This window comes from Loxodonta africana, chromosome 3, assembly GCF_030014295.1.
Source record: "Loxodonta africana isolate mLoxAfr1 chromosome 3, mLoxAfr1.hap2, whole genome shotgun sequence".
In the NCBI taxonomy this organism is placed as follows: domain Eukaryota; kingdom Metazoa; phylum Chordata; class Mammalia; order Proboscidea; family Elephantidae; genus Loxodonta; species Loxodonta africana.
The window spans coordinates 76,888,540-76,959,468 of record NC_087344.1 but is presented as its reverse complement, the minus strand read 5'-3'; the positions used below and the strand labels follow the sequence as shown (position 1 = coordinate 76,959,468).

At 40.7% G+C, this 70,929-nt stretch overlaps 2 protein-coding genes across 8 annotated transcripts in view; both read right to left on the bottom strand.

The window, feature by feature from the left end:
- Positions 1–17,767: 17,767 nt before the first annotated feature.
- On the bottom strand, positions 17,768–37,067 carry ZFP69 (ZFP69 zinc finger protein). 3 transcript variants are annotated; one of them, XM_003415323.4, is made up of 6 exons: positions 36,201–37,062; positions 34,236–34,659; positions 32,780–32,865; positions 30,727–30,853; positions 30,309–30,404; positions 17,772–19,520 (listed from the first exon to the last, which is right to left on the bottom strand). In XM_003415323.4, the coding sequence occupies exons 2-6, from the start codon at positions 34,360–34,362 to the stop codon at positions 18,382–18,384; spliced, it is 1,575 nt and encodes a 524-aa protein (XP_003415371.2). In that variant the 5' UTR covers positions 34,363–34,659; positions 36,201–37,062; the 3' UTR covers positions 17,772–18,381. The 3 variants fall into 3 exon arrangements, with proteins under 3 accessions (XP_023410346.2, XP_023410347.2, XP_003415371.2); XM_023554578.2 differs by lacking the exon at positions 34,236–34,659 and having other exon boundaries at positions 17,768–19,520; positions 36,201–37,066; XM_023554579.2 differs by lacking the exons at positions 32,780–32,865; positions 34,236–34,659 and having other exon boundaries at positions 17,768–19,520; positions 36,201–37,067.
- A 20,994-nt stretch (positions 37,068–58,061) lies between these two features.
- ZFP69B (ZFP69 zinc finger protein B) overlaps positions 58,062–70,929 on the bottom strand; it is an 18,636-nt gene continuing 5,768 nt past the window's right edge. For all 5 annotated transcript variants that reach the window (XM_003415322.4, XM_010595255.3, XM_064281789.1 and 2 more), the window contains 3 exons: positions 67,514–67,640; positions 67,158–67,253; positions 58,062–59,832 (listed from right to left, as the gene is read on the bottom strand). In XM_003415322.4, the coding sequence (XP_003415370.1) occupies positions 58,673–59,832; positions 67,158–67,253; positions 67,514–67,640 (1,383 nt within the window). In that variant the 3' untranslated portion in view covers positions 58,062–58,672. The remainder of the gene's footprint in view (positions 59,833–67,157; positions 67,254–67,513; positions 67,641–70,929) is intronic.

The following is a 70,929-nucleotide window of genomic DNA, read 5'->3' as shown; positions in this document are numbered from 1 at the left end:
AGGCAGAAGACCTCAGGTCAGAGGGTGTTTTCTGTTTTATGGGTTCCTGTGGCCTGTGGAACTGCCACTACCTTCACACTCAACATCCTATTCGGTGAATCCCACACTAGTGGGCTCTGAGTTTCCCGTCAGCGGGAACCTTCACTCCGACCCCAAACCACCTTCTCCCTGGGAGCTCTGTGAAGTCCCTAAAGTTTACTGAGCACTTCCTACAATGTTCTGCAGGAGCCAGGAATGAGAATGAGGGGTCACCAGCCCCGGAAAGGGCTCCGGCCGTCTGCAGGATTTTCCGAGAGCAGAAGTCCAGAATCCAAGGGGTCCTGACCTGCGAAGAAAGATGAGCCGCTCCACTCCGGGCACTTCCTCCCGGGGAGGCGGTTGAGGGGACACGGTGACTGCGGGGGCTGAACCTTGGGCTCCGAAACGCAGCACCCTCAGTCCCTCACCACGTGCCGGCATTACCTCAGACGCTCCGACCAACCCCGGCCTCCACCCGGTTCAGCTGTGGCCTCGGATTTGCTCCCGGGCTCTTCTCCACCGAGCATGCGCAGTTTGAACAGAAACAGCTGCCACTGGCATCTTCCGATCCGGGTTTCGCAAGAACGCACCAAGAGCGCAGTCCCATGATGCCTAGCGCCTGCCCCAGCACCACCTCTTCCCAGGGGTCTCCGCGGCGCCACTCAGTTCTCGCGAAGCTGTCGCTGCTGTCGCGTGAATACATCTGACTGAGAGGCGGGGGAGGGACGTAATGCAAGGATCAGCTTCTGAGGACTTGGTAAAGTGCCTCACTGTGTGCATTTTAAGTGTTTGTGCGTGTCATTTCAATCGGAGCGGAACTACGTTGTCGTCTGATCTATAAGCTCCCACTCTGGCGAAGTCTTCCTGCGTTAGTGAGAGATATGGTAAGGCTAGTGTCCTACCGAGAAAGATTTGGCCATTTCCCTTTCCCGATTGCACCTGGCTTCTCACGGTTAAGTGCTGCGTCCTTTCTTTGATATCTTTGGATTCTTTATCCCCATTTTAGCACCACACACCAGCTTTCCGACCGAAGAAAACAACTATGAACTCACTTTTCAAAGATGTTGGCGTTGCCGTCATCAATTTCTTTTTTCAGTTTTACGTGTGTGTGTTAAACTATATATAACAGAAGATTGCAATTTTAACCATTTTTAAGTATAGCATTCAGTGACATTAACTATACTCACCATGTTGTGTGACCACCATTACGATTCATTTCTAAAAGTTTTTCATCACCCCAAACAGAAACTTAGTACCCCTTAAGCAATGACCCTCCTCCATTCTCTCCTGCCCCCAGTCACTGGTAAACCACTAATAAGCGTTTGTCTATATGCATTTGCCTATTCTAGGTATTCCTGTAAGTGGATCCATGCAACATTTGTCCTTCTGCTTCTGACTTATTTTGCAACTTGATTTGTCTTTATGGCTGAATAATACTCCACTGTATGTACATATCATATTTCGTTTATTCATCTTTTGGGTTGCTGCCACCTTTTGGCTGTTGTGAATAAAGCTATAATGAATATTGGTGTACAAGTGTCTGTTTGGGTCCCTACTTTCAAGTTTTTTGAGTATATATACCTAGGAGTGGAATTGCTGAGTCATATGGTAATTCTGTGTTTAACTTTTTGAGGACTCACCAAACTGTTTTCCACAGTGGATGTGGAAGACTTAAGTGTCTATTATGGTGAAAGATATTTTTATGTTTATGTTGTGAAAGGTATACAAAAAGCATAGTTAAATTTTAAAATGGACTGTATAGAGGATTTGTTCTAATTGTGACTGTCTTGCCCTGAGAGATATGGAAAGAAGGAAGAATGTCAGCATGTTCATTACCTATGAGTATTTTTTTCTGTGTATACTTTTTCTGTTGCTATTTTTTGCTGTACTAAGGAAAAAATAAAGGAAGTTAGGTTAATAAGTAAGCCACCATTTCCAATGTGGCAATTGGAGGACTGAGTGAGCCAATGGGAAATAAATACCTGTTTCTGATTGAGGAGATGGTTTTATGAGGAGCTTGTCCTTGCTTTAGAGTTTGGGAGTGGGGTAATAGAACTACCACAAATTAAGCAATGATTATTACAGGTTTTGAGTTCTAAATCAATTGAGAGATAAGACCACAGGGATAGACAGAAGGAGAGCAAAATACCAGCTTCATAACTGATACAACTTAAATCATAAAACACAGTTTAGATGTGCAGTGAAAATTGGCCTTTCTAATTCTGAATCTGAGAATTAAATCTACCCAGCTAGTCATAAACACCACTAAAAACAGACTTTCACATGTAGAGGACTGCCCCTTGTAAAATGTGCGAGCACCAATCTAAAATGGGTGCTTTGGATAGCTTACTCCCAAGAGAAAGGACAGATGGAGCTTCACATTACCATGTCTTTTTCCCAACCTAAGCAGTCATATAAGTCACTCCCCTTCCCTAGGGAAGAATGAATGAGGGAGAGGAGATGGGATGAGAATGTTATACTAATTAATATAGCACCTGGCAATTTACTTTGGGAAATCAGCCAGTGAAAACCCTATAGATCACAATGTTCCCATCTACAACCAATTGTGGGGATGGCACAGGACAAGGCAGCTTTTTGTTCCATTGTGTATGAGGGTTACAACGAGTTGGGGGCCCACTTGATGGCAGCTAACAACAACAACAATGTAGATGGAGACATGAGAGTGGGGAATAAGTATTCCCACATAACAAAAGGGCAAGTGTACTACACTGCTCATCCGTCTTTGGATAATGCTTTGAGAACTAACTTGCCTGTTTGATTGAACAAGCACTTGAGGTGATTGTTCAGCCATAGCCAAGCCACGGTTCATGAAGAGTTACCATCATTGAGCCCATTGTTAAAATGACATCTCTCCCAAAGGAAGATCCTCAGATCATGGGAGTAACATGCTTTTGGATCAAGGGTAAGAAATTGGAAGAGTGTGACACTACCTCTTTGTTTACTACATTCTGATTTAAAAACAAACAGGTCACTGCCTTGAAAATCTAGTTTAGATCTTATTTTAATGAGCCCATATGGGTGAGTGATGAAGGATTAGGCTAAGGTGTTATTTGCCATCCCTCTTATTCTTCTAGCTAACTGAGGGACTATTGATAACCTTAGGCCTTAGGTGTGTGAATGTACTTGGCACATTCACATACACCTGAAAATTTTCCCTTAAACCAGAAATCAATAAGAATGCATGCATGTGCTTCTATTCCTTTTTCATTAGAAGTTCATTTATGATCCACCATCACAACTTAATTCGAAATCTTTATAAGCATAGGACTGGTTCTTGAGTTCCTCATAGGGAGCTATTTCTTTATGAGATAGATAGATGATCTCTCACCATCTCCATTTATTTCCTGAGTTTTAGCAATATCTTACTCTGGTGGACAAAACGATCATCTTTCTTTGAGAACTATCTTTCACCTGCCCCTTAGTTCACTACTATAAATACTGCTATTCAGACATGGACATGAATAACAACCCTCAGAAGGCCAGGGGCTTCCAGTATCAAGGATAAGAACTAATTTCAGAGTGTCTTTACAACCTGTCATAATAATGGGTTTATTTTGTTCCTTGCCCTCTCAATTCAAGTTTCTGATTGCTTTGATGTCTCCTTTGCCTTTCTCCTTTCACCCTATCCTATTCATGAAGTAGCTACGGTACATTTGAAAAGAAATTCTAAAGACAATTATAAATAACAATCAAGTATTGAAAATATCCATCATGATAACAGGAATTAACTGATGATCTCTCTGCATATTTTGTCTTCTTTCTCCGACAATCCTGAATCCAATTTCTACCACCTACAAACATTTGGAATCTAGGGACTAAGCTTCCAACCTATTCTAGTCATAGTCTAGAAAACCACACTCTTCAGAATTAACTGACACAATTCTTCCTAAAAACCAAAACCAAACCCACTGCTGTCAAGTCGATTTCAACTCATAGCAACCCTATAGGACAGAGTAGAACTGCTCTGTAGTTTCCAACGAGTGCCTGGCGGATTCAGACTGCCGACCTCTTGGTTAACAGTCGTAGCACTTAAACACTACGCCACCACGGTTTCCTAATTCTTCTTAAAAAAAAAAAAATTCTTCTTAGGGCTATTTAATCTCAAGTTTTGGTCTCCTTTTGGCTCTGGCATCCTTCTTGGGTGTATTTTTTCTCACCAGCATTTAAATTACCTACCATTCCAATTTTCCACAAAATAAAACATGAATTATCCTTGATGATTAAATTAATATATATTTTTCTTTCATTAAATGTTATTCATTCAACAGTTCATGTGTTGAAAGGCTACTGTTACCAATTGCCAGTCTGACACAAAGGGTCCTTGTCTTTTCCTGAGTAGAATACACACTAAAGACAAACTTTATCTTCAGCAAGCTTTATTTTGCTTGAGTCAAGCAAAAGGAGTTAGCAGGGATCTAAGCCTCTCCAAAAGACTGACTCCAAAAGGGAAGCAAGGCTAGGGCTTATATGTGTTCAGTGGAGACAATAATGAATATTTAGTGGGCTTCTTTTCAATGGGCTTCATTCAGAATGGCAGTGTGTGTTAATTAGGTTGCACTTGCATCTGGAATCTAAGATGGAACCCACAGATATTCAAGATGGAGTCCTCTCAGCAGCCCTTGGCATCACTTATTATGGGATACAGCGCAAGTGCACTTGATCTTCCGCACTACATCACCATCTTTGGAGAGCTAAGGAAGGTCAAACAGCAGTCACACTCTGCTCCTTTGCATACAGGAGCCTGCAAAGGAGGAGGGGACTAGAAAGATACTAAGAAACAGACAGTAATATATGGGCTGCCCCAATCCTATCTCATGTTGACAGGGTGGGTTCCTGTTTACCCAACTTCTAGGTGGTAATCTTTTTAAAAGCTCTTTTGTTCCACCAGCACAGTTAACCCTATCTGTCTCACTACCACAAGCCAGATACTTTTCTTACGACACATTAAAGATGGATCATACTATTTTTATAGATGAATGTACTCTGCTGTGTGGAGTGGAAATGCTTGTTCTCTGTAAGACTCAGCAGATCTTACAGAACTACACATCTCACTCTGGGCATTCTAGAATTGTAATAAAAACTTTATTTTTGAGGACTAAGTGTGTAGGGCATTTTTCCATTTACATTCTCTTAGGAACTGGAACTCAGGTTTCTCTACAACTCACAGGCCTTGTGTTCTTTGCTTTATGTGTGGCCCTGTATAGCATTATGATTATACAATATGTAGGTGTCAACACTATAAGTCACAAGCTATGAATGCTATCCTCCTGCTTTAATATTGTTAGAAAATCCTAAATTCTTTCCATTTCCCTGGTCCTCTTTCTTCCAAGATTATGATTGAACACTTCCTCTTACGGACATGATTTTTTTAATGTCACACATGTCTTCCGCTTTAGTAATAAACTATCTGGGACTTGGGTCCAAGCCAATCTTAAAAAGATTCAAGTACAGTAAGACCAGAGTGTGAGTATAAAGTCAGAAAACCTCTATTTTGTCAGTTTTCTTGAATTTCTGCTAGGAGTCTGTCATGGATTGAATTTTGTCCTTCCAAAAATGTGTGTATCTGTTTGGCTGTGCCATGATTTACAGTATTGTGTGGTTGTCCTCCATTTTGTGATTGTAACTTTATGTTAAAGAGGATTAGGGTGGGATTGTAACACCCTTATCCAGGTCACATTCCTGATCTAATGTAAAGGGAGTTTCCTTGGGGTGTGGCCTGCACCACCTTTTATCTCTCAAGAGACAAGAACGAAAAGGGAAGCAAGCAGAGAGTTGGGGACCTCATACCACCAAGAAAGCAGTGCTGGGAGCAGAGTGCATCCTTTGGATTTGGAGTCCCTGCACAGGGAAGCTCCTAGTCTAGGGGAAAATTGATGAGAAGGCCAACAGAGAAAGAAAAACTCTTCTTGGAGCTGACGCCCTGAATTTGGACTTTTAGCCTTCTTTACTGCAAGAAAATAAACTTCTCTTTGTTAAAGCCATCCACTTGTGGTATTTCTGTTATAGTGGTACTAGATAACTAAGATAGAGTCTTCTATGGGTGTCCCTATGTTTCATTTGATCCCTTTCTCTAGATTAATTTTTCACCCTTCCCAACTCTCCTGATGAGAGATCAGAATCTGGAGAGGAACATGTCATGAATAGGTGTGGGAAGTCACTGCAGAGGAATGAATTGCAAGGTAATGAATGCTCAGTGTGAAAACCATCAAGGAAAAGGCAAAAGGGGATCCTGCCATGTAACCTTGAGCTAGTCAGGTCTCGATACATTGCCAATTCAAGTTGGATTAAATATAGCAGAATCTCTAGAACTCCCCTAATAATGTCCCAGTTAAACTGATGATTTTATTACATTAATTTATAAAAGAACTTTTAAGTAGCAATTGTTCAAGATGCATTTGTTGGGCCCATTTGAATAAGCCAAGCCACTTTGTGAAATTCCACATGACCTCAACCAGATTAGTCATTATGTTTTCTTTCCACAAGGTTCATTGCCAAAGGATCAAAAGGCCAGTTATTTATTAAAAATTCCTTCAATAACTAACTAAATCCCTTTTGAAGGCCCATTACTCATTTTTTTTTCTACCCACTGGCACTCAGAACCAATGTTAGGAAATATAAACAAATCCTGAAGTTCCAAGGCCACCATCATTATCCTCCAGTTGGTAGAAGAGACAACTCAGTCCCAGTTGCCATAGAATCAATTCCACTCATGGTGACCCCATGTACGTCAGAATAGAACCATATTCTATAGGATTTTCGATGGCTGATTTTTCAGAAGTAGAACGCCAGGCTTTATTTCTAAAGTGCCTCTGGGTAGACTTGAATCTCCAACCTTTTGGTTTGCAGCCAAGGACATTAACCATTTGCACCACTCAGGGACCCCAGAAGTGGCAAAGACCTTGATAAACATGAGAAGATCATCTTTTCTATTGTCAGACGAATTAAGCCTCTTTATAAAAAAATTTTTTGGGTAATAGGAACCCATAATTCTGGATGCAGTATACAAAAATAAAACACATAAATAAATATAATAACTTATTGATGCTTTGGAGACAATAGTCAATATCAAATCACATAAAGAAGTGGGAAAAGATGGCTCCAGCAAGCAATGAAAATAAAGAACGAGAAAATTTCGGAGGAAGAAAAGGTACTGAAACTACTTGATAAAGAATCCAAAAAGCTAATATACAGAGCTCTCCAAGAGATCAGGAAGGAGATCAGACCAAACCAGAGAATACACAAAGCCATAGAATAATTTAGGAAAACAATACAAGAACTAAACAACAGAATAAACAGGTTGCTATAAATCATACAAAAACAGCAACGAGAAATTCACAAGACTGAAAATAAAATGTCACAATTAGACAATCCAGTAGATTATAGGAGCAGAATTGAGACAATGGAAGTCAGAATTAGTGAGACTGAAAATAAATCCCTTGACAGCAATTTGTTTGAGGAAAAATCACAAAAAGAATGAAGAAAGCCTAAGAATTATGTGGGATACTGATCAAGAGGAAAAACCTATGAGTGATTAGAATACAGGGACAGGTGCGGGGCGGGGGGGATATTGGAAAATACAGAGAAAATTGTTGAAGATTTCCTGGCAGAAAATTTTCCTAATATTATGAAAGACAAGAAGATATATATCCAACAAGCTCAAAGAACCCCATACAAGAGAGACTCCAAAAGAAAGTCACCAAAACAAATCATAATCAAACTTGCCAAAACCAAAGACAAGGAAAGAATCCTGAGAGCAGCTAGGAATGAAATGTCACCTACAAAGCAGAACCAATAAGACGAAACTATGATTACTCAGCAGAAACCATGCAGGCAAGAAGGCAATGGGATGACATACATAAAGCCTTAAAGGAAAAAATTGCCAGGCAAGAATTATATATCCAGCAAAATTATCTCTCAAATACAGTGAAATTAGGTCATTTCCAGATAAACAGATATTAAGGGAATATGTAAAAACAAGACCAAAATTACAAGAAAGATAAAAGGGAGTCCTTCAGTTAAGGAACCAACATCACACAACAGTCCAAGACTAGCACACAGGACAGATCAACGAGATACCGACCCAGATAAGGAATTCACAAAACAAAACAGAGGGAATAAATGAAATAGTCATAGAACTTCCTTCCATATGGAGAGGAAGTGAAGGTGACATCAAGAAATAAAATTTCAAGGTAACCACAAAGGAAGCTAACAAACCTACCCATCAAAAAAAAAAAAAAAAGACTCAGCAAACACAAAATCAACAATAATGAAAGAGATGACAATACGTAAATAAAAACAATTCAGCACAGAAAATTAAGGAAAACAAAGAAACCATCAACACCACAAAAAATAATAAAAACAAAATGACAACAGTAAATTCATATCAATAACTATAAAAAAAAATTTTTTTCTATACAGAAGGTAAATCATCAGTAAATAGAAAGTGGCAGAATTGATTAAAAAAACAATACAACTATATGTTGTCTACAAGAGACACATCTTAGACACAAAGACAGAAACTAAAACTCAAAAGATGAAAAATGTGTATCAAGCAAACAATAACCAAAAATGAGCAGGAGTGGCAATATTAATCACTGATAGGCTTTTAAGCAAAATCCACCATAAAGAATAAGGAAGGAAACAATGTAATGATTAAAGGGTCAATATACCAGAAACACATAACCATAAAAAATATATATGAACCCAATGACAGGGCTCCAAAATACAATGACAGCATTGAAAAGAGAAATAGACAGTTCGACAATAATAGTAGGAAACTTCAACATACCACTTTCAGTGAAGGACGGAACATCTAGACAGAAAGTCAATAAAGGTACAGAAAATCTTGGGAGAGGAGTATTCACTAATTAGATAGTAGATAAGAACTACTTTAGGTGACAGCAAAGATAACACACAATACAGGTGAGGTCAGCACAACTGGACTAAACCAACAGCAAAGAAGTTTCCTGAATAAACTGAATGCTTCAAAGGCCAGCATAGCAGGGGCAGGGGTTTGGGGACCATGGTTTCAGGGGACATCTAAGTCAATTGGCATAATAAAATCTATTAAGAAAACATTCTGCATCCCACCTTGGAGAGAGGCATCTGGGGTCTTAAATGCTAGCAAGCGGCCATCTAAGATGCATCAATTGGTCTCAACCCACCTGGATCAAAGGAGAATGAAAAACACCAAAGACACAAGATAATCACAAGCCCAAGAGACAGAAAGGGCCACATAAACCAGCGACTACATCAGCTTGAGACCAGAAGAGCTAGATGGTGCCCAGCTACAACCGATGACTGCCCTGACAGGGAACACAACAGAGAACCCCTGAGGGAGCAGGAGAGCAGTGGGATGCAGACCCCAAATTCTCATAAAAAGACCAGACTTAATGGTCTGACTGAGACTAGAAGGACCCTGGCGGTCATGGCTCCCAGACCTTCTGTTGGCCCCGGGCAGGAACCATACCCAAAGGCAACTCTTCTGACAGGGAGTGGACTGGACAATGGGTTGAAGAGGGATGCTGGTGAGGAGTGAGCTTCTTGGATCAGGTGGACACTTGAGCCTATGTTGGCATCTTCTGCCTGGAGGGGAGATGAGAGGGTGAAGGGGGTTAGAAGCTAGCGAAATGGATGCGAAAAGAGACAGTAGAGGGAGGGAGAGGGCTTTCTCATTATGGGGAGAGCAATTGGGAGTATGTAGCAAGGTGTATATAAGTTTTTGTGTATGAGACTGACTTGATTTGTAAACTTTCACTTAAAGCACAATAAAAATTAGAAACAAATAAAGATACAGAAGATCTAAATGCCACAGACAACTCGACCTCATAGACATATACAGAACACTTCACCCAACAGCAGCAAAGCATACATTCTTTTCCAAAGCACATGTAACATTCTCCAGAATAGATCTCATTTTAGGCCACAAAGCAAGACTTAACAAAATACAAAACATTAAAATAATACAAAGTATCTTCTCTGATTATCATGCCATAAAAATACAAATCAATAACAGAATAGATCTCATTTTAGGCCACAAAGCAAGACTTAACAAAATACAAAACATTAAAATAATACAAAGTATCTTCTCTGATTATCATGCCATAAAAATACAAATCAATAACAGAAACAGCAAGGAAAAAAAAATACATGGAAATTGAATGACACCTTGTGTAAAAACTACCGGATAACAGAAGAAATCAAGGTTAGAATTAAAAAATTCATAGAATCAGATAAGAATTAAAACACATTGTACCAGAACTTTGGGACACAGCAAAAGCAGTGCTTAGAGGCCAATTTATAGCAATAAATGCATATACCAAAAAAGAAGAAAGGGATAAAATCAAAACACTAACCCTACAACTCAGAGAGCACCAAAAGAAGCCCTCAGGCACCAGAACAAAGGAAACAGTAAACTTTGGAGCAAAAATAAATGAAATAGAGAACAGAAAAACAATTGAAAGAATCAACAAGACCAAAAGTTGGTTCTTTGAAAAGATAAACAAAATAAAAAAACCGCTGGTCAAACTAACAAAAGAAAAATAGGAGAGGAAGCAAATAACCCAAATAAGAAATGAGACTGATTATATCAGAACACACCCAACTGAAACAAAAAGGATCATAATAGAATCCTATAAAAAATTATACTCTAACAAATTTGAAAACCTAGAGGAAATGGACTAACTTCTAGAAACACACTACCTGTCTAAACTAAAACAAACTGAGATAGAAAAACTAAACAGACCCATAACAAAAGAAGAGAATTAAAAAAAAAAAATTCCCAACAACAAAAAAATCCCTGGCCTGGACAGCTTCACTGGAGAATTCCATCAAAGTTTCAGAGAAGAGCTACCACCAATACTACCCAAGTTACTTTGGAGCACAGAAAAGGAAGGAGTACTCCCGAGCTCATTCTATGAAACCAGAATAACCCTGATGCCAAAGCCAGGAAAGACACAACACAAAAAAGGAAACTACACGCCAATATCCCTCATGACTATAGATGCAAAAATTCTTAACTAAATTCCAGCCAATAGAATTCAAAAGCATATCAAAATAATAATACGTCTTGATGAAGTGGAATTCATACTAGGTATGCAGGGATGGCTAAACAGAAAATCAATCAACATAAGCCACCACATAAATAAAACAAATAAAAAAATCACATGATCATCTCAATTGACACGGAAATGGCATTTGACAAAGTCCAACACTCATTCCTAATAAAAACTCTCAGCAAAATAGGAGTAGAAGGGAAATTCCTTCACATAATAAAGGGCATTTATACAAAACCAACAGCCAACATCATTCTGAATGGAGAGAGACTGAAAGCATTCCCTTTGAGAACAGGAACCAGAGAAGGATGCCCGTTATCACCACTCTTACTCAACGTCGTGCTGGAAGTCCTAGCTACAGCAATAAGGCAAGAAAAAGAAATAAAGGGCATCCAAATTGGCAAGGAAGAGGTAAAACTATCCCTGTGCACAGATGATATGATCTTATACACAGAAAAACCCAAAGAATCCACAAGAGAGCTACTGGAACTAATAGAAGATTTCAGCAAAGTATCAGGATACAAGACAAACATACAAAAATCAGTAGGATTCCTCCATATCAGCAAAAAGAACTTTGAAAAGGAAATCACCAAATCAATGCCACTTACAAGAGCCCCCAAGAAGATAAAGTACTTAGGAATAAATCTAACCAGAGATGTAAAAGATGTATACAAAGAAAACTCCAAAACACTACTGGAAAAAACCAAAAGAGAACTAAGTGGAAAAATATGTCATGTTATTGGATACGAAGACTCAATGTGAAAATGCCAATTCTACCCAAAGCGATCTACAAATACAATGCAATCCTGATCCAAATCCCAACAGCATTCTTTAACAACATGGATAAACAAATCACCGAATTTATATAGAAAGGGAAGAGGCCCTGGATAAGTAAAGCATTACTGAAGAAGAAGAACAAAGTGGGAGGCCTCACACTACCTGATTTTAGAACCTATTAAACAGCCATGGTAGTCAAAACAGCCTGGTACTGGTACAGCAACAGACACATAGACCAATGGAACAGAATTGAGAACCGAGACATAAATCCATCATCTGCAAGTGATCAATATTTGACAAAGAGCCAATGTTCATTAAATGGGGAGACGACAGTCTCTTTAACAAATGGTGTGGGCATAATAAATGGATGTCCATCTGTAAAAAAAAAAGAAAGAAAGAAAAGAAAGAAACAAGACCCATAGCTCACACCATACACAAAAACTAACTCAAAATGGATCAAAGAACTGAATATAAAATCTAAAACAATAGAGATTATGGGAGAAAAAATAGGCACAATGCTAGGGGCTCTACTACATGATATACAAATAGTATACAAACCATAACTAACAATGCAGAAACACTAGAAGAAAAACTATATAACTGGAAGCTTCTAAAAATTAAATACTTATGCTCATCAAAAGACTTCACCAAAAGAGTAAAAAGAGAACCTGCAGACTAGGAAAAAATTTTTGGCTACGACATATCCGACAAGGGTCCAATTTCTAAAATCTACAAAATACTTTCAACTCCTCAATAACAAAAAGACAAATAATCCAATTAAAAAACAGGCAAAGGATTTGAACAGATGCTTCACCAAAGAAGACATTCAGGTGGCCAACAGGCACCTGAAGAAATGCTCGTGATCATTAGAAACTCTTGTTGTTGTTAGGTGCTGTCCAGTTGGCTCCGACTCAGAGTGACCCTATGTACAACAGAATGAAACACTGCCTGGTCCTATGCCATCTTCACAATCTTTTGCTATGTTTGAGCTCATTGTTGCAGCCATTGTGTCAACCCATCTCATTGAAGGTCTTCCTCTTTTTTGATGACTCTCTACTACCCACACGTGTCTGTCAGTTTGTTGTACTGTGGGGGGCTTGTGTGTTGCTGTGACGGTGGAAGCTATGCCCCCGGTATTCAAATACCAGCAAGGTCACCTGCAGTGTACAGGTTTCAGCTGAGCTTCAAGACTAAGACAGATTAGGAAGAAGGACCCAGCAGTCTACTTTTGAAAATTAGCCAGTGAAAACCTTATGAATAGCAGTGAGATATTGTCTGACATAGAGCTGGAAGATGAACCCCTCAGGTTGGAAGGCACTCAAAATATGACTGGGGAAGAGGTGCCTCCTCAAAGTACAGTTGGCCTTAACAACATGGATGGAGTCAAGCTTTGGGGACTTTCATTTGCTGATGTGCCATAATTCAAAATGAGAAGAAACAGCTGCAAACATCCATTAATAATCAGCACCTGAAATGTATGCAGTATGAATCTAGGAAAATTGGAAATCATCAAAAATGAAATGGAATGCATAAAGATTGATATCCTAGGCATTAGCTGAAATGGACTGGTCATTTTGAATTGGACAATCATATGGTCGAATATGCCAGGAATGACAATTTGAAGAGGAATGGCATTGCATTCATTGTCAAAAAGAACATTTCAAGATCTACCCTGAAGTACAATGCTGTCAGTGATAGGATAATACCCATATGCCTACAATGAAGACCAGTTAATACAACTATTATTCAAATTTACTCACCAACCACTAAGACCAAAGATAAAGAAACTGAAGATTTTTACCAATTTTTGCAGTCTGAAATTGACTGAACATGCAATCAGAATGCACTGAAAATTACTTGTGATTGGAATACAGATGTTGGAAACAAAGAAGAAGGATCAGTAGTTGGAAAATATGGCTTTGGTGATAGAAAAGGTGCCTGAGATTGCATAATTGAATTTTGCAAGACCAACAACTTCCTCATTGCAAATACCTTTTTCAACAACATAAACGGGGACTATACATGTGGACCTCGCCAGATGGAAAACACAGGAATCCAATCGACTACATCTGTGGAAAGAGACAATGGAAAAGCTCAGTACCATCAGGGGCCGAATGCAGATCAGACCATCAATTACTCACATGCAAGTTCAAGTTGAAACTGAAGAAAATTAGAACAAGCCGACAAGAGCCAAAGTAGAGCCTTGACTATATCCCACCTGAATTTAGAGACTATCTCAAGAATAGATTTGATTCGTTGAACACTAAGGATCGAAGATTAGACTAGTTGTGGAATGACATCAAGAACATCACACACGAAGAAAGCAAGAGGTCATTAAAGAGGCAGGAGAGAAAGAAAAGAACTAAATGGATATCAGAAGAGACTCTGAAACGTCAAGTAGCTAAAGCAAAAGGAAAAAATGATGAAGTAAAAGAGCTGAACAGAAGATTTCAAAGGGCGACTCGAGAAGACAAAGTAAAGTATTCTGATGATATGTGCAAAGAACTGGAGATAGAAAACCAAAAGGGAAGAACACTCTCGGCATTTCTCAAGCTGAAAGAACTGAAGAAAAATTTCAAGCCTCAAGTTGCAATACTGAAGGATTTTACAGGGGAGATATTAAACAATGCACAAAGCATCAAAAGAAGAGGGAAGGCACACACAGAGTCACTATACCAAAAAGAACTGGTCAACATTCAGCTATTTCAGGAGGTAACACATGATCAGGAACTAATGGTACTGAGGAAGAAGTCTAAGCTGCACTGAAGGCATGGGCAAAAAACAAGGCTCTGGGAATTTATGGAATACCAATCGAGGTGTTTCAACAAATGGATGCAGTGCTGGAAATGTTCACTCGTCTATGCCAAGAAATTTGGAAGACAGCTACCTGGCCAACCGACTGGAAGAGATCCAAATATATGCCTATTCCTAAGAAAGGTGATCCAGCCAACTGTGGAAATTATCAAACAGTATCGTTAATATCACATGCAAGCAAAATTTTGCCGAAGATCATTAAAAAGCAGCTACAGCAGTATATGCGCAGGGAACTGCCAGTAATTCAAGCCGAATTTAGAAGAGGATGTGAAACCAGGAACATCATTGCTGATGTCAGACGGATCCTGGCTGAAAACAGAGAATACCAGAAAAATGTTTACCTGTGTTTTATTGACTATGCTAAGGCATTTGACTGTGTGGATCGTAACAAATTATGGATAACATTTTAAAGAATGGAAATTCCAGAACACTTAATTGTGCTCATGAGGAACCTGCACATAGATTAGGAGGCAGTTGTTTGAACAGAACAAGAGGGTAGTGTGTGGTTTAAAGTCAGAAAAGGTGTGCGTCAGGGTTGTAACCTTTCACCATACCTATTCAATCTGTATGCTGAACAAATCATCTGAGAATTTGGACTATATGAAGAACAGGGCATCAGGATTGGAGGAAGACTCATTAACAACCTCCATTATGCTTCAGGCCCTGGTGCTAATCCACTGTTAGCATGTATCATAGCCCTTGAATTCCGTGAGATGCCCCAGTACCCCTCTAATATGTCCCCCTTTGAGACTTGAACTAGTCCTAGTTGACTTCTGTTATTTGCAACCTAAAGAGTCTTATCTGATACATTGAGTTTAGTCAGACCCTACATGGGAAGAGGAAAAGTAAGTTGGAATTGAAGCTGTAAGGCAGTACTAGCCATAACAAAGCATTTTAAGTGTCAGGCTTCAGATTATACCTATAGTAGTGGCTGTGGAGATGGAGGAGAGTTCCACTAACATTTCACAGAAACATTAAAATGTAAATCATAAAGCTTTATCAGACTGGAAAATAAATGTACAAAATCACTGTGGCACTGGCCTTGGGCTCTGCTACAACATAATACCAAAAACCAAACCCACTGCCATTGAGACGATTCCAACTCATAGTGACCCTATAAGACAGAGTAGAGCTACTCTATAGGGTTTCCAAGGAGCAGCTGGTGGATTCAAACTGCCACCCTTTTGGTTAGCAGCCGTTAGCTCTTAACCACTGCACCACCAGGGTTCCATAACATAACAAGCAATGTTAATTAATTCCTATTCATTAACTAATATTTATTAATCAGAAAATTACATCACTTCTTTCTGTCTTCCTTCATGTGTTAAATATAACTAGTTAATACAAAAACCAAAACCAAACCCATTGCTGTGGAGTCGATTCTGACTCATCACAACCCTTTAGGACAGAGTAGAATTTCCCCTTAGGGTTCCCAGTGCTATAATCTTTCTTCCAGGGAATGGCTGGTGGGTTCAAACTGCCAATCTTTCGGTTAGCAGCCAAGTGCTTAATCACTGTGCAACCAGGGCTCCTTTAGTTAATACAGTCATCTGTAAAAGGCTATGCATGACCCACCTGGAGCAAAGAATGAAGAACACCAAAGGCACAAGGTAATCATGAGCCCAAGAGACAGAAAGGGCCACATAAACCAAAAACTACATCAGCCTGAGACCAGAAGAACTAGATGGTGCCTGGCTACAACCGAGGACTGCCATGACAGGGAACACAACACAGAATCCCTGAGGGAGCAGGAGAGCAGTGGGATGCAGACTTCAACTTCTCATAAAAAGACCAGACTTAATTGACTGAGACTGGAAGGACCCCGGAAGTCATGGTCCCCAGACCTTCTGTTAGCTCAAGACAGGAACCATTCCCAAAGCCAACTCTTCAGACAGGGATTGGACTGGACTATGGGATAGAAAATGAGACTGGTGAAGAGTCAGCTTCCTGGATCAAGTAGACACATGAGACTATGTGGTCCTGTCTGGAGGGGAGATGGGATGGCAGAGGGGGTCAGAGGCTGGCTGAATGGACACGAAAATAGAGAGTGAAGGGAAGGAGTGTGCTGTCTCATTAGGGGGAGAGCGACTAGGGGTATATAGCAAAAAAAGTGTATACAAATTTTTGTATGAGACTGACTTGATTTGTAAACTTTCACTTGAAGCACAATGAAAATTAAAAAAAAAAAGGCTATGTATGGTCAGTTAATCACCTATGGTAGACTCTGCCATCCTAAGTACCCTGCTTCAATTGTCAGTTCTCCTACATTCCAATCAAAGAGGGTTGCATCCAAGATTATATTCACACAGGCAGGTGGATCAGTCACTTTAAAAATACTCTCATTCATCAGACAGGTCCAATCTCAGAAGTCAGAGACTGGAGCAGTGGGTAGAGAAGTGTCTCCTTCTCCAGTTGAGACTTTGGTAGGCCTGGCTGCCATTCAAGAAGATGCAGATTCCTCTCTGGCTCCAGGGATGGTGAATTCTGCTGTCTCTGGTTGATGCAGCTCTGCTGACTCTAGTCCATTTTTTTGAAACATTGATCTTCATTGGTGGCTGACAGAGCTATTTCTCCAAGAGATGCTTCTTCAGCACAGATATGGCCCTTACAGTCCCATATCTTGCTGATGGGAGAATAAATTGGTCCAACTTCTATGATCAATTTGGCAATATCCGTAATACAAATACATATACCCTCTAACGCAGAAATTCCAGTTCTAGAAATTTCTCCTACATAAAAAGAAACCAAACCAAACCCAGTGCCGTCAAGTCAGTTGCAACTCGTAGTGACCCTACAGGACAGAGTAGAACTGCCCCATAGTTTCCAATGAGCACCTGGCGGATTCCAACTGCAGACACTTTGGTTAGCAGCCGTAGCACTCATATACATAAAAGTGTGAGAGATGAAAATGAAAAGATTATTCATTGTAATATTACATAAACAAAAGATTGAAAATGACCCAAAAGTCCATCCACAGTGAGCCAGCTAAATAAAGTATATCCATACCATGGAATACTGTGCTGCTGTAAAAAAAAAAAAAAAAAGAAGGTACTTTATATACGGATATGGAGTGACCATATGTATCATTAATAAAAGTAATGTGCAGATATGTTTTTTAGTAACCTGCCATATCTCCTTAAAAACTGTATTTGTATCATCTTGGATCTAAAAAGAAAATCTCTCAAAAGGTACAGAAAAAAATTGGTTTGAAAAAAACGGTTGCCTCTGGTTAAGATTTGGTGGTAGGGGAATACAGAAAGGAGGCTTTTCACTGTATACAACCTTCCATACCTTTTGAATTTTATACCATGTGAAATTTTTTTCCATTAAAAATTTTTATTAAAAAAATTAGGGGTAGTGATATTTTAAACAGTGGTTCACAAATGTTGGTCTGTGAATCAGGGAATGCCCATGAAGAAAATTTGTTAATCCACAATGAATTTTTCATAATACTGAATTTATTTAATCTGAAAGACCATCCTTTATTCTTGATTAAGTACTTTGTATGTTTTTTTTTTTTATGGTGTTTGTTAGTGGATAGTACCTATCATTGCAGTTTTTATTTATGGAATTGGCAAAATGAAAAGTTGACATTGTTATGTAAGTCCCTCAAATTCATGCGTGAGTCCTGAGTCTTAAAATTAAAAGCCTAGATTTAGATTTGGCTTTTTTAGTTCTTACGCTGGATAATCTGTTTTTACACATTATTTGTGAAGGAGTTCCTCCTGTGTATTTCATGATGTCGGCTAAGCGATGAATTATAGCTGAATGCTTTTCCACATTCATTACATTCATAAGGTTTTTCTCCAGTGTGATGTCTCTGATGTTTCTTAAAGGATGAATCATGCCTATAGGCTTTTCCACAGCGATTGCATTCATATGCTTTCACTCCTGTATGAACAGTTTTATGGTTGCTAAGGTGTATCCTCTGCCTAAAGGATTTCCCACATTCCCTGCATTTGTAGGGTTTCTCCCCAGTATGGATTCTCTGGTGATGTGTTAAATATGCTCTATGGCTAAAGACTTTACAACATGCAGTACACGCATAAGGCTTCTCTCCAGTATGAATTCTCAGATGTTCATTAAGGTGTCGAATCTGCCGAAAGGTTTTTCCACATTCGTTGCATGTAAAGGGTTTCTCTCCAGAATGAGTTCTCAAATGTTGGATCAAGCTAACGTTCTGGCTGAAAGCTTTCTGACATTTATCGCATACATAGGGCTTCTCCCCAGTGTGAGTTCTATGATGCTGATTAAGAGATGAGCGATGTCTGAAGGCTTTGCCACACTCCTCACATTCATAGGGTTTTTCACCAGTATGGATTCTCTGGTGTGTATTAAGGGATGCGCTTTGACTAAAGGCCCTTCCACATTCCTTACATCTGAAAGGTTTCTCACCAGTATGAATTCTCATGTGTTCAGTAAGGTGAATGGGTTGTTTGAAGATTTTTTCACATATGTTACATTGAAAGGTTTTTGTTCTCATGTAACCTGTTGGATGATTAATGAAATCTAAATTGTATATGCTCCTCTTTTTAGGTGTGTCACATTTATAATGTCTCTGTTCCTTAACAACATTTGAACTCACTATAATATTTTCCATAAATCTGTTAGTTTCTAGGCCACTGTTCTTGTGGGTCAAGATGGTTTGCCTCACATCTCTCCCACAGATTTCCTGGTGCCTTTTTAACGTATCACCATATTTGGCAACTTTTCTCAATGTGGAATAAATTATGTCATCGCTCAAGGACCTTTCCATTATAATGCTATGATACAGCTGTCCCTGTGGAATGTCACCCTTTGTGGTTGCATCAATGGTTTCTGCTTTACTCTTCAAGTCTGAAAGAAATGAAAAAATGCAAATAACTCATATTCATTATCCTCTGAAAAATCAACTACTATAACGGGTATGGAATGGAGACTGAAAAAACACATATAAAGTACATGAGATTTTGACTATATTTAAATATGGTCACGCAGCTTGGAGAGGTAATGGGAAGCAAAATTAACAATAGTGAATAGTTAAAAATGTCATTATATATCAAGAGGGACAATGTAGGAGGTGAGGGAAGAGTCTATGCATCTAGATTGCATAGGAAAAGGCTAATAAGAAGAGAGCAGGGTTGTGGGGGTAACTATTAGAAAGAATACAGAGGCAGATCAGGTTCTGACATACTATTATCTCATGCATATATTAATGAAGGAAAAATCCTAGCAAAATGAGGGAGTAAACCAAGAAACAGGAAGACGGAGGGTCCAGAAATAAAAATGGAGATGAGAAGTAAAGAACAGCCAGAGTGACCCAGCAAAGCACGCCAGAGTGACCCATCAGAGAAGACATCCACCAAATGCCCAGGGACTGAAGGAAGGGACTAGTCTGTGCCCAGCTTGAGGAGGCACTGTGGGAGTCACTGGAAAGCTAGTGAAGGTTCTCAGGAGTGAAATGAAAGAAAGTTCGTAACTGTACACCTCCCACCAGGGGTGGAAAAGTCATACATGCCGTTGTTCCTATTTTAAAGAAAATCCTCCTTTACCTTTTCTCTTACAGTAAAAATTGAGCCTTGCAAGTCTGCTCTTTCTAACAATACTAAGTAACGAAGTTTCAGAGCTGTATCTTAAGGGTATAGGTCTTTTCAATTCACATCTACTTTTGGAAAACAATCTCAGAAGGATGACAAAGAGGATGCCTCTCTCCCTGCTCAAGCAGAAGGGGAGACACTAGTTCAAAAAATAGAGTTTTGAACTGAGAACATGCACAGGAACATTAAGCTTTTACTGGTTTGTATTAATATTTACATATTTTTCTGCTTCCTGTAGTAATTAATCTGTCCCTGGAAGTGTTCTTCATACAAAGGAGACTTGTAAAAAACCCAGACTGCTATAATGGTTCCTGCTGTATAACGGTTCCTTTAACCTTTAAAATTCTGACTGATTTTCTTACTTAATACAGTGAAACCTGTGAGAGCCAGAACTGAATGAGACTGCCTTGCTTTTTCTCATCTTACAAGTTTTCTGCTTTTGATAGGGTGCAGTCTTACCACTTTTCTGTTGCTCATTTTAGTGGAAAATACTTGAGTTTTCCTTCTCTGACAAGTTTCCAGCTTTCACAGGTGTGACTGTAATGTATTGCAGCAGTACTCATGTCTCAGTTGACAGCTCTGTATTCCTGAAAAGTGTAATTACTTGCAAGGCTTTTTTATTATCACAGAAGGATCACTGGCACTTTCAAATTTCAAATTCTAAATGAATGGAGACAATAATAAAGTATATGCTCTGCAGGACTCTGATCTAGGTTCTCAACAGGGAAGAAAGGAGATAAGAAGACAGGGAAAGAGAGAAGAAACCACCTATGTTTTCCTCCCCAGTTCAGTATCCAAGCTTGAAGCAGGCCCAAGCTAGGGAAGAACAGAAGATTTAACTCTGAGTGAGGTTGGAAATTTTTATTACTGCACTGAACTAAATAAACACTTTACTAAAATCAGATTATTGTTCTTTTTTTAAATTTTTATTGTGCTTTAAGTGAAAGTTTACAAATCAAGTCAGTCTCTCACACAAAAACACCTTGCTACATGCTCCCACTTGCTCTCCCCTCAATGAGACAAGCCACTCCCTCCCTCCACTCTCTCTTTTCGTGTCCATTTCGCCACCTTCTAACCCCCTCCACCCTCTCATCTCCCCTCCAGACAGGAGATGCCAACATAGTCTCAAGTGTCCACATGTTCCGAGAAGATCATTCCTAACCTGCATCCCTCCCCAACCCATTGACTGGTCCAATCCCTGTCTGAAGAATTGGCTTTGGGAATGGTTCCTGTCTGGGGCCAACAGAAGGTCTGGGGGCCATGACCACCAGGGTCATTCTAGTCTCAGTCAGACCATTAAGTCTGGTCTTTTTATGAGAATTTGGGGTCTGCATCCCACTGCTCTCCTGCTCCCTCAGGGGTTCTCTGTTGTGTTCCCTGTCAGGGCAGTCATTGGTTGTAGCCAGGCACCATCTAGCTCTTCTGGTCTCAGGCTGATGTAGTCGCTGGTTTATGTGGCCCTTTCTGTCTCTTGGGCTTGTGATTACCTTGTGTCCTTGGTGTTCTTCATTCTCCTTTGATCCAGGTGGGTTGAGACCAATTGATGCATCTTAGATGGCCGCTTGCCTGCATTTAAGACCCCAGATGCCTCTCTCCAAGGTGGGATGCAGAATGTTTGCTTGATAGATTTTATTATGCCAATTGACTTAGATGTCCCCTGAAACCATGGTCCCCAACCCCCTACCCCTGCTACGCTGGACTTCGAAGCATTCAGTTATTCAGGAAACTGCTTTTGCTTTAGTCCAGTTGTGCTGACCTCGTCTGTATTGTGTGTTGCCTTTCTTGTCACCTAAAGAAGTTCTTATCTACTATCTAATTAGTGAATATCCCTCTCTCCCCTCTCTCGAAACCATTAAAGAATATTTTTTTCTCTGTTTAAACTATTTCTTCAGTTCTGATAATAGTGGTCTTACATAATATTTGTCCTTTTCCAACTGACTAATCTCACTCAGCATAATGCCTTTCAGATTCCTCCATATTATGAAATGTTTCACAAATTCATCTCTGTTCTTTATAGATGCACAGTATTCCATTGTGTGAATATACCATAATTTATTTATCCATTCATCTGTTGATGGGCACCTGGGTTGCCTCCATCTTTTTGCTATTGTAAACAGTGCTGCAATGAACATGGGTGTGCATATATCTGTTTGTGTAAAGGCTCTTATCACTCTCGGATATATTCCAAGGAGTGGGATTGCTGGATCCTATGGTAGTTCTATTTCTAGCTTTTTAAGGAAGCTCCAAATCGATTTCCAAAGTGGCTGTACCATTTGACATTCCCAACAGCAGTGTATAAGTGTTCCAATGGCTCCACAGCCTCTCCAACATTTATTATTCTGCATTTTTTGGATTAATGCCAGCCTTGCCGGAGTGAGATAAAATCTCATTGTACTTTTGATTTGCTTTCTCCAATGGCTAATGATCACCAGTATTTCCTCATGTATCTGTTAGCTACCTGAATGTCTTCTTTACTGAAGTGTCTGTTCATATCTTTTGCCCATTTTTTAATTGGGTTATTTGTCTTTTTGCAGTTGAGTTTTTGCAGTATCATGTAGATTTTAGAGATCAGGTGATCATCGGGAATGTCATAGCTAAAAACTTTTTCCCAATCTGTAGGTAATCTTTTTACTCTGTTGGCGAAGTCTTTGGATGAGCATAGGTGTTTGATTTTTAGGAGCTCCCAGTTATCTAGTTTTTCTTCTGCATTGTTAGCAATGTTTTATATACTGTTTATGCCATGTATTAGGGCTCCTAACATTGTCCCTATTTTTCCTTCCAAGATCTTTATCATTTTAGATTTTATATTTAGGTCTTTGATCCATTTTGAGCTCATTTTTGTGCATGGAGTGAGGTATGGGTCTTGTTTCATTTTTTGGCAGAGGGATATCCAGTTATGCCAGCACCATTTGTAAAAAGACTGTCTTTTCCCCATTTAACTGTTTGGGGACCTTTGTCAAATATCAACTGCTCATATATGGATGGATTTATGTCTGGATTCTCAATTCTGTTCCATTGGTCTACATATCTATTGCACCAGTACCAGGCTGTTTTGACTACTGTGGCAGTATAATAGGTTCTAAAATCAGGAAGAGTAAGACCTCCCACTTTGTTCTTCTTTTTCAGTAATGCTTTACTTATCCGGGGCCTCTTTCCCTTCCATATGAAGTTGGTAATTTGTTTCTCCATCTCATTAAAAAATGTCGTTGGAATTTGGATTGGAATTGCATTAAATCTATAGATCGTTTTTGGTAGAATAACCAAACCAAACCAAACCTGCTACTGTCGAGTTGATTCTGACTTATAGCAACCCTATAGGACAGAGTAGAACTGCCCCATAGAGTTTCCAAGGAGTGCCTGGTGGATTCGAAGTGCTGACCTTTTGGTTAGCAGCCACAGCACTTAACCACTACGCAACCAGGGTTTCCTTTGGTAGAACAGACATTTTTATAATGTTAAGTCTTCCTATCCATGAGCAAGGTGTGTTTTTCCACTTACATAGGTCTCTTTTGGTTTCTTGCAGAAGTGTTTTATACTTTTCTTTGTATAAGTCTTTTACATCTCTGGTAAGATTTATTCCTAAGCATTTCATCTTCTTGGGAGCTACTGTAAATGGCATTGATTTGGTGATTTCCTCTTCGATTTCTTTTTGTTGGCGTAGAGGAATCCAACTGATTTTTGTATGTTTATCTTGTATCCCGATACTCTGCTGAACTCTTCTAGTAGTTTCAGTAGCTTTCTTGAGGATTCCTTAGGGTTTTCTGTGTATAAGATCATGTCATCTGCAAATAGAGGTACTTTTACTTCTTCCTTGCCATCTGGATGCCCGTTATTTCTTTATCTTGTCTAACTGCTTGGGCTAGGACCTCCAGCACAATATTGAACAAGAGCAGTGATAAAGGGGATCCTTGTCTGGTTCCTGATCTCAGGCGGAACGCTTTTAGGCTCTCTCCATATAGGATGATGTTGGCTATTGGCTTTGTATAAATGCCCTTTATTATGTTGAGGAATTTTCCTTCTATTCCTATTTTGCTCAGAGTTTTTTTATCATGAATGGGTGTTGAACTTTGTCAAATGCCTTTTCTGCATCAATTGATAAAATCATGTTATTCTTGTCTTTTGTTTTATTTATATGCTGGATTACATTAATTGTTTTTCTAATGTTGAACTATCCCTGCATACCTGGTATGAATCCCACTGGGTCATGGTGAATTATTTTTTTGATATGTTGTTGAATTTTATTGGCTAGAATTTTGTTGAGGATTTTTGCATCTAAGTTCATGAAGGATATAGGTCTGTAATTTTCTTTTTTTGTGGTGTCTTTACCTGGTTTTGGTATCAGGGATATGGTGGCTTCATAAAATGAGTTTGGGAGTATTCTATCCTTTTTTATACACTGAAATACCTTTAGAAGTAGTGGTGTTAACTCTTCTCTGAAAGTCTGGTAGAACTCTGCGGTGAAGCCATCAGAGCCAGGGCTTTTTTCTGTTGGGAGTTTTTTGATTACCTTTTCAATCTCTTCTTTTGTTATGGGTCTATTTAGTTGTTCTACCTCTGTTTGTTAGTTTAGGTAGGTTGTGTGTTTCTAGAAATTCATCCATTTCTTCTAGGTTTTCAAATTTGTTAGAGTACAATTTTTCATAGTAATCTGATATGATTCTTTTAATTTCAGTTTGGTCTGTTGTAATATCGCCCATCTCATCTCTTATTTGGGTTATTTGCTTCCTCTCCTGTTTCTCTTTTGTCAGTTTGGCCAATGGTTTATCAATTTTGTTGAGTTTTTCAAAGAACCAGCTTTTGGTCTTGTTAATTCTTTCAATTGTTTTTCTGTTTTCTATTTCATTTAGTTCCGCTCTAATTTTTATTATTTGTTTTCTTCTGGTGCCTGGCGGTTTCTTTTGTTGTTCTCTTTGTATTTGTTCAAGTTGTAGGGATAATTCTTTGATTTTGGTCCCTTCTTCTTTTTGGATGTGTGCATTTATTGATATAAATTCGCCTCTGAGCACTGGTTTCACTGTGTCCCAAGGGTTCTGATAGGAAGTGTTTTCATTCTCATTGGATTCTATGAATTTCTTTATTCCATCCTTAATGTCTTCTATAATGTCTTTTTTAAGCAAGGAATTGTTCAGTTTCCAAGTGTTTGATGTCTTTTCCCTGCCTTTTCTGTTACTGATTTCTACTTTTATGGCCTTACAGTCAGAGAAGATGCTTTGTAATATTTCCATGTTTTGGATTCTGCTAAGGGTTGCTTTATGACCTAATATGTGGTGTATTCTAGAGAATGTTCCATGTGCACTAGAAAAGAAGGTATACTTGGTTGCTGTTGGATGGAGTGGTTCTGTATATGTCTATGAAGTCAAGTTGGCTGGTTGTGTGATTTAGACATTCCGTGTCTTTTTTGAGCTTCTTTCTGGATGTCCGGTCCTTCACCGAAAGTGGTCTGCTGAAGTCTCCTATTATTATTGTGGAGCTGTCTATCTCACTTTTCAATGCTGATAGAGTTTGTTTTATGTATCTTGCAGCCCTGTCACTGGGTGCATAAACATTTAATATAGTTATATCTTCTCGGTATATTGTCCCTTTAATCATTATATAATATCCTTCCTTATCCTTTATGATGGATTTAACTTTAAAGTCTATTTTGTCAGAAATTAATATTGCCACTCCTTTTTTTTTTTTCGATTTTTGTTTGTTTGATCTATTTTTTCCATCCTTTAAGTTTTAGTTTGTGTCTCTAAGTCTAAGGTGTGTCTCTTGGAGGCAGCATATACATCGTGTTTTTTAATCCATTGTGCCACTCCCTGTCTCTTTATTGGCGCATTTAGTCCAATTACATTTGGCATAATTATGGCTAGGTATCATTTTGATGTCTTTTTTTGTGTGTTGTTGACAGTTTCTTTTTCCCACTTAATTTTATGTGCTGAGTAGATTATCTTTATATATTGTCCTTTCCTCATATTCATTGTTGTTGATTTTGTTTCTGCTGAGTCTCTATTTTTTTCTTGTATTTTATTTTGATGCGTAGGATAGTTTGTCTCCTTTGTGGTTACCTTATTATTTACCCCTTTTTTTAAAATTTAAACCTAACTTTTATTTCTCTGTATCGCCTTATCCTCCTCTTCATATGGAAGATCTACGACTACATTTCATAGTCCCTCTTTTTTGTTTTAATGTTGTCTTCTTTTACATAATAACATTGCAGTTACCCTGTTTTAAGCATTTTTTTTTTAATTTTGATTTATTTTGGGTTGACTCCTGATTGCTCTGCCCAGTGTTCTAATCTTGGGTTGATACCTGATATTGTGGATTTTCTAACCAAAGAACTCCCTTTAGTATTTCTTGGAATTTCGGTTTGGGTTTTATGAATTCCCTGAACTTCTGTTTATCTGGCAATGTCCTAATTTCACCTTTATTTTTGAAAGACAGTTTTGCTGGATATATGATTCTTGGTTGGCAATTTTTTTCCTTCAATTTTTTATAAAATTGACTTTAGAAATGTCATCCCATTGCCTTCTTGCCTGGTTTCTGCCAAGTAGTCCGAGCTTATTCTTATTGGCTCTCTTTTGTAGGTGACTTTTCCGTTTATCCCTAGCTGCTCTTAAAATTCTCTATCTTTGGTTTTGGCAAGTTTGATTTTAATATGTCTTGCTGACTTTCTTTTGACATCTACCTTATGTGCAGTTCAATGAGCATCTTGGATAGATATCTTCTCATCTTCCATAATATCAGGGAAGTTTTCTGCCAACAAATCTTCAACAACTCTCTCCGTATTTTCTGTTATCCCTCCCTGTTCTGGTACTCCAATCACTCATAAGTTATTTCTCTTGATAGAGTCCCACATGATTCTTAAGGTTTCTTTTTTTTAATTATTTTATTGGATTTTTCTTCAAATATATTAGTGCCAAGTGCTTTATCTTCAAGTTCACAAATTCTGCCTTCCATTTGCTCAGATCTGCTTCTCTTTCAATTGAGTTGTCTACTTCTGTAGTTTTACTGCTAATCTTCTGAATTTGGTTGCTGTCTGTCTATGGATTTTTCGAGCTTATTAAATTTTTCATTATGTTACTGAATAATCTTTTTAATTTCTTCAATTGCTTTATCTGTGTGTTCCTTGGCTTGTTCTACATATTGCCTCATTTCCTTCCTGATGTCTTGAAGGGTTCTGTATATTAATCTTTTGTATTCTGCCTCTGGTAATTCCAGGAAGGCACTTTTATCTAGAAAATCTCTGGATTCTTTGTTTTGAGAGCTTGTTGAGGCGATCACGGTCTGTTTCTTTATGTGACTTGATATTGACTATTGTCTCTGAGCCATCTATAAGCTATCATATTAGTTTATTTTATGTTTGCTTACTGTCATAGCTTCTTGCTTTGTTTTGTTTTGATATGCCTAAATGGGTTGCTTGAGTGAGCTAGCTTGATTATTTTCACCTTTGGAACTCTGAGGTCCTGTCCCCATATGGCTAGAGCTGTTATCAGGTATATCAGTCTAGAAGTCCATTCACTTTTCTTGTATGAATTCAGCTCAGGTATCCAGATAGCTGATCATCAAGTGTGTGGTACAGGTTCTGCCTTACAGTCTTAGAGGGGCAGGAGTGATTGGTGTAGGTACTGGTACCTGGTTACAGCAGGGTGTCACACTCTGAACAAGGCAAGGGGCTGAAAATCATCCCCTACATGTCTCTGAGGAAAGTGTGTCCCTGTTCCCTAGAGGGTACAGGGGGGTGGTTTCTGCAGACAGATCATGGGCACCCAGTGTTTTTAGCTGTAAGGAGTGGGAGGTACCAGTTATCCTTGGACCCGTCATGGGTGGCTGGGTGACCTGAGTGGAGCCACCAGTCCTTAGGCCCCTGATGTGGGTAGGTGAGGACCCTGTTTAATACGCAAAGCAATGTCAAACACGAAACACCCACCTCTCTGCCGCACCGCTGAAACAGTTGGAGTCTGCCATCAAGGGCCTATTCTCCTGAAATAGGCCCACACAGGTCCATGCAGAGGGTAAAAGTACTAACAGTCCACGGACTGTTTATGCCTGGACAGGAGCTCCCCCGGTTAGTGGAGCTGGAAAATTATTTTTTCCCCAGTTGTGAATTTATTCCTTCTCCAAGTGTGGGAGAATGGCTCGAGGCACTCAACAGGACCTATCTCAGGCCCAGGGAAATCAACAGCCACTGAAACCGGCTTGGGGGGGGCGGGGCGTGGTAAAATATATGGAAGTACTTAGCTTTTGCCAAGAGTGCTGTTCTTCTCTGGTTCCGGAGGTGTGAGTAGGCTGTGTGGCTGGCTGCTTCTCCCTGAGGAAACTGTGGCTGAATGCTAGTACCAGCCAACCGCCACTGCTCCGGGAATGGTGTCTGGGGGCTCCCCATGATTCAGGTCCGGTTACTCCTCACCGCTTCTCAACCGTCTCTTCCTCCCCCTGCCCCTCTGTTTGTTTTCAAAGCTTGCCTTTGATGTTCAGGGCTCCTAGCTTGTCATAAATATACTCGTTTCACTTGTTTTTTCAGGTCTTTGTTGTAAAGAGGGCTCACTGGAAGCGTTTGTCTATTCCGCCATCTTGGCTCTGCCTCCAATGATCAGATTGTTCTTCTTATTTAAAGGGGCTGGACCAGCCATAGGGCCACTCTGAGATTTCATCCAGGTGCAAGGAAAGAACACTCATGATAGCTTTTACTATTATTTTCATTATTATAAGTTGAAGAAGAGAAAACCCAGGAGAATGTACAAATAACTTCTTTGAATTAATAAGAGAATAAAATAAGACAACTGGATATAAGATCAATACTCGAAACCAACTGTTATTAGACATCAGCAACAGAAAACAATTTAAAATCTGACAAAGGGTTTTATGGGGAAAACCCTGAAATTTAATTGAAAAAAAAAAAATTAGTATCAATAAAATAGAATACTGTATCATGTTCCTGGACTGTAGGACTCATTCTAAAGTTTGACAAAGACACTGAGTTCTGGAAACTCTCAAAACCTGCCGGTGGGAGCACAAATTAGTACAACTGCTTTAAAAGCAATTTGGCAATACCCTGCAAGATAAAGGTACATATAACTCCACAACCCCACAATTATACTTTTAGCAAATATTTTAGGGAGATACTTGTGTATGTACAAAAGAAGGTGTACACAAAGGTTTACTGCAGCATTTCTTGATTCCCAAATTCTGAAACAGTGTATCTATCAGCAGGAAAATGGATAAATAAATTGTGCTTTATTCATTCAATGGAAATTAATGAACTGGAGAAACGCAGATAAATCTCAATGGTGTTGAGTGAACAAAATAAGTGGAAGAAGTATAAATACCATTTATTTAAAGAATAAGAACATGCAAAATGATGCTACATATTGTTTAGGGATATTATACACATATTTAGTAAAAGTAAGAAAACACATATGGGAATGGTAATAATTCAATTTAGAAGACTTATTTCGGAGGGGGTGGGAGGGGCACAGGGGAGGTTCAACTCTGTTTTATTTCTTAACCTAAGTGAAAGCTATACAGGAATCCGTTATAATGTTCTCTATGCCTTTCTGAATCCTAAAATATTTCACAATAAATGCAAAGCTTAAGGAGATTGGTAAACACCACTGGATGTGACTGAGATGGAATCCTGTGGAAATTTTTCTTGCAGTTTTCATAAAGTTGTTGTTGCAAGGAAGTTAAATATATGAGTTAAAAAGAGAATGAGAGTTGAAGCTGGGGTTATAGAATGAAAGTTGGTAAAATGTGGCAATAGACGAAAGAGAGAAAATTAAAGATTTGTGAAACGCAGAAGAGACCACATGTATCTGTGGGAAAGGAGCCTTTGATTACCAGAGCCTTACGATACTGAAGAAAGAGGGAAAATTAAGTTTAATCTTAATGAGAGCAAGACCTCTCTTCCCTCTGACTCCAGAGAGACTTTTGCAAGAATTTAAGAGAAGGAAAAAGGTAACAGAAGGAGAAGTGAAATCAGGTTTAGTACATGCCCTATTCAGTGCCCACAGCCTGGGAAGACTTTAAGGTACATATTAAAAGTTACCACCTGGCTTGGTCTCACCTGAACTGGTATCTCCTGGGCCTTCTTTCTCTGTCAGCCATGGTTCTTCTCCTTTCTCCAACTGGGAAATCACACTAGGCTTGGAAAGTTGATATCCTGTTTGTAGAGTAAAAAGGAGTATGAATGCTTATGCTGATGTCTAAAATCCATCCCCAGAATTTGGCTCCAGTCCTCTGGTATTTGTAGCTTTTGAAATGGAAAGGGGAAGACACAGTGTGTTTTCCTATTTCTAGCTCTAAAAAGTAAGGTTGTTTCTCCGAGAAAGGAGAATCAGATGTGTCCTGGCTTAGTTTTCAAAAGAACAAGACATCACCCATATAGAATCCAACTACAGGGAGTCCACAACGTTTAATGGTTTAGAAATAATGACTCGCCTGTAGTGGGCAGATTTCTGGCTATACAGAGAGCCCATCCTTACCCACTGAGACCAGGTTCCCATAGTTCTCCAGCATCACCTCCCGGTACAGATTCCGGTGAGCGGGGGCTAGCTGCCCCCACTCCTCCTGGGTGAAGTCCACAGATACGTCCTTGAAGGTTAACAGTTCCTAAAACATCAAACATGTTCCTGTTCAGCCAAAGTTCAGCAAGTTGTTCTGACCCTGTCTAGATGCTGAGAGATTCTAGTCAAGTTTCCCTGGATACTCTTCTCAGTAATTGTTTGACTGATTCTCTGCTGAAAGTTATAAAACAATGCATAGAGCATCTAAGTTGCCTTCTGCAATTTATAATTTTGGTTGAAGGGAGAACATTCATGGCTCCAGTCCTCTGGTATTCCCTGGCAGCGTAGTGGTTAAGAGCTATGGTTGCTAACCTAAAGGTCGGCAGTTCAAATCTACCAGCCACTCCTTGGAAATCCTATGGGGCAGTTCTACACTGTCTATGAGTCATAGGGTTGCTATGAGTCAGAATCAACTCAATGGCAACAGGTTTTTTACCCCCCTTTGGAATTCCGGGGACAGAGTAGTGTACAGTAATTTAGATTAAGGACAAAGTTCGGACATATTTGAGAAACAGGAGAGTTCAGAAGGGGCTAAAGTCACAAGAGAAAACCTTTGTTGGACTGAATTGGTCAAAATGAGAACAATTCAACATTCTTTAGACTGGTATTTCTGTTAGTGAGAAACGTATGAGAGAACAATGTTTTTCAAGAATGCATGAACTCTGCCTAGTAAGGAAGATCCCTTGACCAAAGCAGACACTGAGTTGAGAAGTATGACGAGAGCCTTTTATGTGTGATCTACACAAATTAAATCACCATTTGATGGTTATGTTTAAAGAAAAAAAAACTTCAATGCAAAAAGAGACATTAGCTGTTTGGAATTTTCTAAAAGGAAAGTGCCAGAAGGCTGAGATCATAACAAATAAATTCCTTAAGTGTACTTTTTATATATTATAAATAATTCTGGAATGCATTTCAGACCTATTAGGCTCTTATTAGTACCCACATTTAACTGATGAAGAACTGAATTTGAGGAAGGTTAAAGACATGGGATTAAACCCAGCTGCCAAACCCGTTGCCACTGAGTAGATTCTGACTCATAGCAACCCTACGATACAGAGTAGAACTCCCGGATAGGGTTTCCAAGGAGCGGCTGGTAGATTTGAACTGCCGACTTCTTGGTTAGCAGCCGAGCTCTTAACCACTGCGTCTCTTCTGTTTGCTAGTAATATCTCCCTCTATATAGGTTTTCTTTGACTATACATTTTTTTTCTTTTTCTTTTTGGTTTGTTTCTGCTATGCTTCTGGGGTTTGGCAGCAGTAGAGCTCTGACAGTTGCTAGTGCCACTGGTTTTCTGATTAGCTCATTTAGGATACACAGCATACCATTAAACTGCTCTTTCTCATTTATTCTATGATTTCTCTTCCGTTTCACCTATGCTTCTGCCTGGCGGGGAGGACCACCCCATGTCTGACACCCGGTTATAACTGCTCTCAGAGAGTGCGCCCCTTTTTCTGTGCCCCCAGCTTGCATGCGCACAGTGTAGCCTGACCATTTCTTCTCTACTCACTTCTCCCTTGGCTGCAGTTTGACCTCTGCTCCCAATACTATACCAAGAGCTGTCTCTTCAAGCTCACGAGTAATATGTGTACATCACAAAGTATATCAGAACTTTCTTCTCACTTGAACATTTTGTTTTTGGGCATTTTATTGAGGTATATCTTATCTGCCAAGTGGTATATCTGTTAGTCTTGAGGGCCTAGAACTCATTTTGCTTTTTCTACAGAAACTAGCTCAATATTAGACCTAGATGTTGGTTAGAAACAAGAGTTACATGGAGGGAGGCTACTATGAGCAGGATAATTGCCACCACTGAGGCCTGGTTTTCTAGAGAAGAATAACTTACATTGAGCCCCCTAGGTTGAATTTTGTTAGTCTCCTTCCCTGCCCCTCAATCCCAACTCCCCAAAAAGGCAAGGCTATAATCTTAAACACCAAAAAGCACTGTCAAGAAAATGAGAGGAAATTCACCTTGGATTCTGCTGTTGAGGGCCCAGGGGCCACTTTGTCCTCTAAACCTTTTCTCTCGCTAACATCAGCATCCTGAGACAGCAGAGCTGGGGAAGGAAAAGAGTCACAAGGTTTGTGTCTCCCCAGATCCTCCAACTAGAGAACCCTCACATGTCCACTGCTCCTCCCCCAACATACCCACAAAGACAGACACTGAGAGGGACTCGAGAGTAACCCAAGGCCTCCTTAGATGAGAACAGCATGCAGTGTGTTGCTCTAGGGCCTGACACTGTCCCTGTGCTCATGGCTGGCCTCCCCCAAACAGCTCTACTCATATCCCTCCTCAGCTCGAAACTCCTCAATGGCTTCCAGCACCATGGAAGAAAAACATATCATGGACTTCAAGAAACTCTACAACCTGCCCAAACCTCATCCTAACAGTATTTTCCTCTAAGCCACCACCCTTTATACACGGGACATACCACCCATCACATTCTTAACTCTCAGACTACAATTGTCTTCACTCTTTGAACCACTCTTGAAGGTACCCACTTCTATATCGTTCTTTCCCAAGTCTCCTATAAAAAAGTTAACACATCTTTCAATGCCCAATTCAATGCTATCTGCTCTGTGAAATTTTCTGAAATACAAACAGAAGAAGGTTTCCTGTCCCCTATATTCCAAAAGAGCTTTACCATAGCATTGTCTTAGGCTACCTTCTATTATTATTATCTGGGTACGTGCCTATCTCCATCAATTAATAATCAGCATTACTGATAATTATTCATTTTTCCATCTGTTAAAATGCTTAGCACAGCCCGACACAGCTGGCACACAATAAATACAGGCTGAATTTGACGTGTTAAAAGTATGAACTAAGCAATCACATGAGGCACATGAATTCACCTGCCTGTCTATCTATTCCTGACCAGGCCACTGGGTAATGTGCTATCTTGGTATATCTCTCACTGAACCCACATATTTCAAGGTAAAATCAGAGTAATCAGCATGACATTCCTGCCTCTCAGCCTTCAGCATAAGATGAAAAGACAGCAACGATACTTCTGAAAAATACTGATTTTAGATTGAAATGACTGAAACTTGTAAAGGAAAACCTTTAGAGGGCTTAAGGGGGCAGAAATCTTTAAGCTCCTCCCCACTCCAAGAAAACATGACTTACACACTCAAGAGCTACTGGTAGGGAACACTGTATTTTTGGTCTTCCTGTTCTGTGTTGTATACAGGATGGGAGACAAGCACAGTATAGAGGGCATGGCATAAGAAGCCCATGCTAAGAGCCCAACATTTTCTCTCACAGCTCTCTCCTTCCTAGAAGCCAGAGCACGAATCCCAAAGGCCTTCTTTCCTCCAATTTTCTCCCTGAGAGGTTCTCAGTGAAGTGTCTACCTACTTTTCACATGACAAGGAGACCTTCTTCTTATCCCTCTACCCTCCTCCCCCATTGGTCTATCCTCACCTTCTCCCTGGAACATTTTCGTCACATCCTCCCACAGAGGTGCCCCCTCCTTGGCCTTCCTTGGATGATGCAACTTCACCCAGGTACTGGCCTTGGTGGGCAGGGTGATCAGGAGCTGCTGCAGCATGATGAAGGATTCTCTGGTCTCAGCCCACCTTATCCACCTCTGATGAGGAAAGTGCTGGAGTCTCTGGCAAGAGGCTTGTGTGGGCCTCCTCTGACCACAATATCCTGCCCTCAGGACTCTGGCTTGCCTCTGCAGCACTAGGACCCGGAGGCTCCTAGAGGACAGTGTGACTTCAACAACTCTAAAAAAACTCTTAGAAGGAGGCAGCTGGCAGGGGAGGCTTGAGTAGCTGCCTTAAACTCTTCTAAAGGGGCCAAAGGCAGGAGAGCTCCGTAACACACAGAAATATATTTAAAACTGCAAAAGATCCAAAAATAAAGACTTGGTATCAATGCAGGAATAAGTATAACCAGTGCCCTTGGATGTAGCTCTATCTCCCAGTTCCCTACACAAACATCTGAAGATACATAAACACACTAAGATATACAAACACACACAGACCCTGCCCTGACTTCCCCCCTTGCAAGCTGCGTGCATCTTCTGTCTGGATATAGACTTGGGAGTCAGCATACTACATAGTTAACAGGGCAGGCTTTGAAATCAGACAGCATGGGTTAGAATCGCGATGTTGTTATGTGCTATCAAGTTGATTCTGACTCATAGCGACCCTACAGGACAGAGCAGAATTGCCCCATAGGGTCTCCTATGCTGTAATCTTTATGGGAGTAGATTGGCAAGTCTTTTCTCCTGAGGAGCCACTGGTGGGTTCTAACTGCAGGGCTTTTGGTTAGCAGCCAAGCATCTAACTATTGTGCCACCAGGGCTCCTTTTAGAATCCTGATACTGCCATGTAAAAGTTCTGAGGCACTTTACCTCTCTGAGATTTCATCTATAAAATGGGAATAGAAATTGTACTTCATAGGGTTGTAATGCTGAGTAAATGAGACAATGCCAGGCATTTACCAAACCCTTAATAAAGATTATTATAAAACTTTTATTTGAATGCTGCATCATAGCATTATCTTTTTAAGTCATTTAAAAAATAATTGTTGTTAGGTGCCATTGAGTTCGTTCCGCCGACTCACAGTGACCCTACGTACAACAGAACAAAACACTGCTGAGTCCTTCACCAACCTCATAATTGTTGCTATGGTTGAGCCCATTGTTGCAGCTATTGTGTCAATTCATGAAAAAGTAATTAGAGATTCTAACTTAAAATTTATTTCAAGTCTCTCAACTAATGAAATAATCACATGGCTGGGTTTTCACATAAGCAAGTAGTAACAGACACATCACCACCCATGTAGATACCCAGGAGCTGGCAAATTTCTTTTAACCTGACAGGTAAATGCGTCCTAGTTTCAGAAATGTGAAAACTGGAGGAGGCATGTCTTCCAATGGAGGAAATACAGTAATTCAATACAATGAGGACCATTGTAGAATTGTTTCTAACAGGATAATCTGGAAAAAACCCAAATCCATCATCTCATCCAACCCTCTGGCATCTGAGCAGATTCTCTACCAAGACTTGGTCCAGACTGGTTTATCTGGGGCCCCAAGGAACAGTCCTAGCTCCGTAGAAAGGGATACAGCCCAACTTTTTGAAGTCTGTAGGAGGGGCATGTGGCTCACAGGCTGTTTGGGTCAGCGGTGACTAACATGCAGAAAAAGGAGCTGCATCCTGGGACTGGAGCTTGAGGAAAATAACCTGCCATGAATGTATAAAAAGTAAACGTCCTCAACCAAAGTGAAGAAACCTTCGAATCTTACTTATAAAACGGTTAATGACAGACAAGCTGCATTTCTTAAGATGCCCCTTCTTACAGTGCTCCCAGAAATGTCACCCTTGGGCCTCGGGTCAAAGACATTAGACATGGGCAGAGTTGTCTCTTACTCACCAGATGGAGCTTGAACGCAGGAAGAACCAGAGATGGGGGTGTGAGAGGGCTTGCACTTGAAGCTTTAAGCTCCAGTGTCTCCTTAAAAGAAAGACTAGGTCGTAACAGATTTTGTTCTTTGCCAGCCTTTTAAGGACATATCACACCCCCACTCAAGAATCATTCTTCAAAAAATGTCCAACGTTCACGTAGGCTTCGGAAGCCCAGAGGACCCCAGCCTTCCGTACTGGATGGGGGCCTTTTCCAAATTCCCATCAAGAGCCGGCCTGGGTGGGTAGTCCTGCATAAGCTCAAGACCACTGACTAAAGTGGGATTTCCCAGCCGCACCCTCAGGAGCGGAGCTTTGAGGGCCGGAATGGGAGGGGTCCCCTGAACCGGCTTCACTCGCCGGCTGCAGCGACCAAGGCCGCCCTTCTCTCAGCCCCCAGCGCTCCGGCCTCTTAAACCTAAAACCCTGCCTGGGGTCTCCCGCACCTCTGCTCTCCCGACACCCCTTTCCTTCCCCCCAGCCCTGGTGCGGACCTCTGTCCGCCCAGCCCCTCGTGGTCGCAATAGGAAGCCAGCCCACCGCGGGTGTGTCTTCCGGGGGGCTCCGAAATCCCCGCTGCCAGCTCCGCCCACAAAGCGCCGCGGGGGAGCCCGCCCTCTCCGGGGAAGTAGGACCCTCGCGAAAACCCGGAACCCGGAGGAAAGCGACGCAAGTCCCCGGGCACACGCTCCCCCAAGAGTGCTGCCCATTTTGAGTGGGTAGTGGCCGCCCAGTCAGACCACCCCCCGTTACGGACTGTGGTCCCGCAAGACCACGTGGTCTGCCAGCTCTTCCGGTGGGTAAACCCCTTTTCTGCCTTCCATCCATCCATCCCTTCAACAGCTGCTTACTGAGTGGCAGCCATCTGCCACGCGTTCTTACAGGCTCTGAGGAGACAGCGGCAAACAAAACACAGTCCCTGCTTTCTTGGAACTTAATTCTGGTGAAATTAAATAGATAATAATAAATAGGAAAATAAATAGATAATACTCCAGTTAATGGAAATCCTGGTGGTGTAGTGGTTAAGTGCTACGGCTGCTAACCAAAGGGTCACCAGTTCAAATCCGCCAGGCGCTCCTTGGAAACTCTACGGGGCAGTTCTACTCTGTCCTATAGGGTCGCTATGACTCGACGGCACTGGGTTTGGTTTTGGTTTACTCCAGTGAATGGTAAGGGCTACGAAAAAAATGAAATGGGGAACGGGGACAGAGAATGACTAAAGTTTATCTTTCTGGTAATGGGAAACTCGCTGCGGAGTCGGTTTTGTCTCCTAACACCCTATAGGACAGAGTATAGAGCTGCCCCATAGGGTTTCCAAGGCTGTAATCCTTACGGGGAGCAGATCACCAGGTCTTTTCACTGCAGAGCATCTGGTGGGTTCGAACTGCTGACCTTTTGGTTAGCAGCCCAGCACTTAAGCACTGTACCACCAGGGCTCCTTTCTGGTAATGGTAGGCTAGGGTAGTTATATCAGTTCACCTCAGAAAACAACAAAATTTAAAAAAAGTAAAAATCTGAAATACATATTTTTAATGTTTATAAAGGCATCTAAGAGATGAGAAGATAGTGGGGAATTACCAGAACAAATGCTGGACAGTCAGAATCCAGGAAGGTAATCCAACTTGGAAGCTGTTCGTGATGATTAATTTCTTGTCAACTTGGCTAGGTTATGGTGCCCAGTTGTTTTGTCAAACACTAGCCTAGATGTTGCATTAAGTCAGTTTGTTGTACTGTGGGGGCTTGTGTGTTGCTGTGATGCTGGAAGCTATGCCACCGGTATTCAAATACCAGCAGGGTCACCCATGGCAGAAAGGTTTCAGCTAAGCTTCCAAACTAAGACAGACAAGGAAGAAGGATGCAGAGGTCTACTTCTGAAAAGCATTAACCAGTGAAAACCTTATGAATAGCAGCAGAACATTGTCTGATATAGTGCCAAAAGATGAGCCCCTCAGGTTGGAAGGCACTCAGAATACGACTGGGGAAGAGACAGTGGGATCAAGCATAGCAACAATTGTGAAGATGATGCAGGACCGGGCAGTGTTTCGTTCTGTTTTGCATAGGGTCACTATGAGTTGGAACCTACTCAAGGGCACCTAACAACAACACTTACATATGATGATGTCAGTTGGCCTTAAGTAAAGAAGGTTACCCTCTGTAATGTGGGTGGGCCTCAACCAATCAGTTGAAGTTCTTAAGAAAAAGAGAGATTTCCCAGGGAGTATTCTGCTTCCAGACTATAAATAGACATTTTGCCAGAATTCCTCACATTCCCCCAAACCCCACCACCACCACCTGAGCTACATACAGATTTTGGGAACAAGATTGCTGGAATATCCAGTCCAAAACCTGACCAACAGATTTTGGACTTGCCAGCCCCCACAATCTCATGAGTCAGTTCCTCAGATAAGTGAATGCATATCTGTGTATCTATTATCTATCTTGCTGGTTTTGTTTCTCTAGAGGATCCTAAGACATGTTGGTACTAAGAATGATTCTAGAGGAACAGAATCTTAAAGATCAGTTTTCTGAATTGGTTTTTGGGTTTCTGGAATTTTTAAAAAATCTGCTTAGAGTTAAAGGCACTAATGATTCTCTTGGAGCCCTGGTGTTACAGTGGTTAAGTGTTTGGCTGCTAACCAAAAGGTCAGCAGTTCAAATCCACCAGCCACTCCTTGGAAACTGTATGGGGCAGTTCTACTCTGTCTTATAGGGCTGCTATGAGTCAGAATCGATTTGACGGCAACAGGTTGTCTTTTGTTTTCTTTGGCAGGTAGGGAGGGTAATGACTCTATTTCTGGTAGTAAAGAGGTCAATGATAGTCCCTGGTGTGATGTGGCAATAGAGTTATGCAAAATATCAGCACTGAACACTCCAAATCAAATACTTACAAGACAAAGTTCTGGGTGATCATAGATTCGATAACTTAAAACATTTTTGTCAAACCGACAAGTATAATGATATTGGCTGGTTGCTCCTAATTTTGCTAGTCAAAATGGGAAAAGAAAAGGATGAGCTCAGGGATTCTAATTTCCACCTCATGTGCCACATAAATGACCTGAAATTTGCTGTGTGTGTCCTGAAAGAAAACCTTATGTCCTGTAGCCTCAGAGCTGTGATTGCCGAAAACCAAACCCACAGTCTCATCCTATGAGTGGCAGAATTACGATGCAAATTGAATTCCCAACCTCACAAGGTGTCTGTTAAAGTCAGGACATTGACTGGGAAGAAATGGGATCCTGAAAATTGGAATAGGGATATATGGACAGATATTAATGACATTGAGCCCCTAAATTCTGAGTCTTTTTGCCAGAGAAACTGCCCTTCTACCTCTGTTTGAAAAGATTAACCCAGCTTTGCCTGAACAACCTGTAATGGCCTCCTGTGAGGCAGTTGCCTTGCGACACACTGCTGATCGTTCTCAGGATCCACCCCCACCACTGATCTTTGCTTCTAGACCTAGAACTAGACGTAATTTCCAGCAGGTCCTGAAAGATGAGGTACAAAGTGTGTCCCACGAGAAGGTGCTACACTCCAAAAGAACTACGTGATTTTTCTAATTTATACAGACAGAAATCCAGGGAATATGTGTGGTAATATATATTAAGGGTATAGGATAATGGTAGAAGGAACATATTTATTGATATGGGTCCACTAAGCAGAGATTCTGCATTCAGTGTTTCAGCTTGAGGAGTTAGAAAGGGATCTTAATGTTTGTTTGTTTGGTTGACCAAAACATGGATCAAAAGGTGGCCTACACTTAAGGGGACTTCTAAGTCAATTGGCAAAATAATTCTATTATGAAAACATTCCACATCCCACTTTGAAATGTGGCGTCTGGGGTCTTAAATGCTAACAAGCAGCCATCTAAGATGCATCAATTGGTCTCAACCCACCAGGATCAAACGAGAATGAAGAATACCAAGGTCACACGATAACTACAAGCCCAGGAGACAGAAAGGGCCACATGAACCAGAGACTTACATCATCCTGAGACCAGAAGAACTAGATGGTGCCCGGCCACAACCGATGACTGCCCTGACAGGGAGCACAACAGAGAACCCCTGAGGGAGCAGGAGATCAGTGGGATGCAGACCCCAAATTCTCATAAAAAGACCAGACTTAATGGTCTGACTGAGACTAGAGGAATCCCGGCGGTCATGGTCCCCAAACCTTCTGTTGGCTCAGGACAGGAACCATTCCCGAAGACAACTCATCAGACATGGAAGGGATTGGACAATGGGTTGGAGAGAGATGCTGATGAAGAGTGAGCTACTTGTATCAGATGGACACTTGAGACTGTGTTGGCATCTCCTGTCTGGAGGGGAGATAGGAGGGTAGAGAGAGTTAGAAACTGGCAAAATTGTCACGAAAGGAGAGACTGGAAGGGCTGACTCATTAGGGGGAGAGTAAGTGGGAGTATGGAGTAAGGTGTATATAAGCTTATATGTGACAGACTGACTTGATTTGTAAACCTTCACTTAAAGCTCAATAAAAATTATTTAAAAAAAAGAAAACAATAAAATAGTATTCATAAAAAAAAAAAAGGTGGCCTACACTAAATAAAGTTGAAATGCCAGAACTGCCTAGGTATGCAGTAGAAGAAGGCTTAGGGAGACTGGAATGTTAGAATAAATTTGTCATGTATGAATCGTTCACGCTACCAGAGGACATACCTTTCACCATGACTGTGAGGAATAAATTTTTGAGAGGAGCCCCAGCATCCTTGAAGAGAGTTGTGATCACTCTTTTCTGTAACTCAGATATTACAGTGGGAGCCACTGCCATTGAATTGACTTCTTACCTTCCATGTGGGAGACCTGGGTTCAATTCCCAGTCAATGCACCACAAGCAGAACCGCCACTCATTTGTCAGTGGAAGTTTGTGTGTTTCTATCATGCTGAACAGGTTGCAGGGGGAATTTCCAGACTAAGAAAGACTAGGTAGAAAGGCCTGGCTATCTGCTTCCAAAAAATCAGACCCCGTTGTGCATGGGGTCACCATGAATTGGGCCAGCTCGACAGCAGCTAACAACAACAACAAATGCAATGGTGGGGATTGGATCATGGGGTGGCAGGGACCAAGTGACAGCACTTAATTGCCGAAGACAAAGTAAGCATGATTACCATAATGAATGACACAATCAAAGCAGTAATCAGAATAGTCTAATTGCACTGGCTAACTGCTTATGGTGTCACTAGGAATTAAATAAATGGGAAATCTATAAATTCCTACTTGATTTGCATAAGTGGAAGAGTTTTAAGTCAAGTGAGCAGAAGTCTACCTTGAATCACCATAACAGAGTTACTACTCCTAAATCAATCCCTAGACTTGAGCCAAAGCCCTGGTAGCGCAAACAGTTAAGTGCTAGACTGCTAATTGAAAGGTTGGCAGTTTGAACCTACCCAGCAGCTCTACAGGAGAAAGACCTGACAATGTGCTCGGTAAAGATTACAGCCAAGAAAATCCTGAAGGGCAGTTCTACTCTGTCACATGGGGTTGCTATAAGTTGGAACCGACTTGACAGCATCCATCAACAACAACAACATACTTGAGCCACTTTATAGACCCATAACCCCTTGAATGAAGGAGATGCCAGTTCCCCTTGAGTAAGGATCCCACTATTGTGCGAAAAATGTATAAATGTATATTACTAATTTTTCTCCTAGGCTTCCCTGAAGGACCCTTATGGCCTTTTAATAGGGTGACTGTACTTTGGGGAAAAGGAAATAATCAGACGTTTCAGGGGTTATAAGAAACTGGCTCTGAACTCATACAAATTCTAGGAGACCCAAAACAATACTATGGTTCACCAGTAAGAGTAGGGGTATATGTAGGGGTCTTAGCCTGGGTTTTGTAGCAGAGCAAAACCAGTGAAGCGTATGTTGTTGTTTGTTGTTAGGTGCTGTCGAGTTGGTTCCGACTCATAGTGACCCTGTATACAGTAGAATGAAACATACCTGGTCCTATGCCATCCTCACAATAGTTGTTATGCTTGAGCCTGTTGTTGCAGCTGCTGTGTCAATCCATATCGTTGAAGGTCTTGTTCTTTTTTACTGACTCTTTACCAAGCATGATGTCCTTCTCCAGGGACTGGTCCCTCCTGGTAATATGTCCAAAGTATGAAAGACAAAGTCTCGCCATTCTCTCTTCTAAGGAGCATCCTGGCTATACTTCTTCCGAGGCAGATTTTTCGTTCTTCTGGCAGTCCATGATATATTCAATATTCTTTGCCAACACCCTAATTCAAATGCATCAGTTCTTCTTCAGTCTTCCTTATTCATTGTCCAGCTTTCACATGCATATGAGGCAATTGAAAACACCTTGGCTTGGGTCAGGCACACCTTAGTCCCTAAGGTGACATCGCTCTAAAAAGATCTTTATCAGCAGATTTGCCCAATGCAACACATCATTTGGTTTTTTGACTGCAGCTTCTATAGACATTGTCATGGATTGAATTGTGTCCCCCCAAAATATCTGTCAACTTGGCCAGGTCATGATTCCCAGTATTGTATGATTGCCTACCGTTTTGTCATCTGATTTGATTTCCTTATGTGTTGTAAATTCTATCACTATGATGTAATGAGATTGGATTAGTGGCAGTTATGTTGATGAGATCTACAAGATTAGTTAGTGTCTTAAGCCAATCTATTCTGAGATATAAAAGAAAGAAGCAAGCAGAAAGACAGGGTGTCTTAGTCATCTAGTGCTGCTGTAACAGAAATACCACAGGTGGATGGCTTTAACAAAAAGTTTATTCCCTCACAGTCTAGTAGGCCAATAGTCTGAATTCAGGGCGTTGGCTCCGAGGGAAGGCTTTCTTTCTCTGTTGGCTCTGGAGGAAGGTCCTTGTCATCAGTCATCCCTTGGTCTGGGAGCTTCTGTGCACAGGAACTCAGGTCTAAAGGACATGCTCTGCTCCTGGCACTGCTTTCTTGGTGGTGTGAGATCCCGACTCTCTGCTTGCTTCCCTTTCCTTTCATCTCTTGTAAGATAAAAGGTGGTGCAGGCCACACTCCGGGGAAACTCCCTTTGCATTGGATCAGGGATGTGACTTAGTAAGAGTGTTACAATCCCACCCTAATCCTCTTTCACATAAAATTATAATCACAAAATGGAGGACAACCACACAATACTGGGAATCATGGCTTAACCAAGTTGACACATATTTTGGAGGGACACAATTCAATCCATGACACAGGGAGACCTCACACCACCAAGAAAGCAGTGCCAGGAGCAGAGTGCATCCTTTGGACCTGAGGTTCCTCCACTGAGATGCTCCCAGAACAAAGGACGGAGAAAGCTTTCCCCTAGAGCTGGCACCCTGAATTTGGACTTCTGGCCTACTGGACTGTGAGAGAATAAACTTCTTTGTTAAAACCATCCACTTGTGGTATTTCTGTTATAGCAGCACTAGCTAACCAAGACAGGCATTTATTGTGGATCCAAGTAAAATGAAATCCTTGACAACCTCAATCTCTTCTCCATTTATCATGATATTTATTGGTCCAGTTGTGAGGATTTTTGTTTTCTTTATGTTGAGGTGTAATCCATACTGAAGGCTGTGGTCTTTGCTCTTCATCAGTAAGTGCTTCAAGTCCTCTTCACTTTCAGCAAGCAAGGTTGTATCATCTGCATAACACAGGTTGTTCATGAGTCTTCCTCCAATGCTGCTGCTGTGGTCTTCTTCATATAGTCCAGATTCTCCGATTATTTGCTCAGTATACAGATTGAATAAGTATGGTGAAAGGATTCAACACTGACACACACCTTTCCTGACTTTAAACCACACAGTATCCCCTTGTTCTGTTCAAACAACTGCCTCTTGGTCTAAGTACAGGTTTCTTATGAGCACAGTACAGTGTTCTGAAATTCCCATTCTTCGAAACGATATCCACAATTTGTTATGATCCACATAGTCGAATGCCTTTGCATAGTCAATAAAACACAGGTAAACACCTTTCTGATATTCTCTGTTTTCAGCCATGATCCACCTGACATCAGCGATGATAACCCTTGTTCCATGTCCTGTTCTAAATCTGGCTTGAATTTCTGGCAGTTCCCTATGGATGTAGTGCTGCAACCACTTTTGTATGATTTTCAGCAAAGTTTTACTTGTGGGTGATATTAATGATATTGTTTGATAATTTCTGCATCCTGTTGGATCACGTTTCTTTGGAATGGGCACAAATATGAATCTCTTCCAGTCGGTTGGCCAGGTAGCTATCTTCCAAATTTCTTGGCATGGACCAGTGAGCACTTCCGGCACTGTATCTATTTGTTGAAACATCTCAATTCCGTCAATTCCTGGAGCCTTGTTTTTTGCCAATCCTTTCAGTGCATCTTGGACCTCTTCCTTCAGTACCATCAGTTCTGGATCATATGCTACCCCTGAAATGATTGAATGTTGATCAATTCATTTTGGTACAGTGACTCTGTATATTTCTTCCATCTTCTTTTTGTTGCTTCTTGCATCATTTAGTATTTTCCTGTAGAATCCTTCAATATTGCACCCTGAGGCTTGAATTTTTTCTTCACTTCTTTCAGCTTGAGAAATGCTGAGCATGTTCTTCCCTTTTGATGTTCTAATTCCAAGTCCTTACACATCTCATTATAATACTTTACTTTGTTTTCTCAATCTGCCCTTTGAAGTCTTCTGTTCAGCTCTTTTACTTCAACATTTCATCTTTTTGTTTTAGCTACTCTGTGTTCAAGAGTCACTTTAAGAGTCTCTTTTGATACCCGTTTTGGTCTTTTCTTTCTTTCCTGTCTTTTTTAATGACCTCTTGCTTTCTTCATGTGTGATGTCCTTGATGTTATTCAACAACTTGTCTGGTCTTTGGTCATTAGTGTTCAATGCGTCAAATCTGTTCTTGAGATGGTCTTTAAATTCAGGTGGGATATACTTAAGGTCGTACTTTGGCTGTCATGGCCTTGTTCCAGTTTTCAACTTGAACTTGAACTTGCATATGAGCAATTGATAATCTGTTCCACAGTCAGCTCCTTGCCTTGTTCTGACTGATAATACTGAGCTTTGCCATCATCTCTTTCCACAGATGTAGTTGATTTGATTCCTGTGTATTCTAGCCAATGAAGTCCACATGTATAGTTGCTGTTTATGTTGTTGAAAAAAAGGTATTTGCAATGAAGAAGTCGTTGGTCTTGCAAAATTCTATCATATGATCTCTGACGTTTCTGTCATCAAGGCCATGTTTCTGCTACTGTTTGAAAACAACTTCTTTGTTTCCAGCTTTCACATTCCAATTTCCAGTAATTATCAATGCATCTTGATTGGATGTTTGATCAATTTTAGACTGCAGAAGTTAGTAAAAATCTTCCATTTCTTCATCTGTGACCTTAGTGGTTGGTGTGTAAATTTGAATAATAGCCATATTAACTGGTCTTCCTTGTAGGTGTGTGAATATTATCCTATATAATGTATGAAGTGAAGATATATATAGAAAGAGAAATTTACTTCAACGAAATGGCTCATGCAATTGTGGGGGCTGGCAAGTCCCAAATCCATGGTCAAGCAACAGGCTGAAGACCTGTGCTGGCTCACGAGGTTGCTGGGGTTGGTGAATCCAAAATCCGCAGTCAGGCAGCAGGCCAGAGACTTCTGCAGGCTTATGTCCCAAGAACTGGAGGACAGGCAATGAGAAGAGTGCAGGATCAAGGAAAAGAATAAGCTTTTCCAGGCCATCCATTTATATACTGGAGGAAGACCATGCCCCTAAGGAAATTGCCCTTTCAACTGTTTGGCTGCTCACATTAAATCACAAAATGGAAGATGATTATATAGTGTCTGCCAGGCCACTGAGAATCATAGCCTGGCCAAGTTGACACATGACATTAACCATGATAGGAGGCTAGGTTATCAATGGAGTTCAGCTCTAATTCATCTCAAAGTGGGTCCAGTGGGTCCCTGAACTCATCCTATAGTGATTTCCCCAGTATCAGAATACATAATTGGGATAGAAATACTCAGCAACTGGCAGATCCCGAAACTGGTTCCCTGACCTGTGGAGTGAAGGCAGTTGGTACTAAGAAATGCCAAGTGGAAGCCACTAGAACTTCCTTTACCAAGAAAATAGTAAACGAAAAAGCAATATCACATTTTTGGAGGGGTCGTAGAGATTAGTGCCACCATCAAGAATTTGAAGGGTGCAGTGGTGGTGATTCCTACCACATCTGCATTCAACTTGCCTGTTAGGCGTGTACAGAAAACTGGTAGATCTTTGATAATGGAAGTGGATTATTTTAAACTTAACCAGGTGGTCCAGTTGCAGCTACTGTTCCATATTTGGTTTCATTGCTTGAGCAAATTAATACATCTCCTGCTGCCTGGTACACAACTGTAGATCTGGTAAGTGCTGGTGGTGCAGTGGTTAAAGTGCTCAGCTGCTAACCAAAAGGTCAGTGGTTTGAACCGACCAGCCTCTCTATGGGAGAAAGATGTGGTAGCCTGCTTCTGTAAAGATTCACAGCCTTGGAAACCCTATGGGAAGTTCTCTGTCCTATAGGGTGGCTATGAATCGGAATTGACTTGATGGCATTGGGTTTGGTTTTTTGTTAGTAAAGACTACTAGAAGAGTTTGCTTTTATCTAGCAAGGTCAGCAGTACACCTTTGCTGTCCTACCTCAGAGGTGTATCAACTCTCCAACCCCATGTCATAATGTAGCCTGCAGAGTCCTTGGTCACTTTTTTCCTTCACAAGACATCACACTGGTCCCTGACATTGATAACATCTTGCTGATTGGACCTGGTGAGCAAGAAATAGCAACTACTGTAGCCTTTTGGTAAAACATTTGTGTGCCCAAAACCAAACCATACCCATTGCTGTCAAGTTGATTCCAACTCATAGTGACCCTATAGGACAGAGTAGAACTGCCCCATAGAGTTTCCAAGGAGCACCTGGTGGATTTGTACTGCTGACCTTTTTGGTTAGCAGCCATAGCTCTTAACCAGTATGCCACCAGGGTTTCCATTTCTGTGCCAGAGGATGAGAAATAAATCCCACAAAAATTCAAAGGACTTCCATCTCAGTGAAATTTCCAGGGGTGCAATGGTATGGGGCATGTAAAGACATCCCTTCCAAGGTGAAGGATAAGTTATTGCATCTGACCCCTCCTACAACTAAAAAGGAAGCACAACACCTAGAGGCCTCTTTGGCTTTTAAAGGCAATGTATTCCTCATTTGGATGTGCCACTCTGGTCCATTTACAGAGTGACCTGAAAAGCTGCTAATTTTGAGTGGGACTCAGAACTAAAGAAGGCTCTGCAACAGGTCCAGGCTCTCATGCATGATGCTTTGCCACGTGGGCCATATGATCCAGCAGATCCAGTGGTGCTTGGAAGTGTCAGTGGCATAGAGAGATGCTGTTTGGAGCCTTTGGCTAGCCCCTTTTGATGAATAATAGTGCAGACCCTTAGAATTTTTGAATAAGCCCCTGTCTTCCTTTGCAGATAACCACTGTCCTTTTGAGAAACAGCATTTTGGCTTGCTACTGGTTCTGTAGCAACTGAGCTCCTGGCCGAGGGCCACCGAGTTACCATGTGACCTGAGATGGCCATCATGAACTGGGTATTGTCTAACCAACAAAGCCATAAAGTTGGATGTGCACAGTAGCACTTAATCATCATATGGAAGTGGTAAATATGAGATTGGGCTTCAACAGGCCCTGAAGGCACAAGTAACTTACATAAGGCATGCCCATGGACCACATCCTCCATGATGTATCTGATGTAATCAGCCAATCAGTTGTAAGGTGAATTTCCTTGGGAGTGTGGCCTGCTTCCAGTATATATATGAAAGTTCTGGCAAAGCTTACTTTCTTGCTCTGGGTCCTGCATCTGGCTTGTCATCATTTGACCACTGGTTCTTGGGACTTGAGCCAGAGGTCCATTGTCTCGTCTGTCAGTCTTGGGATTCGTCAGCCTGTGTAAACTGTGAGCCAGCAACTTGCTGTCTTACCTGATAATCTTGGGTTCATCAGCCTCTGTAGCTATGTAAATCAGGAGAAGCCTCCAGCCTGATGCCTGACTCACGGAACTGGCAATTTCCAGCCTCTACAACCATGTGAGCCATTTCCTTGAGATAAATCTGTGTGTGTGTGTGTGTGTGTGTGTGTGTATGTATACACACATCACTAGTTTTCCTTCTCTAGGGAACCCAGCCTATGACATTTGGTACCAGGAGTGGTTCTAGAGAAATAAAATTGTAAGGATGAGTTTTCCAAATTGGTTCTCAAGTCTGACTAGTCTTAAAGTGCTGATGACTCTGCCTCAAGTAGTAAAGAGCGTGCCGCTTATCCATGGCCTGAGGTGACAATAGAAATATGAAAATATCACCACCAGTAGATCAGGTATTGGTGAGAGGCAAGGCTCTGGGAAATGGCATGTTTGATACCTTTCTACAATTTTGTCATAATGAGAAGTATAAGGAAGCTGGTTGGTTGGTCCTACTTTCACTAGACAAAGTAGTGAGATGAGCTCACAACTTCAGAGTCATAGCTCAAGCACCATATAAAATACCTCAAAGTTTCCTTTTGTGCCCTGAAAGAAAGCCTTATTTCTTGTAGTAACAGAGCAGATATTGCCAAAAACCAAACCCAGAATTTTTTCCTAAGAGTGGCTGAATTACAATGCTAATTAAATTCCCAACTTCAAATGGAGTCTGAAGTTAAAGTGAGGGCATTGACTGGGAAGAAATGGGATCCTGAAACTTGGGATGTGGACATATGGGCAGATAATTGGGAAGCTGGGGTCACTGGGCCCATAAATTCCATTGAATCATTCTGGCAAATGAACCAGCACTTTTACTCCCATCTGAAGAGATCACTCCATCTTTTTCTACTAAGCCACTCTCCTCAGTAAAACCATTATCCCTTCCACCCCCACCTGATGAAATTAACCCAGCTGTGCCTGAAAAGTCTTTGTGTGAGACATTGCCCGGGGCATTGCCTGAGGAAGATGCTTTACAAGACATTGCTGAATGTTCCCAGGACCTACCCTACCACCCAATTTTGATTTTAGACCTATAACTAGACTTAAATCCCAGCGAGCCCCAAAAAGTGGAGAACAAATGTGACCCAGGAGGATGTATGCTACACTCCAAAAGAACTGCTTGACTTTTCTAATATGCACAAACAGAAACCTGGGGAATATGGATGGGAATGGCCATTAAGGGTGCGGGAAGGATGTAAGGAACATAAAGTTAGATCAGCCTGAGATTATTGATACGGGCCCACTAACCACAGATTCTTCATTCAATGTTTTAGCTCAAGAGGTTAGGAAAGGCTCTAATAGTTTATTTGGTTGGTTCACTGGAGCATTGATTACATAGTGGCCTACACTAAATCAAGTTGAAGTACCAGTCCAGCCTTGGTATACTGTAGGAGGAGGTATACAAAGACTTAGGAAAATTAGCATTTTAGAGTGGATTTATCAGGCTAGACTCACAGACCCACACATGGAGTGCTCAGAGAACACACCCTTTTACCACAACAGTGAGGAACAAATTTGTGAAGGGAGCCCCAGCATCCTTGAAGACTGCTGCGCTTACTATTTTATGTATATCAGGTTTGACATTGGGAACTGCCCTAACTGAATTAAGACACCTAACTACAATGGGGCTGACTGGACTCCAGGTGGTAGGGGCCAAGTGGTGGCACTCAGTCAACAAAGACAAGGTGGGTGTGGTTACTGTAATGGACAGTGGAGTCAATGCATTAATCAGAATAGTCTGACTGGTGTGGACTTACAGTGTTGCCTAGTTAGTCATGGTGTCCCTAGGGGTGAAATAGATGGGAAAACTACTAAATATTTACTTGATCAGGACAAGTAGAAGAATTCTAGGTTTCAAGTGAATGGCAATCTAACTTCAATTATCGGAATAGGGACTCATTCCCCCTCGATCAATTCGCAGACTTGAAGGAGTTTACAGACCCTAACCCCTTAAATGAAGAGGAGGCCGGGTGCCTTTAAGGAAGCACACCACTACACTGACAAAAATTAATGCTATTAACCTTTCTCCCAGTGTTCCTCAAAGAGATCTATGGCCATTTACGAGAGTGACTGTTCACTGGGGAAAAGGAAATAATTAGACATTTTGGGGATTACTGGATAATAGCTCTGAAATGACATTAATTCCAGGAGACCCAAAACGTCATTGTGGCCCACCAGTCAGAGTGGGGGCATATGAAGGTCAGGTTATTAATGAATTCTTAGGTCATGTCCATCTCATAGTGGGTCCAGTGGGTTCCTGAACCCATCCTGTAGTGATTTCCCCAGCTTCAGAATGCATAATAGGAAGAGATATACTCAGCAACTGGCAGAACCCCTGCATTGGATCACTGACAAAGGGAGTAAGGGCTGTTATGGTAGGAAAAGCCAAGTGGAAGCCTTTAGAAATGCACCTACCTAGGAAAATAGTACACCAAAAGCAGTACCTCTTTTCTGGAGGGCTTGCACACATTACTGCCACCATCAAGGACTTAAAGGATGCAGGGGTGGTTATTGCCACCACATCCCAATTCAACACGCCTCTTTGGCTTGTGGGAAAAACAGATGAATCTTGAATGACAGTGGATTATCATAAACTTAACCAGATGGTGGCTTCAATTGCAGCTGCTGTTCAGATGTGGTTTCATTGCTTGAGTAAATTAATACATCTCCTGGTACCTGGTATGCAGCTATTGATTTGGACAATGCGTTTTCTCAATTTTGGTTTTGAAGGAACATCAGAAGCAATTTTTCTTCAGCTGACAGGCCAGCAATACACTTTCACTGTCCTACCTCAGGGGTATATCAGCTCCCCAGCCCTATGTCATAACTTAGTCTGCAGGGAACTTGATTGGCTTTCTCTTCCAAAAGATGTCACACTGGTCCATTACATTGATGACATTATGCTGATTGGACCCAGTGAGGAAAAAGTGCCAATGACTTCGGATTTACTGGTAAAACATTTGCTTGCTAGAGTGTGGGAGATTGATCCAACAAAAATTTAGGCACCTTTTACCTCAGTGAATTTCTAGTACAGTGGTGTGGGGCATGTTGAGATATTCCTTCTAAAGTGAAGGATAGGTTGCTTTATCTGGCCCCTTCTACAACTAAAAAGGAGCCACAATACCTGGTGGGTCTATTTGGATTTTGGAGGCAACATATCTCTCATTTGGGTGTGCTACTTCAGCCTGTCTATCAAATGACTTGAAAAGCTGCTAGTTTTGAGTGGGCCCAAAAGAAGAGAAGGCTCTGCAACAGGTTCAGGCTGCTGTGCAAGCTGTTCTGCCACTTGGGCCATATGGTCCAGCTGATCCAATGGTGCTTGAAGTGTCATTGACAGCTAGAGATGCCATTCAGAATCTTTGGCAGGCCTCTATTGGTGCATCACAATGCAGATTTTGGAGCAAAGCCCTGCCATCTTCTGCAGATAACTACTCTCCTTTTGAGAAATGGGTTTTGGCTTATTACTGGCCCTTACTACAGAGTGAACACTTAACCACAGGCCACCTAATCACCATGCAACCTGAGCTGGCCATCATGAACTGGGTGTTGTCTGACCCAAAAAGTCATAAAGACAGATGTGCACAGCAGCACTTCATCATTAAATGGAAGTAGTATATATGAGATTGGGCTCTAACAAGAACTGAAGGCACGAATAAATTGCATGAGGAAGTGACCCAAATGCCCATGGTCCCCACTCCTGTCACATTACCTGCCCTCTCCCAGTCTTCACCTATGACCTCATGAGAATTTCCTTATGATCACTTGACTGAGGGAGAGAAGACTTGAGCCTGCTTTACAGATAGTTCTGCTCAATATGTGGGCACCACTCGAAAATGGACAGCGGCAGCACTGCAGCCCCTTTCTGGGACTTCCCTGAAAGACAGTGATAAAGGAAAATCCTCCCAGCGCACAGAGCTTTGAGCAGTGCACTTGGTTGTTCACATTACTTGGAAGGAGAAATGGCCAGATGTGCAATTGTATACTGATTCATAGGCTGTGGCCAATGGTTTGGCTGCATGACCAGAGATACACTTTCACTGTCCTACCTCAGGAATATATCAACTCTCCAGCCCTGTTATAATATAGGAGGAACATAATTGGAAAATTGGTGGCAAGGTGGTATGGGGAAGAGGTATGCGGATAGATCTTTCTGAATGGGCCAAAGAAGTGAAGATATTTGTGTTTCATGTGAATACTCACCCCAATCAAGTGGATAGGATGATGCATTCTTTGGAAACCAGTCATCCTCTTTCCCCAGCGACTCCTGTTATTGCCCAGTGAGCTCATGAACTGGCAATGGTGGTAGTGATGGAGGTTATACATGGGCTCAGCAACAGGGACTTCCACTCACCAAGGCCAACTTGGCTACAGCCACTGCTGAATGCCCAATCTACCAGCAACAGAGACCAACGCTGATTACCTGATGTGGTACCATTCCCTGAGGCAATCAGCCTGCAACCTAGTTGCAGGTTGATTACATTGAACTGCTTCCAGCATGGAAAGGGCACAGTTTAATTCTTACTGGGGTAGACATTTACTCTGGATACAGATTTGCCTTCCCTCCACGCAATGCCTCTGCCAAAACTCCCATCTAAAGATTCACAGAATGCCTTATCCACTGTCGTGATACCCACACGGCATTGCCTTGGCTCAAGGGACTCACTTCACAGTGAATGAAGTACAGCAACGGGCACATGCTCATGGAATTCACTGGTCTTACAATATTCCATACCATTCTGAAGCAGCTAGCTTGATAGAGCAATGGAATAGCCTTCTAAAGACACAATTACGGTGCCAGCTAGGTGGCAACACTTTCCAGGGTTGGGGTAGTGTTTTCCGGGAGGCTGAATATGCTCTAAATCACCATCCAGTATATGGTGATGTTTCTCTCATAGCCAGGATTCATGGTTTCAGGAATCAAGGGGTGCAGATGAGAGTCGCACTACTCACTATTACCCCTAGTTACACACTCACAGAATGTTTGATTCCTGTCCCCACGACCCTATGCTTTGCATGTCTACAGGTCTTAGTTCCAAAGGGAGGAGTGTCCCAACCTGGAGACACAATATAGATTCCATTGAACTGGAAGTTTAGAATGCCACCTGGCCTCTTTGGGCTCTTCGTGCCTCTGGATCAACAGGCAAAGAAGGGAGCTACGCTATTGACTGGTATCATTGACCGTGACTACCAAATCAGACTGATGTTTCATAATGGAGGTATGAAAGAATATGTCTGGAATACAGAAGACCCCTTAGGGTGTCTCTTAGTACTACCATGCTCTGTGATTAGTCAGTGGGAAACTACAGCAACCCAATTCCAACATGACTAATGGCCCAGACCTTCAGGCTTGGGTCACCCCACCAGGCAAAGAACCATGACCAGCTGAGGTGCTTACTGAGGGTAAAGGGAATATGGAATGGATGGTGGAAGAAGGAGTTCTAAATACCACCATGTGACCAGTTGCAGAAAGCAGGACTATAATTGTTATATTTCCTCCTTGTATGTGTGCATCAAATATTTTTGTTTTCTTAATTTATAAAGTATGAGATGTGAACTGGACTAATGTATTTTCAGTTGTACACATATTAGGTGCAAATATGCCAATTTGTAATTGTCTTTATTTAGAGATTGTGTATGGTTTATGTGTACAGGCGCAAAGTTGAAAAGTGGTGGCCTGTGATGGTTAAGGTCATGTCAGTCTGGTGGGTCATGATTCTCAGTGGTTTGACAGTTACGTAATGATGTAGTTTAGCATTTAGGTAATGATGTAATCTGGCAGTTATGTAGTGATATAGTCATCCTCCAAGATGTGCTCTGATGTTATCAGCCAATCAGTTGTGAGTTTCTTCAGGAGTGTGGTCTGCATCCAACACATATATATGGATATTCTGACAAAGCTTGCTTGCTTGCTCTGGATCCTGCATCTGGCTCATCATCTGAGCTCCAATTCTTAGGACTCGAGCCAGTGGCCTGCCATATTGACTGCCAATCTTGGGATTTGTCAGCCTCCACAGCCTATGAACCAGCAGCCTGGCATCTTACCTGCCAATCTTGGATTCATCACTCTTCACAGCCTGTGAGCCACCTTCCTGCTGTCTGACTTGCAGACCTTGGGTTCCTCAGCCCCTGCAGCTACCTAAGTCAGGAGAAGCCTCCAGCCTGATACGTGACCCACAGACTTGGGACTTGCCAACCTCTACAACTGCATGAGCCATGACCTTGAGATAAATCTCTCTCTCTATATATATATACATGCATTACACTGGGTAAATCTGCTGCAAAGGATCTCTTTAAAGTGTTGAAGAGCAAAGACGTTACCATGAAGACTAAGGGGCACCTGATCCAAGCCATGGTATTTTCAATCACATCATATGCATGTGAAAGCTGGACAATGAATAAGGAAGACTGAAGAACTGATGCCTTTGAATTGTGGTGTTGGCGAAGAATATTGAATATACCATGGACTGCCAGAAGAATGAACAAATCTATCTTGGAAGAGGTACAACCAAAATGCTCCTTAGAAGCAAGGATGGCGAGACTGCGTCTTACCTACTTTGGACATGCTGTCAGGAGGAATCAGTCTCTGGAGAAGGATATCATGCTTGGCAAAGTACAGGGGCAGCGGAAAAGAGGAAGACCCTCAACAAGGTGGACTGACACAGTGGCTGCAACAATGGGCTCAAGCATAATGATTTAAGGATGGTGCAAGATGGGGCAGTGTTTCTTCTGTTGTGCATAGGGTCGCTATGAGTTGGAACTGACTCGATGGCACCTTACAACAACATATATACATATGTTTGTGTGTACAGACAGACACTTCACTGGTTTTGCTTCTCTAGAGAACCCAACCTAAGACAGATGCTGTCCTTTTAACATCAGCTCTGACCTAACTTCAGGCAGTTAGAGTCAATGGAAGAAGTGCTGAACGGGCAGCTGGTGTCAGAATTGAACAGAGAAGTGGAAAGTGGAGAATTGTTACATACTTGGTGTCAGGAAAAAGTGGATTTGATATACTCACATGATTGGTTTCACATCATTAATGTCATTGGTACCCCTGAATTGTACACACAAAAAATTGTGAATTGACAAGTATTGTTATATGGACAAGGGACCTCCTCTTGTCCATATACTCTTCGACACACTCTTCTAAAGCAGTCACCACTCTTCTGTTTTCTCACCACAAAAAAGCTGTTGACATCTTGTGTCTACTGACGTATCCTCACAATTGTCTTTTATCTTCCCATTTTTAAAAAATAAAGTTTGCAAGACAAAATAAACTCATGTGGTTAATCAACTTTTTTCTTTTTAGCAAACTAACTTTAAAAAATACTCTTCTATCTTAAAATTATGTCAGCTACAATTCTGTTCTTAGAGGCCTATAAATCTCAGTTCTTCTGCAAGGGGGGAAAAAAGCAGAACCTAAAAGAGTAAGATTTTCTCATCTATAAAATTCAGGTAGTAAAGCACAGGAATTGCATTTCTCTATTTTCATCATGGCTACATAGTTCAATTCAGTTCAAATCAATACAGCAAATCTTTATTGAGTCCCTAATGTGTGCCAGGCACTGTTCTAGGCACTTGTGATACATCAGTGAACAAAACAATGATCTCCGCCCTTATGCAGCTTACATTCTAGTAGGGGGAGAAAAGAGTAAACAATAGACATAATAAATATGTATTTAGTATGTTAGATGATATATGCTATTACAAAAAGTAGAGCAGGTTAGGGGAGTTTTGGAGTACTGGAGTTGGAGAGTAAGGAACGGGCTGCCAGTATTAGGTAACATGGTCAGGACATGCTTCAGTGGGAAGGCAACATACAAGCAAAGATGAGAAGAGTGTAGGGCATCTGGAGGCACAGCCAGTGCAAAGGCCGTAAAGCAGGAGTGAGGTTGAAATTCAGGAAAAGAGCTCTGGGCTGGAGACACACTTTGACAGTTATTAACATAGAGATGGTCTTTAAAGCCATAGACTAGATGAGATCATTGAGGCAGGGAAGGTAGAGAGAGAAAAGTGGTGGTCATGCCTTTCGCTGGAAGAAGCAATCAAAGAAATTAAAATTCTTGGGGAATCTAAGACCACAGAAATACAGTAGAATGAACACAAGAAACTGTGTGTATCCCCCCTCTGCCATTTTGTCCATTAAATTCATATAAGGACTGAAGATTTAGACAGGCCAGTAAAAAATATAATAGGAAAACCTAGACATAATGGTATATATCTGAATTTATGATTTTGAGTTTGCACTAACAATACTCCGGCTGTTTACTGTATGAGTAACAAGTTAAACTTGACCCATCTCTAGTTATGTTTGGAAGAATGCAGTATCTCTTTCACTTACTATAGGTCAATTCCTCTACTTCCTTTCTCATACTTACCTGCCTCAACATGGCACTTACAGTCACATTTTTCCTGGTGCCTGACCCTCTTTGATGGGCCTTCTGATGTGTTGTTCCGGCCAGTAACTTAGAGACTCTTCTACTAACAGAAAGAGCATTTGCAAATCTAACGTTATATGCTAGGCAAAGTTAAAAAAAAAAATTATTAAAACTGCAGCCACCAACCGTAATATATCTATCCTCAAAATGGTTAATATTTTTAAGTGTAATAATTACATTGTGGTTATGTTTTAAAAGAATGCTTTTACAGATACATCCCAAAGTATTTAGGGATGAGCAAAAAAGCATCATTATGGACCAAAGTCTGCATAAATGTCTCCATAAATACACCCTCTCCTCACTTATTGACATGGTTAGGTTCCAAAGACCAGGTTGTGAGGTGACATCAGTGTTATCTGAAAATGGAGGATGGCCACATCAGATTGCAAAATAGAGGATAATTACCATCATTATATAATTGCCAAATTACATCATTACATAACAGCCAAACCACTAAGAATCATGGCCCAGCCAAGCTGACACATAAACTCAACCATCCAAGCCCGTACCCTGGCATTGGTTATTGCCAGACATGTTAATGTGCAAAATAGTCAGTAAATTTTTTACTATTGTGGTAAATGAGAAGTGCCGGATAACAAGATAGTCGATAAGTGAGGAGGTGTAACTCCTAGGTCCCCATGATGGCATTACAAGTGTATTTTAAAAATTATTATTGCAACAAAATAGTAAAAGAATTGTTAAGGGAGTAAGATTTGTGCCATAACTATATACTAATTCAACATTAACCAAAACCAAACCCGTTGCTGTTAATTCTGATTCAGAGCAATCCTACAGGACAGAGCAGAACTGCCCCACTGGGTTTCCAAGGCTGTAATCTTTATGAAAAGCAGACTGCCATATCTTTCTCCCAAAGAGCTGCTGGTGGGTTTGAACTGCCAACGTTTCAGTTAGCAGCCCAGTGCTTAACCACTGCACCACCAGGGCTCCTTTTAATTCAACATTAAATGATAATTATTCTGTTGCTATTTTTAATAAATTTACATACTCTATAGCAGAGGTGGCAAACTACAGCCCTCAGGCCAAACACAGCCCACCACCTGCTTTTGTAAGTAAAGGTTTTACTGGAACACAGCCATACCCATTCATTCATGTCAGTGGTTCTCAACTAGGGACAATTTTGCCCCCCAAATGACATCTGACAATTTCTGATTGTCAAAATTGGGGGGCAGGTGCTACTAGCATACAGCACTGACATATTGTGGGTAGAAGCCAGGAATGCTGCTAAACACCCTACACAATGCATAGGACAAAGTATTATCTCACCCAAAATGTCAATGGTACCAAGGTTGATACTTTGGTTTATGTTATTGTCTCTGGATGATTCCATACTACAATGGCAAAGTTGAGTAGTTGTGACAGAGACCATACGCCTTGTAAAGCCTAATATATTTACCACGTGAACCTAACAGAAAAAGTTTGCCAAGTATCGTTCTATAAGAAACCACAAAACATAAAGTATTTCATGTATAGATTATCAATTCTTGAAAACTACCTTTAACATTACTTCGTCTAGAACTGAGTCAACTAACATTTTTATTTATACCCTTTCTAGCCATGTAAAGGACTATAGTAATAGGCTGTACTTTATTGTATTGATTCATTAAAGGGATATTTAAAACCATGATTTTTTAGAAAGCCAATCCACAAACTGATCAGTCACAATGAAGTTCTCACTGGCCTACAGTGAAATGACAAAAGTAAAGATAAATTTGGAAGAATTTCATAAAGCTGACTTAAGTGAATGCAAAGGGCTGTTCTTTATACTGATTATATCCTTCCTACATTTTTAAATATTTAAGTGCCCTTTTTCTGAAACAATGCTGGTAATAGATGGTAGTTTCTTAATATGCAAAATCTATACTTGGAAACACTGTGTCAAAACATCTTTTTAAACAATATTGTGGGTTCTTAAAATTCAAGTCAGAGCCACTGATTTAGAGGTTTTTGCTCCAATGTGGCTGTTCTGATGTTGAATATATTTCATATATCATTGCTGAAGTTATTTCTTAAATGTGTTTTGCAGTGTCTAATAAGTGATGAGCTACACCTGAAAGCTTTTCCACATTCATTACAATCATAAGGTTTTTCTCCAGTATGAATTCTCTGATGTTTAGCAAAGGATGAATCATGCCTAAAGGCTTTCCCACAATGACTGCATTCATAAGGTTTCACTCCGGTGTGGACTCTCTGATGGATAGAAAGATGTATTCTCTGGCTAAAAGCTTTACCACATTCCTTACATTTATATGGCCTTTCCCCAGTATGAGTTCTCTGGTGTTGAGTTAGGTATGTGCTATGGCTAAAGGTTTTACTGCATACGTTACAAATATAGGGTTTCAAACCACTATGAATAATCTCATGTTGCTTAAGGTGTCTAATCTGGAAAAATGCTTTTCCACAATCTTTGCATATAAAAGGTTTATCTCTAACATGAGTTCTCAGATGCTGGATCAGCCCAATGCTCTGGCTGAAGGCTTTCTCGCATACACCACATTCATAGGGCTTCTCCCCAGAATGAATTCTAAGATGCTGAGTAAGGGATGAAGGATGCCTGAAGGTTTTGCCACATTCCTTACATTCATAGGGTTTCTCGCCAGTATGGATTCTCTGGTGTGGAATAAGGGATGAACTTTGGCTAAAGGCTTTTCCACATTCCTTACATCTGAAAGGTTTCTCTCCAGTATGAATTCTTATGTGCTCAGTAAGGTGAATGAGCTGTTTGAAGACTTTTTCACAAATGTTACATTCAAAGCGTTTCAATTTTGCATAACTCCTTGTATGATTAATCAAATTTAAATTGTGTCTGCTTCTCTTTCCAGATGTGTCATATTTAGGATCTCTTTTTCTTAGAGGTCCTGAAATAACTTTTGAGCTCACATGAACACTTTTCTCAAATCTGTTTGATTCCTGGCCTCTCTCCTGAGTGAGGGCTTTCTTGCGGACCAGGAGGACTCGCACCTCCCCCATTCCTTGGTTTTCCTGGTGACTTTCTAATTTATCACATTTGGAGACTTCTCCCAACGTGGAATATAAAGTGCTTCCTTTTGTGGACCTCTCCATCATCAGGCCATCGTGTAACTCTTTCCATGAAATGTCATTTTTTAAGGTTGACTCTTTGGTTTCTGTTTCACTCTCCAAGTCTGAAAGAAATAAAAAAGAAAAAATACAAGTAACTCCTATTCAGTGCACTTTAAAAAATAAATTGTCACGATGATAATGGGAGGGAAAAAAAAATAACATATACTAGGTTCAGGAGGCTTGGAGTACCTTCACATATGATCCTGCAACCTACACAGCTGATACGAAAGGAGGTAAAGAAGTGGTGGTGAGAAAGAAGCTGTTAAAAGGACATGAGGTGACTTAAAGAAATTAGGAGGAACACATCTGTGTGAATTGGAAGGGGAAAGGGACTAAGAAGGAGGACTGTTGTAAAGGCAAAATCAAGGCAGAAAATTAAGGAATATGGGATTCTAGTACCACATCATCCCAAGCCCACATTTCTATGCCAAAATTTTATCTCAAATACTGATTAAAATAAAATACTAAATGATACAAGAATGTGTTCACTAAAAAGGGAAAGCCTCTTCCTATCCCATTTCCATTCCCCTCAATCTCTAGATTTGGAATGTATCTATTAGGACACTGTTACAGATTGAATTATGTCCCCCAAAAATATGTGCTGTAAATCCTAACTCCTATGTCACTCATCTGTCAGTTTGTCATACTGTGGAGGCTTGCATGTTGTTGTCATGCTGGAAGCTATGCCACCAGTATTTCAAATACCAGCAACATCACCCATGATGGACAGGTTTCAGCAGAGCTTCCAGACTGAGACAGACTAGGAAAAAGGACCTGGAGATCTACTTCTAAAAAGACTGGCCAGTGAAAACCATATGAATAGCAGCAGAACACTGTCTTATATAGTGCCAGAAGATGAGCCCCTCAAGTTGGAAGGCACACAAAATACAACAGGGGAAGAGCTACCTCCTCAAAGTAGAGTCAACCGTAATGACGTGGTTGGAATAAATGCTTTCAGGACCTTCATTTACTGGTGTGGTACTACACAAAATGAGAAGAAACAGCTGCAAACATTCACTGATAATTGAAATGTGGAATGTACAAAGAATGAATCTAGGAAAATGAAGTTGTCAGAAAATAAATGGAATGCATAAATGTTGATATCCTTGGCATTAGCAAGCTGAAATGAACAGTACTGGCCATTTTGAATCAGACATTCATATAGTTTACTATGCTGGGGATGACAAATTGAAGAAAGATGACTTTGCATTATTGTAAAATAAGAATATTTCAAGATGTATCTTGAAGTACAACGTCGTCAGTGATAGGATAATATCCATATATGTACAAGGAAGACCAGTTAATATAACTATTATTCAAATTTACACACCAACCATTAATGCCAAAGGTGAAGAAATGGAAGATTTTTACCAACTTCTGCAGTCTGAAATTGATTAAATATGCAATCAAGATGCATTGTTCATTACTGGTGATTGGAATGCAAAGTTGGAAACAAAGAAGAAAGAACAGTAGTTTGAAAATACAGCCTTGGTGACAGAAAAAAATGCCAGATATTGCATGCTAAAATTTTATAAGACCAATGACTTATTCACTGCAAATACCTTTTTTCACCAACATAAACGGCAGCTATACACGTGGACCTCACCAGATGGAATACACAAGAATCAAATAGACTACATCTGTGAAAAAGACGATGGGGAAGCTTACTATCATCAGTTAGAACAAGGCCAGGGGCTGACTGTGGAACAGACCATCAATTGCTCATGTGCAAGTTCAAGTTGAAGCTGAAGAAAATTAAAACAAGTGCACAAGAGCCAAAGCTCAACCTTGAGTATATGCCACCTGAATTTAGAGACCACTCAAGAATAGATTTGATGCCCCGAACACTAATGACTGAAGACAAGATGAGTTGTAGGATGATATCAAGGACCTCATATGTAAGAAAGCAAAAGGTCATTAAAAAGAGGAAAGAAAGGAAAGGCTATAACGGATGTCAGAAAAGATTCTGATATTTGCTCTTGAACATAGAGTAGCTAAAGCGAACAGAAGAAATGATGAAGTAAAAAGCTGAACGGAGTACTTCAAAGGGAAGCTCTAGAAGACAAAGTAAAGTATTATAATGAAATGTGTAAATATCTGGAGAAAGAAAACAACACACTCAGCATTTGTCAAGCTGAAAGAACTGAAGAAAAAATTTCAGCCTCGAGCTGCAACATTGAGAGATTTTATGGACAAGATACTGAATGACACAGGATGCATCAAGGGAAGATGGAAGGAATACCCAGAGTCACTGTACAAAAAAGAATTGGTCAACATTCAACCATTTCAGGAAGGAGCATATGATCAAGAATTGATGGTACTGAAGCACGAAGTCTAAGCTGCACTGCAGTTATCAGTGAAAAACAAGGCCCCAGGAATTGATAGAGTACCAACTGAGATCTTCAACAAATGGATGCAATGCTGGAAGCGCTCACTAGTCTAAGTCAAGAAATTTGGAAGATAGCTACCTGGCCAACTGACTGGAAGAGATCCATATTTGGACCCATTCCAAAGAAAGGAAATCCAACAGAACGTGGAAATTATCAAAAAATATCGTTAACATTACATGCAAGTAAAATTTTGCTGAAGATCATTCAAAAACAGTTGCAGCAGTACATGGACAGGGAACCACCAGAAATTCAAGCTGGATTCCAAAGAGGACATAGAACCAGGGATATCCTTGCTGATGTCAGATGGGTCCTGGCTGAAAGTGGAAAATACCAGAAAGATGTTTACCTGTGTTTTACTGACTATGCAAAGGCATTCAACTGTGTAGATAATAACAAATTACGGACAACATTGAGAAGAATGGGAATTCCAGAACACTTAATTGTGCTCGTGAAGAACCTGTACATGGACCAAGAAGCAGTCATTTGAACAGAACAAGGGGATACTGCATTGTTTAAAATCAAGAAAGGTGTGCATCAGGGTTGTATCCTTTCACCATACTTATCCAATCTGTATGTTGAGCAAATAATCTGAGAAGTTGGATTATATGCAGAAGAATGGGGCATCAGGATTGGAGGAAGACTCATTAACAACCTGCAATATGCAGATGACACAACTCTGCTTGCTGAAAATAAAGAGAACATTAAGCACTTACTGATAAAGAGCAAAGACTACAGCCTTCAGTATGGATTACACCTCAACATAAAGAAAACAAAAATCTGCACAACTGGATTAATAAGTAACATCATGACAAATGGGGAAAAGATTGAAATTATCAAGGATTTCCTTTTACTTGGATCCATAATCAACACCCAAAGAATTGGCAGTTAAGAAATCAAACAACATATTGCATTGGGAACTGTGCTTCAAAAAACCTCTTTAAGCATCCAATAGCAAAGATGTCACTTTGAGGACTAAGGCACACCTGACTTAAACCATGGTATTTCAATCACCTCAATGCATGTGAAAGCATGCATATGAATAAGGAGGACCGAAGAAGAATTGATGCCTTTGAATTATGGTGCTGGCGCAGAACACTGAATACACCATAGACTGTCAGAAGAACCAATCTGTCTTGGAAGAAGTACAGCCAGAATGCTCCTTAAAAGTGAGGATGCTCAGACTCTGCTTTATGTATTTGGACATGTTATCAGGAGGGACCAGTCCCTGGAGAAGGACATCATGCTTGGTAGAGGGTCAGAAAAAAAAGAGGAAGACCCTCAACCAGATGGAATGACACAGTGGCTGCAACAATGGATTCAAACATAGCAATGATTCTAAGTACGGTGCGGGACCAGGCAGTGTTTCATTCTGTTGTTCACAGGGTGCTATGAGTTGGAACAGATTTGATGGCACCTAACAACAACATGCCTGTGGTTAGAATCCCATTTAGGAATGGGCTGTTTGTTATGTTAATGAGGCAACATTAGTGTAGGGTGTATACCGAGTCAGTCTCTTTTGAGATATAAAGAGTTTAAACAAGCAAGCTAGTAAGCAGAGATGGAGAGAGATCAAGATCGCTCAGGAGCAGAAGCTCGGAAAAGGACTTGCCTCTAGAGCCAACAGAGGGAAAGGCTTCCCCTAGGTCAGCACCCTGAATTTGGACTTCCAGCCTTGTAAACTGTGGGAAAATAAATTTCTGTTTGTTAAAGCCAGCCACTGTGGTATTTCTCTTACGGCAGCACCAGATAACTAAGACAGACATTTCCCAACAATATGCGTATATCAATTTGTGGATTTGCACAGGTCGTTGTAAATACACATTTGTACAATAAAAGGGATCATGGTATAGATACAGTTGTGCATCTGTTTTGTTTTTTAACTCAAAACAGTTTTTATCTTATGTGCTCCCTTCCATGTCTGTACATTTTGATTTATTTCATTCTTTTTAACAACTACATTGTACTCTATTGTATGGACATCCCCTAATTTGACTTTTTCATACTGAGATATATTTAGGTTGTCTCCAACTTTTTATTATTACAAATCACACTGCAATCTACATCATTATACATAAATTCTTCTGCACTCTTGTTAGTGTTTCATAGGATTTACTGAAAAGGAATTGTTGGGTTGAAGGGTATGTGCACGAGTGAATTAGGGTGGCTTTCCCTGCATGCTTACTGGATCTTATCAATCTTCATAATTTTTGCCTTTATAGAAGTAGAAAATTATTTCTTAATTGAGATAAAATATTAACTATATTGTAAAATCTTTGAGTATAAGGGCTATATTTTCTATCCATAGTGTATCTGGCACAACATTTTTGGATGAGTGATCGCCCTCATTTTTACTCTCTTCCCATTCCTATTCATTCATTTTGGACCCTACCATTCTAAAGCATCAGTTTTTTTAGTAAAGGATGAAAAATGTCTGAAGGTTTTGCCCCATTCCTTACATCCATAGGGCTTCTTGCCAGTCTGGGTTCTCTGATGTGGAAAATAAACGATGAGCTTTGGCTAAAGGCTTTTCACAGCAAAATTCTATGCCCCAGGATTCTTAACCTCGCTTCAGCAATAGCACATAGAAAGTGCACAGTAATCACTGGATAAACTTTGGAGTAGAATTAAAAAGGAAGCAGAGATGTTTACATTGCTTACTGCAGAGAACAGGGAGTCACCTTTCAGAGTAAGAACAAGATAAATGTGATGTTTCAAGTGCTCAAATCTGACAGTAGTACTCACGATGATTCAGAAAAAGAACACCAACAAGTGCAACTAAATTTTAGTAATTCAGGCATGAAATGATGGGAATTTGGCTTAGCATCAACGGAAATGAAGAGTAGAGGTGGATCTAACAGGTCATGTCAAAGAAGAAACCATGGGGAATGAGGGAAAGACTGAGAGCCAAAAACATGATACATTCTTGCTGATACCACGGTTTCTAGTCTTGGAACAGGGAAGTTAGGACCAGAAACTTGTCTGTGACAGAAGATGGTTTCCATTTTTGGACATACTGGGTTTGAAGTGACAGCAGCACACCTACATAGAGGTGTCCTAAATGCCGGGGATATGCAGGAAGAGAGTTCATATGGGTACATAAGACCGAGATGGAAATACAGGCATCGGAGGGACAATTGAAACCATCACAGTGCACGGAGCAAGTCTGTACAGAAACAGAACAGCAGTGTAAGAGACAGAGGTTCCTCAGGGATTGTGGCACAGACTGCTGCTTCACCACTGAAATCTGTTCTCCCCATTTTTGGATACACACTAGATTGTATTTCCTAATCTCCGTTAAATTTGGTTGAGCAAAGTGACAAAAGTCTCCCCTGTATGAGAATGAGAGTAAAAGTGATGTGGATCACTCCAGACCAAGCTCATAAAAACCTCCCAAACAAGCTCCTCTGTCTCCTCTACTGCTGGCTAAATGCAGATGATGAGGAGACCCTAAGGGATGGTGGAGCTACAGTGTGGCTGGGTCCCTGACTCCCCAGCTGGAGAACTGTGCCCTGATCTAAACAGCTCCCCCAGACCAGTATATGAGTGAAAAGCCAACTCCTATTTTGTTTAAGCCAAATTTTAGAGTCTACTTGTTAGAGTAGGTGAGCCTACCTTAACAAAGGCAGATGATATATCTGCATTAAAAAGGATATTGATGAGAAGCAATGAAAAACCAAAAGGAGAGATGAATAGACACAAATTATTAAACTAGTCGGTTAAGGAAAGAATCCCAAGAAGGTGGTGAGGTCTGCATAATCTAATGCTGCCGAGTAGAACAACACAGGAAGAACACAAACTGTGGCATCAGAATGATGGGAATTCAAATATGAACTCCACCAACAGTAGCTAAGTAACTCTACAACTTTCTTAACCTATGAGCCTTTTTTTCCTCATTTATAAAACGGAATAATGTAGGCACAGGACCTTACAAAGAGGCCAGCTCAGTGAAGAGTTGTCATTATTATTGTTTTTGGGAGCAATGATAGTTCAGCAGTAGAATTCTTGCCTTTCATTTGGGAGATATGGGGTCAATTCCCAGCCAATGCGCCTAAAGTGCAGCCACTACTCCTCTATCAGTTGAGGCTTGGAAGTTGCTATGATGCTTAACAGGTTTCAGCAGAACTTCCATACTAAGACAGACGAGGCAGAAGGGCCTGTTGATCTACTTCTGAACATCAGTCAGTGAAAACCCTATGGATCACAATGGTCCAATCCTGTTGTGCATGCGGTCACTGTGAGTTGGGGGCCAACTTGACAGCAGGTAACAACAATAACATTATTGTTATTAGAAGCTGAGGAAAACGATTATAAGTCATTAGATTTGATAAGAAGGCATTCTGTGGTGATTTTTAAGAGTCATAAATTATCTGATACAAAAAGTTAAATTATACAAATTAAAAAGAGAGTCAGAATTGAAGTTTTACTCACAGAACAAGATGTACGAAAAAACTGGAATGATTGAGAGAAAGTGAGATTCATGTTAAAAGGACATGAGAATTCACTGAAAGGTACTGTATTTAATGAGGACAGACCCATGTATATCTGAATACACAGGGGAAACTTTGATCAGGGCAAGGTCTCAATGCTAGAGAAAGAGGGAAAATCATGATTAAAAAAAAAAACCAAACCCACTGCTGTTGAGTCGATTACCAACTCATAGCAACCCTACAGGGCAGAGTAGAACTGCCCCATAGAGTTTCCAAGGAGCACCTGCTGGATTTGAACTGCCGACCTCTTGGTTAGCAGCCATAGCTCTTAACCACTATGCTACCAGGGTTTTCAAAAATCATGATAGTCAGGAAAAATGATGAAGAAGGTTAACCTTAATGAGAAAGGCACCTCTTTTCCTCCCACTCCAGGAAGACTAGTAATTAGGAGATGCAAGTGCAGGGAAGGGGTAACAGAGGTGGTGGAATCAGGTTTCTTGTGTGCCCAGTGACTGGGGAAGCCTTTGAGGGGAACTCTCTGGAAAACAACACAAAGACCCTTGCTCTTACCTGAACTTGGACCTCCTGAAATTTCTCTCTCGGTCAGCCATGGTTCCTCTCCCTTCTCTAACTGGGAAATCACACCAGGTTTGGAACGCTGATATCCTGCTCAAAGACAAAAAGAGACTGTATGCACTGAGGTCAAGGAGACATCCCAAGAATTTTCATAGTCCTTTGGTACTTAGGCTCTCTGAAGGATAGAATAGAAAGACCAGTGCAGAAAGGACCACAGCAATCCTGACCTGGTGTTCAGAAGGAGCGCGAAACCTCTAACACAGAACCCGAAGCCCAAGCATAGCACTTATTTAGAAATAAAGATTCTCTTCAAAAGGCATGTTCTTTGTACAAGGGGAGCCCATCCTTACCCACTGAGACCAGGTTCCCATAGTTCTCCAGCATCACCTCCCGGTACAGATTCCGGTGAGCGGGGGCTAGCTGCCCCCACTCCTCCTGGGTGAAGTCCACAGATATGTCCTTGAAGGTTAACAGTTCCTAGAACATCAAACATGTTCCTGTTCAGCCAAAGTTCAGCAAGTTGTTCTGACCCTGTCTAGATGCTGAAAGATTCTGGTCAAGTTTCCCTGGACACTCCTCTGTAATTGTTTGATTGATTGTCTGCTGGAAGTTAACAAAACAATTCACAGAACATGTAAGTTGCCTTTTGCAACTTACAATTTTGGTTAAAGGGAAAACAGTCATAAAATATTAAAGAAGGTCACAGAGCAGTACATAGTAATTTCGATTAAGGAAAAAGTTCAGAAGTATTTCAGAAAGGGGGCGGTTCTAAAGGGGCCAAGGCCACAAGAGAAGCCAGAGACCTTTTTTGGGCTGAAAGAATTGGTTAAAATCAGAACACTTGACTAAGAGTCCTTAGTTGGGTATTTTTGTTAATGAGAAAAGTATGAGAGAACATAGTACTTGGAGGAAGCATGAATTCTACCTCGTATGGAAGATCCCTTGACCAAAGTAGATGCCCTGTGTCATGAAGTATAATGAGAACTTTTTATATTTGATCTACTCTCATTTCAAAGAGATACATTAGCTGTTGGAATTTTGTGAAAGGAAAAGGCCAGAAGGCTGAGAAATAACAAATTCCTTAAGTATGGAGAGTATTTTAAAAACTTCTTATGTACTGTAAATAATTCTAGAATGCATTTCAGGCCTATCAGGCTGACATTAGCATTCACATTTAACTGATGAAGAAATGGAATTTGTGTAAGGTTAAATACATGATATTAAACCCTGTACTATGTGATTTTGGAAGCCAAGATCATTTTAAAACTCTCTTATTCTCTAATAATATCTCCCTCTGCCTTAGTAAGGAGCTGTGGTGCTACAGTGCTTAAGAGCTTGGCTGCTAACTAAAAGGTCAGTAGTTCGAATCCACCAGCTGCTCCCTGGAAACCCTATAGGGCATTTCTGCTCTGTCCTATAGGGTCGCTATGAGTCGCAATCATGTGGTTCAAAATTCAAAAGGCTATCACTGCTCTTACTCAACATTGTGCTAGAGGTCCTAGCCAGAGCAATTAGGCTAGACAAAGAAATAGAGGGCATCCGGATTGGCAAGGAAGAAGTAAAATTATCTCTATTTGCAGATGACATGATCTTATACACAGAAAACCCTAAGGAATCCTCCAGAAAACTACTGGAACTAATAGAAGAGTTCGGCAGAGTCTCAGGTTACAAGATAAACATACAAAAACCACTTGGATTCCTCTACATCAACAAAAAAAACATCGAAGAGGAAATCACCAAATCAATACCATTCACAGTAGCCCCCAAAAAGATAAAATACTTAGGAATAAACCTTATCAAAGATGTAAAAGACCTATACAAAGAAAACTACAAAGTACTAGTGCAAGAAACTAAAAGGGACCTACATAAGTGGAAAATCATACCTTGCTCATGGATAGGAAGACTCAACATAGTAAAAATGTCTATTCTACCAAAAGCCATCTATACATACTATGCACTTCCAATCCAAATTCCAATGACATTTTTTAAAGTGATGGAGAAACAAATCACCAACCTCATATGGAAGGGAAAGAAGCCCCGGATAAGTAAAGCATTACTGAAAAGGAAGAAGAAAGTGGGAGGCCTCACTCTACCTGATTTTAGAACATATTATACAGCCACAGTAGTCAAAACAGCCTGGTACTGGTACAACAACAGGCACATAGACCAATGGAACAGAATTGAGAACCCAGATATAAATCCATCCACATATGAGCAGCTGATATTTGACAAAGGCCCAGTATCAGTTAATTGGGGAAAAGATAGTCTTTTTAACAAATGGTGCTGGCATAACTGGATATCCATTTGCAAAAAAATGAAACAGGATCCATACCTCACACCACGCACAAAAACTAACTCCAAGTGGATCAAAGACCTAAACATAAAGACTAAAATGATAAAGATCATGGAAGAAAAAATAGGGACACTAGGAGCCCTAATACAAGGCATAAACAGAATACAAAACATTACTAAAAATGACGAAGAGAAACCAGATAACTGGGAGCTCCTAAAAATCAAACACCTATGCTCATCTAAAGGCTTCACCAAAAGAGTAAAAAGACCACCTACAGATTGGGAAAAAATTTTCAGCTATGACATCTCCGACCAGCACCTGATCTCTAAAATCTATATGATTCTATTAAAACTCAACCACAAAAAGACAAACAACCCAATCAAAAAGTTGGCAAAGGATATGAACACGCACTTCACTAAAGAAGATATTCAGGCAGCTAACAGATACATGAGAAAATGCTCTCGATCGTTAGCCATTAGAGAAATGCAAATTAAAACTACGATGAGATTCCATCTCACTCCAACAAGGCTGGCATTAATCCAAAAAACACAAAACAATAAATGTTGGAGAGGCTGCGGAGAGATTGGAACTCATACACTGCTGGTGGGAATGTAAAATGGTACAACCACTTTGGAAATCTATCTGGCGTTTTCTTAAAAAGTTAGAAATAGAACTACTGTACAACCCAGAAATCCCACTCCTCAGAATATACCCTAGAGAAATAAGAGCCTTTACATGAACAGATATATGCACACCCATGTTTATTGCAGCACTGTTTACAATAGCAAAAAGCTGGAAGCAACCAAGATGTCCATCAACGGATGAATGGGTAAATAAATTGTGGTATATTCACACAATGGAATACTACGCATCGATAAAGAACAGTGATGAATCTGTGAAACATTTCATATCATGGAGGAACCTGGAAGGCATTATGCTGAGTGAAATGAGTCAGAGGCAAAAGGACAAATATTGTATAAGACCACTATTATAAGATCTTGAGAAATAGTATAAACTGAGAAGAACACATTCTTTTGTGGTTACGAGAGGGGGGAGGGAGGGTGGGAGAGGGTTATTTACTGATTAGTTAGTAGACAAGAACTACTTTAGGTGAAGGGAAGGACAATACTCAATACAGGGAAGGTCAGCTCAACTGGACTGGACCAAAAGCAAAGAAGTTTCCAGGATAAACTGAATGCTTCCAAGGTCAGCGGAGCAAGGGCAGGGGTTTGGGGACTATTGCTTAAGGGGACTTCCAAGTCAACTGGCAAAATAAATTCTATTACGAAAACATTCTGCATCCCACTTTGAAGTGTGGCGTCTGGGGTCTTAACAAGCGGCTATCTAAGATGCATCAACTGGTCTTAACCCACCTGGATCAAAAGAGAATGAAGAACACCAAGGTCACACGATAACTATGAGCCCAAGAGACAGAAAGGGCCACATGAACCAGAGACTTACATCATCCTGAGA

Excerpts from the sequence above, each read along its gene's own strand:
- ZFP69 (XM_003415323.4), bottom strand. The coding sequence starts at position 34,362 with ATGCTGCAGCAGCTCCTGATCACCCTGCCCACCAAGGCCAGTACCTGG. Across the intron at positions 32,866-34,235 it reads GAAAATGTTCCAGGGAGAAG|CTCTGCTGTCTCAGGATGCT; the intron begins GTGAGGATAGAC and ends TTCCTTCCCCAG. Across the intron at positions 30,854-32,779 it reads CCTCAACAGCAGAATCCAAG|GAACTGTTAACCTTCAAGGA; the intron begins GTGAATTTCCTC and ends TTGATGTTTTAG.